General features: G+C 37.8%; 2 protein-coding genes across 7 annotated transcripts; one reads left to right on the top strand and one right to left on the bottom strand.

Annotated features, from left to right (window-relative positions):
* Positions 1 to 1,321: 1,321 nt before the first annotated feature.
* Positions 1,322 to 1,870, bottom strand: LOC148802337 (uncharacterized). Its single transcript, XM_088897873.1, has one exon. The coding sequence runs from the start codon at positions 1,868 to 1,870 to the stop codon at positions 1,322 to 1,324; it is 549 nt and encodes a 182-aa protein (XP_088753999.1).
* A 26,210-nt stretch (positions 1,871 to 28,080) lies between these two features.
* LOC104590082 (uncharacterized) lies at positions 28,081 to 59,381 on the top strand. Of its 6 annotated transcripts, none has more exons than XM_010248609.3 (6): positions 28,185 to 28,200; positions 28,722 to 28,922; positions 30,712 to 31,185; positions 31,324 to 33,358; positions 33,504 to 33,710; positions 58,805 to 59,381. In XM_010248609.3, the coding sequence occupies exons 3-6, from the start codon at positions 30,821 to 30,823 to the stop codon at positions 59,120 to 59,122; spliced, it is 2,925 nt and encodes a 974-aa protein (XP_010246911.1). In that variant the 5' UTR covers positions 28,185 to 28,200; positions 28,722 to 28,922; positions 30,712 to 30,820; the 3' UTR covers positions 59,123 to 59,381. The 6 variants fall into 6 exon arrangements, with proteins under 6 accessions (XP_010246915.1, XP_010246909.1, XP_010246911.1 ...); XM_010248608.3 differs by lacking the exon at positions 28,185 to 28,200 and adding an exon at positions 28,210 to 28,436; XM_010248613.3 differs by lacking the exon at positions 28,722 to 28,922 and having other exon boundaries at positions 28,081 to 28,200; positions 31,330 to 33,358.
* Positions 59,382 to 72,089: the final 12,708 nt, after the last annotated feature.

Here is a 72,089-nt window from a genome sequence, read left to right as displayed (position 1 = left end):
GCCCGACAAGAGAGGACCTCTCCCTCGGCTGCAAGGAACAGTGTTGCATTCTCTACTTGTATGGATCCTGGGAATTAAAACCTTCTTGCAAACATTTTAGAAACCATAATATATATATACTTTTATATCTCATATAAAATAAACTTTGCAAAACAAATCTCAACGGTTGAAATCGGCTACCGGCAGTCTTGGTTTCCATCAATGAGAGTGCATCCCCGATCATTACCTTTGTCCGACAAAGGGGCTGATCCCGTCACTATGATCACCCACTCAGATGAATTACACTGAGCATTGTTCCTTCCCATTTCAAGATCATCCCTAACAGAATTAATCAAGTATCCTGATTTCAGCATTCTCAAACTCTGTATAGATAGGTATTAGTCTTTAGGGGTAAAAACTGTCTTGTTTTGAGTATTACAGAAACTTGGCTAAAAAAATCTTATTGACCCTTCCATTTGCAAACTGTCTTGATAAAATGAGATTGATTTTCAAATCAGACAAGTATTCTTCATATTATTTCTGACAGTGGATTTCTACCCCTGAACTTATTTTTATTGTTACCTTTCACCGTTTGACGCGAATCTCGACACTTGCCTTAGCTAAAGAGACCCGGTTACTAAGTGTTGGTGATTGTCTTTGGCATTCCCTTTCCAGTTTGACGTGAATCTCGACACTTGAATTAGGTGAAAAGACCCGGTTACTAAGTCAAGGGTATCCATTGACTTTTTATTCCTCCTTTTTTTTGCAACAATGTTCAGGGTGGTCCACTGTTTCTAACAATTTGAAGAATTTTGTCTAATTTCTCAATCTTTCTCTTCCTATCTTGATAAGGGCAATCTTGGGAGTATTTTTCAATTTCCAAACGATTTTGATAATATTCAAACAAGACCAATTTATACTCCTACCACTTGCTACCAATTTCTACATAATTCAATATTTTTTATCAATTTCCTTAACTTTTTCTGTTTAGGAATATCTTTTAAGGGAATATTTTAAAATTTTTAGTGAAATTTTAATTCTCCATCTCTAAAGGCTTAGCTTCTCTTCTTATCTTGGCAAGTTTTTTTTCAATTTTTCTCTCTCTCTCTTTCCTTACCCCCAACTTAAATGCCATTGTCCCTAATGGCATGACTAGAATGATGCAAAACAAGGATTTAGGCCAAAGGGAACAATGAATATGGTTTCTTGAGGGGTTCAACGACTGCCACCTGGTCTCGAATCAAAAAAAATAAAAAAACTATAATCCTAAAATTAACTAAAAAAAATTACGTTGGGTTGCCTCCCAACCAGCACTAAGTATAATGTCTTTAACCAAACGTAACTATTCATCTCTCTCATCCAAACTCTCAAACTCACTTTCATTTTCATACCAACCAGGACCATATTGGGCTAACCAAGGGGTAGATAAGTCATTCGCGAGATTGTCCACACTGCCTTCATCTTCCCCTAGGTTTCGATACTTAGAAGCATTAAAAACATTCAATTGGGCCTTCTGCTCTCCAAATGAGATGTCCGTTTCCCCCGATTTACAGTTGATATTTGCATTAGTTGTTGCTAAAAACGATTGTCCTAAGATTATCGAGTTGTGGTTCAGTTCTTCGGTTGGGGTCATGTCTAGGACAACAAAATCTACAGGGAAATAACAGTTTTCTATCTTGACAATGACTTCCTCGATGACACCTTGAGGAGTCTTGACCGACCGATCAGCGAGTTGTAGAATTACTGGGGTAGGTTTCAACTCGCCAACCCTGAACATTTCATAAATAATGGACGGAAGTAGGTTCACACTAGCCCCTAGATCCAATAGGGCCCTATCAAACGTGATTCCAGAAATTATACAACTAATAAGAGGAGCACCCGGGTCTTTCATTTTCCGGGGAAGTTGGTTTAGGAGGATGGTCCTCACATCTGCTGAGAGCATCACTTTTTGTGGGGCCGATCGTGGCTCCCTCTTTTGGGTGCATAGCTCTTTCAGAAACTTTGCATAAGCCGGGACATGTGGAATCGCATCGAGGAGTGGGATGTTAATGTATACTTGTTTGAAAAGTTCCCTGATCTCCTCATTGCGAATCTCTCTCTTTTTTCGTGACGGCTCAGATGTGAGTGCGGTAGGAAAGAGGACTACAAATTGGTTCACTTTAGGCTCTTTTTCTAAGTTTTCCCTTTATTCTTCTTCCCCCCCCCCCCCCAACTTAGGGTTTTCTGACTCCTTCTTCTTTACTTCCTTTCTCATACGGGTCTTCCAAAATTCTCCCACTCCTTAAAGTTATTATAGCTTTAGGGTTTTCGAATTGGGGATTCTGAAGAGATGGTTGAATTTGCTGAGAAAAACCCGGTGGCTGATTCCTAGGGTTTACAACTGGTTGACTCAGTAGTTGCCCCACTGTCTTCCTTGCATTAGCTTCAGCTAGTTGTCTTATTTGGCTTTCTAACCTAGAAATGGACTGTTGTTGATTTAGGATCAACTACTGTAGCTGCATAAATTGATCGTCTACTGATCGGGATTGAGGGGGTTTTGGGTAGCCCTGATATAGTTGGGTCGGTTGACTCCTAGGGTAAACCTACTAGAACTGGTTTTGAACTATTAGCCTTTGAAACTATTGGGCCATGGAGTTTGACGGATGCTGATGGGACTGTACATTGGGTTGATGTGTCCTCCAAGAAAAGTTAGGATGGTTTCTCCACCTAGGGTTATAAGTATTAGAATATGGATCATTATTGGGCCTTGAAAAAATATGGGCTGCCTGAACTTGTTCTTGGATAAAAGGTGGAAATTGGGCGGTAGTAGGACAGTCATCAACTTGGTGGGTCGGGCTGGCACAAATGGAACATACTTAGGGATAAGAGGTAGATGAGCCCGATTGCTGGTTAAGAGTGAAAAACTAGTTGAGTTTTTGGGCTAGAAGGTCTACCCTATCCAACTTTCTAGAAATGGCATTCGAGTCCAATTTTTCCTCGGGCTCTATATTATTTCTGACCTCATAGAGCCCTGCCCTCTTTGAGGGTCTCACCGATCTTTCTTAGGAATATAATGATGCATTATTGATAGAATTCTCACTCAAGGTTTTGAAAAGTTTATAAGCTTCATCCTCACTCTTGCTCATAAATGCCCCCCCCCATACGATGCATCTACCATCTACCTATATTGATCTGTTAGGCCTTCATAGAAGGCCTGGATAATTTGCCACTGGGACAGGCCATGGTGTGCACATTTTCTCATTAACTCTTTCATCTGCTCCCAAGCCTCATGAATTTGTTCACCTGGTGTTTGGGTGAATCCCATGATAGCTCTCCTCATGGTATTGGTTCTGCCTATAGGATAGAACTTCCTAAGGAATTCTTGTTGCATTTCTGCCCAAGTCCTAATGGGTCTCCCTATAGTCCCTAACCATGCTTGGCCTTATCCTTCAAGGAGAAGGGGAAAAGAGTCAATCTAAGGGCATTATCATTGAAATTCCAAATCCTTATAATTGAACATATTTACAAGAACTCATCTATGTGCTTATATGGGTCCTCACTTGGGTTCCCATTAGAAGGATGGGAGCATCTGGATTGTACTTGACTTAATTTCATACTGTAAGGCCTGAGTATTAGGTAACTGAATGCAGGATGAAGGGTTGTATTGTGTTGGAGTGAAGTATTCCTTCAACTTTCTAGGTTGGGCATCATTGATTCCGGCCATTTGATTTCGGAGTTGATGATGGAGGTATCTCTCCATTTCAGGTATAGGTTCTATAGTTTCTCTCCTTAGAGACCCTCTTCCCAACATACAACACAAAAGTCCCTTTTCTTCTTATTTGAATTTAAAATTTTGAGTTTAATTTCAAATGTTGATTTTGAAATTTAAACTCAACTTTTGAAATTTTCTCTTTTTTTATTATTTTTATTTTTATTATTTTTTCTTTTCTCTTTTTTTTAATTCAAAATTTTTATTATTTTTTATTTCAAATCGGCAGGCAGCGATCTGTTGACTTAGACATGAAAAGGCTCAGAGCGGCTATCCTATCGTTCAGTCTCTGAACCTCCTTTAGTTTGCGAGGTGGTCTCATATCTAAGATGGCCTTTATTTTTTCGGGGTTGGCTTCGATGCCACGTCGGTTGACTATGTAGCCCAGGAATTTACCCGAGGTGACACCGAAGACACACTTGTTGGGATTTAATTTCATGTTATATTTACGCAAAAATTTAAAGACACTTTGCAAATCATTCAATAAAAATTTTGAAAATTGGGTCTTAACGACCATATCATCTACATAGCATTTGACTTTGTTACCGATTAACGGCTCAAAATTCCTATTTACAAGTCTTTGAAAGGTCGCCCCAGCATTTTTTAGTCCGAAGCGCATAACTTTGTAATAATACAATCCGAGTTCGGTTATGAAGGCCATTTTTTCTTCATCGGTAGGGTCCATCCTAATATGGTTGTATCCCAAGTACGCATCCAAAAAGCTCAGCAACTCATGCCCTGAGATCACGTCCACTAGGTGGTCGATCTTGGGCAGCGGGAAACAATCCTTTGGGCAGGCTCGATTCAAGTCGGTATAATCGACGCACATGCGCCATTATCCATTGGCCTTTTTTTACCAAAACCGGGTTAGCTACCCAGCTCGGGTAATGGACCTCCCTGATGAAATCGGCCGCTAAGAGTTTCCCGACCTCCTCGTCAACTATCCTCCAGCGCTCTGGGGTGAGGTTGCGTTTTTTCTGTCTAACAGGCCTGATTGAGGGATCAGTGTTTAACTTGTGAGTTAGGACTTTAGAATCTATGCCGGGCATTTCTGCCACGAACCATGCAAATACATCTAAATTTTCAAGTAAAAAACTTACCAGCTGAGAGCGGAGTGGTTCCTCGATTAAAGCGTCGATCTAGAAAGTCTTAGCTGGATCTTCTGTTAAGACCGGAATGTGAACCATCTCCTATGTTGGTGTAGCTCGCTCCTCGGCATACTCCGCAGGTCACTCGAGCTCGATGTCAGCCGCTAGCTGGGATTTCCCCTTGAGGGCGGCAATGTAGCATTTGCGAGATTCAAGCTGGTCGCCTCGCACAACCCCTACTCCATAGTCCGTAGGGAACTTCATCGCCAAGTATTATGTGGATACTACCGCACGTAGGGCGTGCGTAATGGGCCGATCTACTATGGCATTGTACAGGGATGGAGTCGTGACCACTAAGAAAGTGTGCTCAAACCATACAATATCGTGCCGACCTCTACAAATACTAAGACTTGCCCTAGCGGTCTGACCTCTTTGCCACTGAAAACTACCAAGGGGGTATCTGTCGGCTTGAGATCGCTTTCTTGGAGCTGGAGCTTGTCGTAGACGTCCAGACGTCCTTGAATAGAATGTCGGCCGAGCTACCCGAATCCACCAAGACGCGCTTAACTTCGAAATCATTTATCCTCAACTTTATCTTAAAGTGTCATCATGAGTATATTGGATTCCGTGCGCATTGATGGGAATAAAAATTATCATATTTTTATCCCTAAATATACAGTATTTTATACTTAATTGGACTCATTATTCTTGTATTTCGATTTAGGGCACGAAAGAAGGTGTTAGGAGAAAAATAAGGCTAATCGGGTAATTTTGTATAGTTTCGGCGCCGCTTAGTAATATGGGAGTAACTCTCCCATCCGGACTTCGATTAAGATGATTCAAGATGCATTGGAAAGATAAGGAAGAACTATACACCTTTCATGTTTTGAGTTTTGATAGATTCTAGCTGCATTGAAGTCAAAATCGGGTCCGAAGTGTAAGCAAATTCGTAGGGAAGCCCAGTTCGCAGTACAAGCCTTGCAGTAGCCCAATTCGTTGAGGAAGCCTAATACGAATGCAAGAATAAGAAACTGCAAAGAGCCCTATCAGATTTAATTTTCTGATGTAATTCTAGAAAGATAAAGGAGATTGAGATTACTAGATAAGAGATAAGGATAGAATTAAATTAGGACTTCCTATTTTTGAGGAATAACTCCAAGAAGGAGTTGGAAATAGCCCCTCCTCCTAAAGTTATATAAAGAGAGGGGGCGGACTAGCACCAAGGCATCAATGAATATCTGGAGCAATCAAGGAGAAATCCTCCAAGAAAGCAGTCAACAACATAGGAGGAGAAAAGGAGGAAGGCGGCGGCAAGGAGAAGACAAGCTCATCGATTTCAACCTCAAGGGTGACATCATGAGTTCTTTCTTATACCTTGTTTGTTTAAATTCTTTTGTCACGAATGAGTTTATTTATAGCTAGGGCTATGGAAAGCCTAACCACGACCATGGATTGATTTTTATTTAATTCAATCAAGTTGTTTTTATTTTCATATTGTCTATGAGTTATTATGCGTAATGCGATTAAGAGTTTGGCCACCTCTTAGTTGATTTGGTTTATGTGGATGAATCAGAAGAGGAATTCATATAAGAGACTAAATAATTCATAGTGTGAATTGAATGGTATATAGGAATATATATACATGATTCATCTGATGATACAGGTTTTTCATAGAACTTAATGCACTTTCTATCTCAAGAACTCTAGTCGAGGAATCGAAGGGTTACTTGATAGAAGTAGGTTTGATATATCCTGGGAGGGAATGTTAAATAAATTAGGAAAAACTTCAGCTTATGAAAATAACAAATTATCTTGGTTAATTTTATAAATTGATGTTCATTGGAATGGTTAGGTGGACCAAAAGTCCTAGCTCTTTCAATTAGATCGTTGCAAGTTCAGTCATTGATTGCCTTTGTTTTTATCTCTCTTCTTTTTCTATCTTTAATTTTCAGTAGTTCCTATTGTTAAATCCAAAATTCGGCTGTCCAAATAATTGAGGGAAGCTATAGTTCTAATACTTATTTTGTTAAATCCTCGTGGGAACGATATCTTTATACTACTTGATAACTAGTGCACTTGCTAGGGTTATATAATTATAGCTATCATGCATCATCTTTTGTGAAATAGATGGGGTCTTTGAGTCTGGGTCGCTTCAGCGGATTCTGCTCCTCATTCTCTAGTTCACGAACTGAAGCTCGATCTATTGCCAAAGTGTAGCCTGCGATGATGGACACGCCAGTAATCATGTTAATTACCCCGCGGATCGGCCTTTCTTCTGGTAACTGCCTTGATGGCTGCATTTCTTCTTTGCTTCCCCTGCCGGTCTGTTTGGCGATCTGCTTGGTAGGGGTGTTCACGGGTCGGGTTGGGTCAGTTTCTTGGGATTTTCCCAACCGACCCGACCTGGTCGGGTTAGCTAAGGTGGGAATCGAAACCGACCCACTGACAGGCCAAACCTACCTGGTCGGTTTGAGTCGGGTTGGGTCGGTTTCGGTTTTGCTCTTGTACAAAGCCAAATAAAATCTGAATTAGTTGATAATTTGATATTCAATAGTCCAAGATAAATCTAAATTTAATTCAGGTAAAGAATAAAATCAATAAATTCTTCATGTAAAAACAAGTGTCAATAATGGGCCTTCTAGAGTAAAAAACTAGGTAAATCTAGGTAGGTAGATCAATAAAATAAAAATTTAGAAACCTTCTAAATTCTAATCTAGGTAAAAAACTAAAAAAGGACACCTAATTGAATTCTAATTGTAATTGCCTAATGGGCCTTCTAGAGTTCTTGTTCTAGTAGAAGTCTAAAAGTAGAAGACTATTAGGAATTAGGAAACTACTCAAACTAGGAAGTAGGAACTATCAAACTAGTAGAATACTAGTTTGGTTCGGGTCGTGTTGGTTTCGGTTTTCACGCAAGAAAACTGAAACCGACCCGAGATTTTGGTTTATGTATGTGCCCAACCCGAAACCGACCGGTACGGATGAAAACCCGGCCGACTCGGGTTGGGTCGGTCCGGGTTGGTCGGTTTGGTCGGGTTGGCCATTCTTATGAACAGCCCTACTGCTTGGTTCCTGTCTTCTTTTTGTATAAAGTTTTTTAGATATCCGCAACAGATAAACTCTTCGATCTCATCGTGAAGATTTCTAGAATTTTTGGTACTGTGACCGTGGTCTTTGTGAAAATGACAATACACATTCTTGTGTTTGGTGGCGGGGTCCCCCCTCAACCAAGGTGGCCACTTGACATAGGAGGAGTCCTTGATTGCCATAAGGATTTTTCTTCGCTTTGCGTTGAGGGGTGAAGGGATGAGAGATCCATCATATGGATGGCCAAACCCTACAGGTAGGTTGGGCAAATTTTCAAAATTTTCTCTCTCTCCCATCTGGGAATCACATTCCCTGTTTTGGAAAAATTGCATTTTTCAATGATCAATCTTGAACCAAGAACCAAACCAAATCTGAACCAAAACAGTAGGAAAGGGATATACCTGATACGAAGAAACAGTATCCTCCAATGAAGGTGTTCACGCCCAAAGAAATCTCCAAAGACTGCTCCCACTGAAGATGACACAGTATAGGGTGGAGCAGAATCAGCAGTGTTCTTCTCAAGAACCGAATCCTTCAACAAGAATTCGATGGAGACTGTGAGCACGACTTCAGATCAGCCTTTCTCCAAAAACTAATATCAACAACTATTCTTGATCGCTCCTACAAAACTGAAGATCGAATTGGCAATAGGCGGAAAATGGAGGAGAACACATGGAGAAGGCGGCACAGTCACACTGTTGTTGTCTTCTCTCTGTGTGATTTAAAATCTGATGCGTGTTGGGATGAACTGAATGGTTCGCCCCCCTCCTCCTCTTATAGACTTAAAGAGATCAACTCCTAATCTCATTAGGAGTTTCCTTATTCAAATCCTTATTTGAATCTAGACTCTATTTAAGTGATAAGGATAAATCCTTATCTAATCTGCAGATTAGATCAGCTCTCTCCTAATCTCATAAGGAGGTTTCCAGATCCAAATCTCTATTTGGATCTAGACTCTCTTAGTGGATAGGGTAAGACCCTATCCTATCTACTGATCCAAATCCCAGATCCGCCCCTCTTTAATTAGTCCAACTAAACCAGTTCGAAATGGGCTTTAAGCCCAATAAGTCTTATGTGCTCAGCGGCCTTCCAAACTGCTACCCAGTTGGGCTTCCTTGTATGGCGTGGGACCCAAACATTGATCTACACATCAGCCACATGGGTTCAGCCCAGCCTCTGTTACAAGGCCTGGACGAATTCACTGAAAAGATAGTGAACCCCCTAAAACCCATCACATAAGCTCCTAATGGGCCCAACACTTACACTAAGTGGTCCCTGGGCCAAGCCACCTTATAAAAACCCAGAGACTGTGGGCAAATGCAAGATTAGCCCATCAGGTATCACCCTCAATGGTCTTACACTTAACCTCTCAGTCCATAATGATCAAACACTGCCCGACAAAAGAGGACCTCTCCCTCGGCTACAAGGAACAGTATTGCACTCTCTGCTCACATGGATCCCGGAATTAAAACCTTTTGCAAACATTTTTAAAACCATAATATATATGTATATCTTTATATAAATATATTTTGCAAAACAAATTTCAACAATTGAAATCAACTATCAGCAGTTTAGGTTTCCATCAGAGAGAGTGCATCCCCGATCATTCACTTTGTCCGAAAAGGGGCTGATCCTGTCACTATGATCACCCACTCAGATGAATTCTCGGATTGTCCCAACATACCCAAGTTTGACCCCCTCTAAGGATCTCACTAATTGGCATATCAAAGACAGCCCAATCCGACACCTAGTGCAGTATCATAATCGAGTCTAGGGGTCAGGTGTAACATTCCAGTTTTGTCCACTAATCACTAAGGTCCAGGGCAATACTGGAATTCTGGTACGATTCAAGGTTTCAAGAAAACGTACACTACATGCACCTCGGGTCTCACCCTAGTAGCTGAGATAGGTTACCCCAACCAACTTGGCGACACATTAGTGTCAGCCTTAGCAGGATAAATCTCCCCAGACTTATCCAACGGATGTGAACATTCTAAACTAACACAAGTCTCATATATGTTCAGTTTAAAGGTATTACACAGAAACACTCCATAATAACATGAATCAAATATGTACTTTATTCATTTACAACAAATGTCATAAGGTACATCATTCTGATTGGAGCTAAGGGCATACACTGTCTAACAAGGGGTGTGTAGTTTGTCCTTTCAACCGCCGGATTTCTGGAACGCTGACCTAACTTATGAGATCGCGAAGGAGATCGGCTCCCGGACTTGTTTCCTCCCCTGGTCGGGGACTTGCTCTTTCTTCGTTTATTTCCACCATTACTTGTGTTGTCACATTCTCTTTTTCTTTTTTCTTTTTTCTTTTTTCTTTTTTCTTTTTTCTGCCAAATTTTCAGTCTTTTGATTCATCTCCTCCTCGGTCCCGATGAACTGATCGGCGAGCTTGAGGAATTTGGTGATGTCTTTAGGCTTGTTGGCCACTACATAACACTTGAACTCCCTATGGGTTATACCTTTCTTCGTTGTCGTAAGCCTCACTATTGGATCTAGGTCGGGGATCTGTAGGCAGGTGTCATTGAAGCATTTGATATAGCTTCTGAAAGACTCCCCTTCTCTTTGGACTACATTGAGGAGGATTTCTTGGGATCTCGGACACTTCTTGCTGGTGATGAAGTGCGAGGTGAATAAGTTTACGAACTGCGCCCTACTTCTTATTGTTCCTGGCGCGAGGTTCCGGTACCATGTGCGAGCTACTCCTTTGAATGTGGTGGAGAAAGCCACACACATGCAGGACTCGTCAGCCCCAACTAGGTGCATCTGGAACTGGAAGGAATCTACATGGTCATGTGGACCAAAAGATCCATCATACTTGTCAAGATGAGGCATTTTGAAGTCCTTCGGCATCGGGGTCGCCAGGAGCTCGGAGGACAAAAGGGATGACCCGAAGAGGAGAGGAGCGGTCTTTGTAGCTGCTGAGCTCGCCTCCTCTTTACCCTTTACTTGCTCTAGCTAGCTGGGCCTGGCGAGCTGGCTATTCTGAGATGTGGTTCGGCGTGCCTTGCGACGCCTTCGCTGCTACTTCTTGATCGGCTCCGCATTAGTGTTGCTGACCTCTGTGTGGTCGGGTACTGTTCAGGCGCGGAGTGGCTCTGGATGCTGAGGCTGGCTGCCATGGACGGAAGGGCCTCGCCTTTAGTTCGTGGCCAAAACCCCAAACTAGTTACCTGCGAGCGAACCTTTTCAATGCGAAGACCGAGGTAAGATAGCCCTGGCGGGCTGAGTATCTCCTGATTCGCTTCCAACGTTGCCTTGTGAAGTGGGCGGAGTGACCTATCCGTCCCTCCTACCGCGGGGTGAGACCTGGCTTCCAAGAGGAAGTGGAACCTGCGAAGTCTCACCTCGGCGGGGAGAGCGAGTGTCCTACAAACAAGGTAGATTCTGCTGTACTGCGGGGTGTCGGGGTGGAACCGGCTGTTGATTTTGCTGTAGTGAAGGAAATTGTTGTTTATACTGTTGCTAGTAGAACTGATGGAGAACTTGCTGCTGATAATGCTGGAACTGTTGGACATGTTGCATTTGGACCTGAATGGCCCGCACGCAATGTACCAGGTCGTCGAACTGTGATTGCCCGGCTCCAGGGGAAACCACAAACGGTTCAGCGAAGGTCACGCCAACTACAGGAGGTAGTGGCACATTTACCTGTGTAGTCACTTGAGACATGGTCAGCGTCGAGACCCCAGCCGCAGTAAGCAGTATGGTGAACTGACCGATGCAGACAGATGGGAACTAAGGCTGCCCCCCGGAGACGTTCATTTCAGTGTTTTGTCTGGCATTGCTGGAAGATGCCATGGATTTGAGTTTGTTATTGATGGTAGAAAAGGCTTTCTGTAGCGATTCCCATAGACGGCGCCAAATGATGTAGCACAATCTAGCTGCTCTCTGCTAGAGGTGATCTAGCTTCCAATCAGACGGTGGACTAGGTTGATCTGCAAAAGGAGGATCAGAGAACCCGGGGTGGCCACTCGGCGAGGTCGCTCCGATGCTTAAGTTAGCAAACTTGTTGCGAGCTGAAATTGCTAAGAATAGTGAGAGCTAGAGAGCAGAGAAATCACGCGTACCTCGTGCCCTCGGGGTTGGAGCCCTTATATAGTTGAGTCCTCGCGGGTTTCGCGGAGCAGTTCCGGGATCCTCATCACAATGAGATCCATTTCCGCGTTAATTGAGGGATAACGTTGCCGATTGATAAGGCTTATCAATTCCACCCGAACCGGGCGGGGGAATGTAAGGCTTACTGTTACGAGGTGTGATCCCGTGATGCTCGGAATCTGATTGAGAGATTTCCGGGGTCGCCATGAAGTGGTTTGAGTCAATATCCCCGAACTGATGCTCTTTAGTTCCGAACTGGAGTGAATGCCGAAGTGCCTTGGGACGGAGGTGGTCCTGATGCGACCTCGTACCAAGGTGACCTCATCCCGAAGTGACCCGTGCCGAGATGGTTTGATTATCCGAGCTTGATCTGTTGCGAACTTGATATGTCAGGCTGAACTGACATCTATTAATCAAGTCGTGTCCACGTATCCCCCTATTACTAGGTCGGACCAAATCACGAATATTAAATAACAAGGTAAGAATTAATTTGGATAAAATGTCTAAATATAAACTATATATATGTTCAAGTAATTACCTCGCTTGGAGGCACTCCATCAAAGTTAGCTACAGAATATGCAAATTTTAAGTAAGCTCCCTCGTTTCAATTATAACCCACTAAAGAAACACCACCATTTGAATAGTGAGGTGACTAATACACCTAAGGATAGCCAACAATGTTTATAAATACCTACGGCAAATGATATGTCAGATGTTGGAGCTACTGAACAAGGAAAACTTTTAGGTTCATTATAAGTGGTGGGAGGGTAGGGTCAAAGAAACGTGGAAGTTCACTAAATTTTTGACTTTGAGCCTTTCTAAAGGAGAGATAAGAGTTACCGGATATGGTTGAGAAATAAATAATTAATACCACTTACAAGTTATAACCTTTTACAATCCAAAATAGCATAAATAGAATAAATTAAAAATTTAGAGTAAACAATCATGTCTAGACAATAGCTAAATAGAATAAATTAATCAGTTGTTTTGTCTTGTGTCTCAGTAATATTTTGTTGTCCATCCCTCATCAAATATCAAAAAATCCACCATTGGTTATTTTGTTGCCCATCCAATGACATCAATGGCATCTAGAATTCTTCATTAGCAATGGCATGTCTTCTTCAATCAATTAATAAATTTTATTAAATAGAGTTGTTGTTCATGTTTTACTAGGGATAAGAATAATATTTTCATTTTTGTTTTCTATAAATTAAAGGTTACTTGGCAAGTTTTTTCATGTAGTTTTTCAAGTTTTTCAAACTTTAGAAGATCAAAATTTGGTCTTTTTTTGTTTGGCAATGAAAGATAATAAGACAAAAAGACCTATGCCCTAAAAAGCTCATGAAAGTCCAAAATAGCAAAAAATCTAGAAGCATCTTCATTCCTGTCTTTCAACACCTAAAATCTTTCATTTAAAAGACATGACCCCCAAAAGCTCATCACATTTTTTGGCCATTTAAGCTGTCGAAAGATCTTTATAGAAAGACTTACCAAATGATACCTAAATTTATTTGAATGGATGTTAAAGTCAAAATTGACATTTTCCACTTCCATCTAATGGATAATTGATTATGGCGTTATTTGGTATTGAGGCATTGTGCGACCGTTTTGAATCCACGTAGGCACCACATGGGATTTTGGGGTCTAACGGTCGAAAAACCCATTTGGTTGCACCATTTTTAGAAAAAAATGAAAACAAATGGGAATGCATCGAAACTTATGCAACTCATAACCGCCCGCAACGCAAAAAAGACGATTCGAGTTGGAGGCTGGTGTTTCTTGAATAAAAGAGTAACAGCACTTACGTGTACACTGAGTTGGCAATGGGAAAACACTATCGAGTGCATCATGATGCATTGTTTCATCCTATGGGTTTTCATATGGAACCGAGTAAAAGAAAACAAAACCTAGCGAAGATTTCGAAACCAGAGGTTGTCGCCGCTCTCAATTTCAAGTATGCATCTCCCACCTTCTTCTTCCATCTTCCTTCATTTTTTTTTCTTTTTTTGTTTCCCATTAAAAGCAAAGCTTTTTATGGTGAGACATGAAAATAGGACATTATGATTCTAATTTTAAGTTTGGTCAGTCTTTTCCCTACCATATTCGAACCCAATAGTTTTTCTCTTTAAGTGCCCAAGTATCAAACAGACAAATAGTAATTGCATGGTGGTACCTTTCATTAGGATCCATGCTAGTACAATATACAATACTTGCACTGAATCAAGGAAACTCTTGAGAAAACGGTTTCAACCAAACAAAATGTAGATGAAAACATTGCAATTCATCCTACATGGTAGAAATGTTGCCAAACAAAAAAATAAATAAGCCATTTCGTAGTCGTTTTCAGTGAGGTATTGGACGGCCATTTTTAGCAAGAAATACCTAACTCAAAATGGCCACGGTACCAAACACCTGCTAAGTAAATTGATTGCAAACTACAGAAGGTATTTTAATAAAATGCAAATTATAAGGTAGGTTTCAGTACATACATGAAACTACAAAGGATGTTTTAGTAAATTACACTATTCTTTTACAAAAATAACTTGATATGTAATTTAAACGTTTTTGGAATAAAAGTTTCCTTTTCAAGCTTCAAAATAAAAATCTCCATTGCAAGCCCCCAATGAAACATGACAACTCTAACAATGTAAATTAACACAGTTTGGGAACAGTGTAAATACAAATATGTTCAGTATACAGTATTTCTAAACCTTATATTTGTACCATACATATTTACATTTGCACTCTTCCCAATTTGAGCCTAAGGTTGTGTTTGGTTGCAGTGCAATTTTATTTGCATTAGTACAAATGCATGGGAGTGCAAATGAAAAAAATGTACATTCTTATTTAATTTTGTTCTAGGTTTTGCTTTATTCTGCTTCATGTCTTAATTTATATTATTTGTACTGCAATCAAACAAAAAAAGCTAAATTTTGAAACAGAAATAGGTCAGAATTTACATTCAAATCATTTGCACTGTCATGGTATTGCATCAATGCAACTTTATTTGCATTGCAACCAAATACAGCATAAGGCTCAGTTTGGAAGGAGTACAAATGCAAATATATAGAGTGCAAAACCTTGTATTCTATATTATTTTGTATGTATTTGCATTGTACATTTTTGTATTTGTACTCTTTCCAAACTAAGCTTAAGACTCCATTTGGAAGGAGTACAAATGCAAATATGTACAATGCAAACCTTGTATTTTGTATGTATTTGTACTGTACATATTTGTATTTGTACTCTTTCCGAACTTTGGTTGTAGTGCAAATAAATTTGCACTGATGGAAAACTATGATGGCTCAATTTGGAAGGAGTACAAATACAAATATGTATGATATGAATATAGACAAAATAATACAAAATACAAGATTTTACACTCTACAAATTTGTATTTGTACTCTTGCCAAACTGAGCCTATAGTGCAAATGATTTGGGTGCAGATTCTGATTTATTTTTGTTTCAAATTTTACCTTATTTTATTTGATTAAGTGCAAATGAAGCAAAATAAGACTTGAAATATAATGAAGTAAAACCCAAAACAAAATTAAACTACAATTTGCATTCTTTTCATTTGCACTCTCATGTTGTCATGCATTTGTACTAGTGCAAATAAGATTGTACTGCAGCCAAACACGGCTTAAGGTTGTGTTTGGTTTCAATGCAAATTTATTTACACCAATGCAAAACTATAATTAAAAATAATTTGGGTTCAAACTCTGGTATATTTTTATTTCAATTTTCAACATATTTTGTTTGGTTGAAGTACAAATGAAGTAAAATAAGACTTGAAACAGAATAAAGTAAAACCCGAAACAAAATTAAACTAGAATTTAAATTTTTTTTCATTTGCATTCCTACACATCTGTACTAGTGCAAATAAAATTGCACAAAAAATAAACAAACAAACAAATAAAATTGCACTCTTCCCAAACAAAGCCCAAGGTTCAATTTGGAAAGAGTACAAATACAAATACATAGAGTCTAAAGCATTGCATTTTGTATTATTTTATATCTATTTATATTATACATATTTGTATTTTTTTTCTTTCCAAACTAAGCCTAAGGCTGTAATTGGAAACACCGCAAATAGAGTGTAAATGCAAATATACAAATATGTATAATACAAATACATATAAAATAATACAAAACACAAGGATTTGCACTCTATGTATTTGTATTTATACTCCTTCCAAATTGAGTCTAAGGTTATGCTTGAAAATGATAGCAAATAGAGTGTAAATGCAAATATATATAACATGGTTTTTAAAACCGACCCGGAGACCGAACCGGTTAGGTTACCGGGTCAAACAGTCCGACCATTCAAATCGAACGGACGGTCCGTTCTGACAAAAAAGTAAAAAATTTTAAAACAATATTAAAAAAATAAAAAATGGTCAAAACGGTTTGAACGGTTAACCGGTCAGGTCAGCGATTTGCTAACCAAAATCAATGACTTTTTTAGAAAATCTGGTTTTGGGGGAAAACGGACCGGTTTTTCCGGTCCGACTATCGGGTCCGGTTCGGTTTTGAAAACCATGATACATAATGCATTTTGGTCCATGCAAATGCAAAGTTTGGTTTAACACATTACCTTCTTACCAAACAACTTTTAGTGGTAATGGATGCAAACACGAATCTCAATAAAGTAATATACCTTTTTTTAATAAAAACCCACTTTGAATGCAAATTTACTTCTATTTCTTTATGTAAAATTACATCTCATTTTCAATGTAAATATGCTTTGAAATTGTATTTTTGTGTCATTGACAATGCATAAATGCATTCATGCTAAACACATAGGGATGATCATGGGCCGGGACAAGCTGGGCTTAGCACCAATGATAAGGGCTTTAAGCTAGGATTGGGCTTGACCCAACCCTACACGGGCTTGGACCGGGCTTATGGGTTTTTTGGGCCTAACGAGTAATGACTTTAAGCCCATGAAATTAAACAATAAAATTTAATTTATTTAAAATTTTAAATTAAATAATATGTAAATGTAATACATACACAAAAATTACACAAGCAAAAGTTAAATTGGGCTTAGCTAGGCTTTAGGGCTAGGGCAGAAAAAACAAGGCATGAGCCTCATTTAATTGTTAAACTTGAATTGGCTTGAGTTACCTTTTTTTTATGTAAACAATATGTGCTACACAAGACGAGAGGAAACACGACCCCAAAAGTCACTAAAACAAATAAAATAAAGAGGAAGGCAAGGCCTTCATTCTCATTTTTGAGTAATGTGGGACTTAGAACAACACTAAATAATTAGTGCAGCCATTGAGTAATTTTCCAAGTCCCACGTTGCTTAGGGAATGACAATGAAGTTTTGGTCTTCACATATATAAGGCTTTGCTTAGGAGGACTGTATTGATACATTTCAATTCATAAATATTTCTTTATATATTAAAATAAAATATATAAAATTTTTATTTTTAATATAAAATAATATATATCGGGAATCAGTCCTAGGCCAGGCTTGAAGTGTTAGGCCCAAGATTAGCCCTATATTTTTAGGGCTTGATGTGGGCCTGGGCCCGAGCTGGGCTGTACACAAAAATCTGGACCCAACCTCAGAAATTTGAGGGCTGAGCGGGGGGGCCAAAAATGACTAGTCCTACTAACAAAACTGAACCAAAGTAGGAGTTCACATCTCCACCCCATAATACCTCACAGCACATCTCCGCCATGTATTAAGAATATCTCTCAATGATAATACCAGTTTTGATGATGTCATCATCGAGAAATATTCCCAATACACGATGAGGATGTGCTGTAGGGCGTTGTGGGGCGAAGATATGATCTCACCAAAGTATATATTTACACCGAACCGGCATACACCGTTCCCAAACGCAGCGTAAAGGACAATTCAAATGATGTGTTGAATTTATTGGTTGGAACCAAAAAGAAACAAAAGATGGGACTCATGACGCCTTAAAAAGATTAAAAAAAAAAAAATGGGATCCATGACATAATGCATAGAAGAGGCTCCAGGACCGTTATACAGAAGACGCTCCCAATAATAAGTCAAAAATAAAATAAAATGACGCTCCTTCAATGATTTTTCGACGGTGGTATGGTGCTTTTTGTATAAAAGTAAATATTTTATTGAGACCAAAATGCCCCTGATTTAAAAGCCCTTACATTGCCAAGTAGGTAGGTTCTCTGATTCGTTGGAGTAGAGACCTGGGATCGAATCCCGCTTGCACCAAGGGTTGGGGGGTTAAGGGAAAGGGGACCTGGGATCGAATCCCGCTTATACAATCCCATGAAGTTAAAAAAAAAGGATTCTAATTCATTTAAATATTCACTGATGCTTCTGTCCATAATGCAAAATTGGGCAACTCGAGTTGTGCTGTTCTGATCGTAAATTAGTTTCTACGATTCAAACTAATGCTTTTCTCTCTTCAATTTTTTTTTTTAAATTTAAAACTAACCGAGATTCGTACGATGTACAGGATTTGTTAAGTGAAAACTAAATAATAAAAATGGTCATTTATTAAAATATTCCCTATAGTTTTATAGATTTACTAAAATCTATCCTATAGTTTGTATTTTACTAAAATACCATTTATAATTTGTAATGGATTTAATCAATTTTCTAATAGATGACAGTAAAAAATAATAGTGTTGATCCTAATGTTCATTTAAATAAATTTAATCAAAAGAAAATAAAAATAAAATATCAATTTTGACTCTAATTAGACACAAACAAACACTCTATTGGCTATATTTGGTCAGTTTTGTTTTCTGTACAAAAAGGTGTTAAGGTATTTTTAAAATAAAATATCATGGGCCCAATGGCAAAATAAGCACTCCTTAATGAAAGGTTGATTAAGTAAATAAGTTGTAAAATATATGAGATATTTTAGTATAATGAAAATTATAAGGTAGGTTTAAGTAAATATGTAAAACTATAAGGTGTGTTCTAGTAAATGACCCTAATAGAAACACATAATCGTATGCAATTGTTTTATATTTTCAACTTTTTAAATAATTAATAATTATTCATATTTTATATACTACCTTTAATAAATTCTTTATAATAAAAAATAACAATAATTAATTTTAAGTTAGGTTTATTCATCAAATTGATGAAACTGACCAACTTGATCAACTCGACACAAGTTGGTCGGTTTTCTAGTATTTTAGGTTGGCTTTGGTTCAAAAATTTCTCAACTCAAACAAGTTGAACCAATTTCACTTTGGCCATTGTAAACTGGCCAAAATCGAATGACCTGACCATTGATATATATTAATATGTTATATTTTAAATATGGAAAAGTGGGAAATTTCCCATATTTCTTAGTCTAAGATGTTTTATACCATAAATTTGATTTTTAAATTTATTTTTTAATAATTACATTATAATTTTTAAAATTTAAATTTTAAGTTTAAATCTTTTGAACCGACTAACCAAACCAAAAAATCGACCCAAATAGATACAACTTGAGTGGGTCAATTTTCACAAATGGTTAGTTGGCTTGTATTGACCAACTCCCCAACCTCACTAGGTCAATTTGGTTGGCCAAACAACCTACGGCCAAACTGAACCAACTCATGAACACTCATAATTTCAACTAAATTAATAGTCTCATCTTTGATAACTAATAATAGTTTAATATCCAATAATTATTGAAAAATCATAGCAAAAATACACAATTATTGAAAAATATATTGATAATGAAAAAATATAATAATTAAAAAATACAATAAGTACTAAAAATATATTAAATTAATCAATAAATGGTATAATCTCAAATAATAGTTTAATCTCTAATAAATATTAATCAATAAGTTAAAACAAAATTACAATAAATACAATAAGTACAATAAACAAAATTTAAAACTTTCAATAATAGTAGTTTAATCTCCAATAATTATTGAAAGTTTTTTGTTAAATAACAAAACAAAAATAAATTTATATATAATTATTGAAAATACATCTATCACAAAAAACAATAAATAATTACTGAAATACAATAAATATTAATATTAGTATATATAATTATATGATATATTAAGAGTTTAAAATTATTATTAATAAATATTAATTTTTATGAAAGTTATCCTCTCAAACTATTAATTGATATAAGTGAAATTAGTTGTTAACAATATTATGTAAAAATATTAAATTATTATTATTAATTTTATTTCATTATTAATTTTGTAAAATATTAAATTATTATTAAATTAAATACTATGTTATAATTATTTTTCTACTTTTGAGATTTTTTAAAATTTTTTACATTATTTCTTTATTTTAACTAATTTAAAATCTAGTTGTGTTAAATATGTTGTTATTTAAATACTTAAATAATATGTAAATATTTAAATTTTAAAATATTAATTAATTATTGAATTTAATAATCCATAAAATTATAATTTATATTGTTATTACATAATTTCATTATTTTAACTATTTAAAATCTAGTTATTTAAATATTTAAATAATGTGTAAAAGATTTAAACGTTTTATTCTTTATTGAATTTAATAATCCATAAAATTGTAATTTATACTATTAATACATAATTTCATTATTAATTTTGTAAGGTTTTAAATTATTATTATTTTCAATATTATGTTATAATTATTTTTCTACTTTTAATATTTTTTAAGTTACATATTTTCGTTATTTTAACTATTTAAATTCTAGTTATGTTAAATATTAAGTTATTTAAATATTTAAATAATATGTAAACTATTTAAAATTTTTTGTTATTTGAATTTTATTTATTTAAAGATATTACATATTTTTAATGATTATTTATATATTTATAATATTTTGTTATTTAAGATATTTATTTATTGAAATATTGAAATATGATTTTATTTTTTAATGTTAAATTTTTATTATTTGAATAATATTTAAATTGATAACTTGGTGAAACAGAATTTAAATTGTTAGTACATAATTTCGTGATATATTTTGTAAAAAATATAAAACTACTTTTTGTGTTTTTAATAAATATTTTAAAGTTATTATATAATTTTGTGAGAATATTTAAATAATTCTTAAATTTTTTAATCCAAACTTTCTTTAGATAGATATAAATAAAAAGTGGGGAGAGGATAAATAGGAATTAAAGATAATTTGAGAGAGAAACTCTCTATTAAATTAGAAATAATTTTTGAGATAAATAGGAATTAGAGATAATTTAGAAGATAAATAGGAATTAGAGATAATTTAGGAGAAAGTGGGGGATAATGGGGATAATTTAGGAGATGTGTGGCTCCAATTCACAGCGGGTAGAGAGTGGGTTGGAAAAATTTGTAGGAAATCCTGAGTGATAATGGGAGAGGTAGTTTAGGAGAAATTTTAGGAGAAGAGATTATTTAAGTTATTGGGAGAGAGGGAGAGAGAGAGAGAGAGAGAGAGAGAGAGAGAGAGAGATTCTTCATTTGAGCTCAATTCTAATCAATGGATGATGTATGCCTTTCATCCATTCCAACTTGTTCGTTTATAGGTTGTTAGTCAAATTCTATGAGATAAGTCTTTTCTTTTTTTTTTTGTTTTTTGAAATCATTTGTCACTAGTGAATGCTACCTGAAAACTAGAAATAATTTAGTTGTGCCATAATTCTCTATTTTGTTGAGACTAGGAAAAAGAAGTTTTGAGAGCTTTTAAGGCTATGTTTGGTTTGAAGGAAAAAAAGTAGGGAAAGGAAGAGAAGGATAGGGATATCTTTACAAACCTTGTATAGGTTTCCTTACCTTTCCCTACATTTTCCTTCAAACCAAACATATATAGCCTTAAGGAATGTCCTTATCTGTCATGGTTTTGTTGAGAATCCATCAATCCAGCATATATATATGATTATGAATTAATTAGAGGTGAAATATGAAAGTAATTCAAAATGTGAAATATTAAAGTATTTAATCCATCATAAAATAGAGATATATAACATTTTTTATAAGCAATGCAGATGTATAATATGCAATTTTAAACTGGGATTTTTAGTTGGCCCTTCTTTATTAATAAACAAAGGTAGAAATGGTTTAGTTCTAGAAGGTAGAGTGATCATTGGAAAGTTATAAATCAGTGTTCTAACCTAAATATAATCTTGTAAATAGTTAATAAACATGTCATAAATTATCTATTTGAAGACCTTTTGGATGAATCTGAGAAGAAGTTGGCCCTATTTCTCATCTTGGGCCAAATGTACCTTAAGTTTGAATGGTGTCCAATTGGCACTTAATAATCATGCCATCTTTAAAAGGATTCTAAAATACATGTGCTACCAACTTGGAAAATCAGGTTCCCTTTCTTCTTTTATTGAAGGCTAACATGGAACATTTTATCTTTATCAATGTTCTTTTGCTAATAAGTAATATCATTTTGTCTATGTAGTGTTGTGCCAATCCAATGGTTAGGAGCATATGATTAAATATAATGATTAATTATCCTTGAAAATGTAAGACAACAAGTTTCAAGGTAAAGAAGTAAATCCTCATCAACATAGACTAACATTAAACATGATTCGGTACTTGTCTCGCAAGGTAATACAAGAAGCATTTGTTCGTGAAGTGCCTCGCGAGGCAATTCTAGCACAACGTCTCACAGCACATCTCCGTCGTGTATTGGAAATATCTCCTGATGATAATATCAAAAATGATGATGTCATCATCAGGAGATGTTTCCAATACATGACGAGGATCTGCTGTGGGATGTTGTGGGGGGCAGATTTGAACTCATGTAATCTAGTTCCCATCAACATCCATAAATAATAAAACTAGTCTTTGTATCAAGATTCGAAGTCTAGTCCATCTTGACACCAAATTCTAGCATCACCCTTCCCTACTCCCAAGACTCTAAGCCCATCCTTCTCCATGTTGTCTTACATTAAGAATCTCTAGTTTGAGTTTGAGTTTTGGTTACATTAAGAATCTCTAGTTTGACTACATCGAAGAAACCAAACCATAAGAATGAAAACCCCAAGAGAGCAACTAGCACCATAAGTGGAGATTCCAACCATAGAAGATAAAGAAGAAAAAGACGACCAATGGGTAAGCCACACCAGAAAAATGTATGAACTACAAGATTATAATCTTGACAAAATGGAAAAGAACAACACCAAAGGATGCAACAACTAGAGCAGAAATAACATCATCCACTCTAATTACTGCAAAACATTTCTCAACCACAATGAATCAAGCACCACCTGTAAGGGGATAGACTTATATAATACTAATACATCACCATGGATCAGCCACAATAACAATACTATAGGATCCGCAGCCACAATAACATTTCTCTACCCTAAAAAGAACTATGGATTCCCCTTCAGGGGCCAGCCATGAATCTTCTACGAACTCAAACCCTAAACACAAACAAATAAAGTAAAACTGCAGTTTGGGAATAAACCACACTTTTGAAATTTACCAGTTCTTTTGTTAGACTTGCACATAATGGTCACTAGAGATCATCTTTCAGTCTTTACACAACTAGCTTAAGAGAATAAGCATACACAACAACCTCATTGAAAAACATGAATAGATACAAGAAATAACCACGTTAGGCTTAGTTTGAAAGGAATATAAATATACAATATAAATACACAAAATAATACAAAACGAGGTTTTACACTCTTAATATTTGTATTTATACTCTTTCCAAACTGAGCCTTAGGTCCTTAGCTATTGAAGTAATGCAAAACACCATTTTTGGACATTTTACATATGCCTCAGTTTGCAAAATATAGCATTGCAGGCAGCAACATGTGGCTAAATTTGCACCCATGAGATTGGAACAAACGCCCAGTTTGGTACCATGCATGTTTTTCACGTGCTCTCCTTGTAACAGCTTTTGCTGACCTAACATAACTAACCAAGATGCCTGTCGGATGGTAGATACTCCACTAATCACCACCTTGATTCTTTCGTACGTGACATCTTAAAAGCATGCAAATAAAGAGAAACAACACTAAAAAGAGATTATAATCGAAAAGTTTTCGGAGAAAAGGAGAAGTTGGACCCTGATGTATATAACCTATTGGAATCAAAACAACCACGTGAATTAGAACAATTGACGATTCTCAGACGTGCCAGAGTCCTCACCGCCGCTACCCCTACCATCACTATTCTTTTTAGGGGTGAAAAAAAACCGAAAAATCGAATTGACTAAAAAAGTCGATCAAAACCAAACTGAAAAATTGGTTAGTCGAATTGGTCGGTTCAGTTTCGGTTCAATGATTTTAAAAAACCGAAGGTACCGGTTCAGTTTCGGCTAACCAATTTAAAAACTGGCGGTTAACCGAACTGACCGGTATACATGTTTTTGTATATATTCTTTATATGTATTTTATATATTATAAATTAATAAATAAATATTATATATTATTTATTATTTAAAATATAATATTTTATATATATTTATAAATTTTTATTATATATTTATATATATTTTTATAATAAATATTATAAAGTCAAAAAAACAAAAAAACCAACGAACTGAATCGTCGATTAACTGAACCAGTCAACCAGTTAACCGACTGGTTTCAATTCGGTTTCGGTTACCGGTTTTCCAAAAACCGCTACTACCGGTTTGGTCCAAAAAAAACCCACGGTTTGGTTACCCGAACCATGAGCACCCCTAATTCCTCATCCCCTTCAGCTACGTTTGAATGCGGTGGAAAAATCTATTATGTAAAAGTTAGTCGATGGAAAATTTTATTATGTAAAAGTCCATCGATTAAAATTGTCTAGACTATTGGGAATTTTTTTAAGTGAGAATGGATGTAAAAGTACATCAATTTTGTTGATGTATCATTTACATCGATTAATGATATAAAAGTCAACCAAAAAACAGGATTACATCGATTTTTTATGTAATTTTTACATGGGGAACAAATGGTTACAAAAGTGAATTGGTTGTACAGTTTTACATCGGTTCGCTTTTACACTGGAAACAGATAGGTGTAAATGCGAACCGACAGTTGAAATTTACATCAATTCACATTTACACCTCAATCAAACGCAGCCTTAGTCCCTTAGTCATCTCTTAATATAACAAGAAACCCTAATTCCCTTATTGTTAGATCAAGAGTCACCTTTCACCTCTTAATTTTAATCTTATCACAATCTACAACTTTTAGAAATCACATAGACTGTTGCCTCTTGATCACCTCATAGTTGGTTATGGGAAGAGCATGAGCAAGAAGTAACTTCTCACACCTTGCAATTAACCTCTATTTTTTCATCTTTTTTTGGGTCTAGGGGGCTGGTAGTAAGCATTATGAGTGAGTAGTAGAGGGTGGGTTTTCATGTAAGGGCAAATTGGCCCTTTTGACCTTTTCATTAGACATAACAATAAGTCAATGAGGTGATTTAATTAATAGGGGAAGTGTTAGTCATTTTAGAAAAATGAGGGGAGGTTTTAGTATTTGTCAAAAATCTTAAGGGAGGTTTATAAGTATTCATCCCTAAAAAAGGTAAGTTGCCAAAACCTCTTTAAAGTTTCTGACTGTTGCTGAAACTTTCCCTAAAGTTTAGTAATTGCAATCACTTCCCCTAAGGTTTTTGATACAGTTGCAAGTAGACCCTTGTGGGTGAATCTTCTTAAAAAAAAAGGCATGAAAATGTTCAAAATACCTATGCAGTTATTATTGAGGCTGGTTTCTACAAAAGAAAACAATACAAACTTTATGAACAACAAAAATAAAAAGAATTTAAAGTTGCAACTTTACCTTTGAGTTATTGATATGAAGGGCAAATTTGAAAAATAAATCAATTTTAGAAAAAAGATTGTGTAATAATAGGTATGAAGAGAAAAATTGGAAAGTACAATTGTAGAAAAATATAACATTAAGTTGCAAAAGTATAAAAATGATAAAACAATGGAAAATGCAAAAAAATAAACATAAATTATAGGAAACTTTAAAATTATATAATAATAATAATTGCAAAAAATATAACAAAAATTATAGAAAATGAAGAAAAATAACAGAAAAATATAGAAAAACATTGAAAAAATAGAAACTACAAAAAACAATAAAGTTATAAAAATACAAAAATTCTGAAAATAGCATAAATTACTAGAAGATATAAAAATATGGAAATTAATAAAAATCGCAGAGATCAAACAAACTCAGCAATGATAGTTACCCAATCCTAAGCAGATGAATGAGCATGTGCTAGAAGGACACTCATGTTATGATAGTTTCCCACTTGGTGCTTTACCTTTGAATCCAACCTCAAAATCTCCTAAAACAAAACTCATTGCTCGTTGTGCGACCCCATTCTAAGTGTACATGGATACCATAGCAGCCGAAAAACAATATTTTTGCATTCATGGGAATAATATATCAGCAATTTGAATGACTCCATTTTCAACAAAAAATTCGTGTATTTGATTAATACAAAATATGGAGACAAATTACAAAAATAATTTTGTAATAAAGGAAAATACAAAGGATTTGAACTCTCTTTGATTTATGCTCTATGAAGTGAGCAACCTCTAGTTAATGGTCGAATTCGGTGAAGACAAGGGATGTCGGCGTGTTTCTTGTACTTCTTGAAGTGTTGATGTAGATTTCCTTGAATTTGGTGTTTTTAAAGAATTGATCTATATTTCTTCACTCCAGGCTTCACACTTGATCGGTTGTGAATGATGCTTTTCTAAGAATGGCCATTTTATAGTGGCTTGATCTTTTTTAGAGAGCTTGAATCCAAGTGTGGTGTAGAAAACTAAGAAGTTTTTCCTTTCTTTTTTCTATCTTGATCTTAAAGTTGTTGGAGTTTGTAAAAGCTTGTGATTGCTTATAATGCTCAAGTGTTGGTGTGTGAGAGCTTCTTGCAATGTGAGTGCTGAAAAAGAAGACTCTTTCTCCCTAAGCAAGCTATTTATAGCTAGGGATTAGGACTGTCACATCAATCCACTTTGCTAACCAATCCCATGCGAGTGGGGTATTGGATTAGGGTTAACTCCCATACATGCACTATTATGTAGGAGTCAGTTTGGAAGGAGTACAAATGCAAATATGTACAGTGTAAATACATACAAAATAATACAAAATATAAGATCTGCACTCTACATATTTGCATTTGTACTATTTCCAAACTAAGCCTTACATCTTATTATCAATGTAAATATGCATTGATCCGTCATTTGTCAATACATAAATGTAATGTTCCCAAATCTAGGCAAAAGTGAACCAGAGTGCAAATTTACCATGAACCAAGATTTATACTCTATTTGCATCGTTTCCAAGCGTAAACTGAGCGAAAATATTGAATTCTATAAAAATTACAAAAACTAATAAACAAAGAAGGCAGAATTCTGAAGCTACAATATTCAACCTCTTCTTCTTTTGATAAAAACATTCAAACATCAGATTAAGGTTGGGGTAGGTGAATAAACAGGGCCATCGTTGCTTGGTTTGAAAAGATCAATCATCAGGAGAATGAGAGATAAAGTGAGGAAAACTCGAAATATTAATAGTTAATGGGTTATCCGTTGGATAACCATGACCCAACCCAATAAATGTTCCTTTGTTGGGTTACTCAACCCACAATTGGCCTGCGACTATATGATTACAACCCAACCCGCTAATTAATGGGTGGGTTGGAAAATTGTCACGCCTAATTGCAAATACCAAACTAATGTTTAGTAATAACCAAGGGAGATTTTGGCCATTTATCTAAATAAATAAAATAGGGTAATTTATTAGATTATTCTTATAATTCCATTGATATGCTTAAATTTGTCTTATAGTTTTTATTAAAACACTCCTATAATGTATAACCTATTTATTTAATCGACCTTTTATTAAGAAATATTTGTATTGCCTCTTAAAACAGTAACATGGTCACCAAAATGATTAGATGCATGGCCATGATTGTTTATTTCAAAATACGTGTAACACTTATTTGTGGAGAAAACAAAACTGTTCAATATAGGGCTAAATAGAGTGGTTGTTATATGATTACTTAAAAGTAATTGTCAAAAAATAATGGGTATGTTTAAGTAATTTACCAATTCTTCAAGGGTTCGGACGCTAGCGCTGCCCGCTGCCCTAATAAAATATTAGTCCGCCATTTTAGCTTTCGTTTTCATTTTTTAAATTTTGTTTTTGTCGCACTGAAATCCAGTTTAAAAGATCCGGTTCACGACTAAAGTCTTCATCATCACTCCCAATTTTCATTGTTCGAACAAGGAGCACGGTAGATTGTTCGTTGATGGTAAGAATTGGGGATACTTCTGCTACCATTTTTTTTCTTCAGTTTACCTGAAATTTTGGGTCTCTAGTTCCTTTCAAATTTCGAAAATCCCGATAAATTCGCCGGCTCTTCAACGGTACTTTTTCCTAGAAGGATTTTTTTTGGTGCTTGCGCTATTCGGTGTAAACTAATCTTTTCTTTTAAGGATTAGAATTGACTTCTGGGTTTTCTGAGACAGAGAAGAATTGAAAAATTTTGTAAGGAGTTCTTTCACTTCTATCTTGCATTGCTTGTTTAGCTTTGGTATTATTTTTTGGGTTTATTCGTCTCTTGGAGGTTGAATTTTTATCCCCCGAGAAGGGAATTAAACTCTCTGGAAGTGAAATGTCTTACCAAAAAAAGAAAAAAGAATCAAAATTTAAAATAGTCAGATGTTTGTGAGGTTTTGCATAATTCTATCTAATAGGATTTTGTTTTATTTTGATTTCGGGCAATTTTCAATGTTTTAGTTTAGTGAATTCACTTTTCGTGATATTTCTTAGCGTTTCTTGAAATGGGCAATGACTAATGGTGGGGAGAGAGGTATTGACGGTTTAAGGAGAAAGGAGATGTAGAAAAAGGAGGAGCGTGTTTTGGTGATATTCTACTTGTTAAGCTCAAGTTTCATGGGGACCTTTTTCCGGATTCCCTTCGATGAAATCAAGGGTTGCTGTCTCTATTCTGTTTTATTAGATTTTGTCAGAGTACGTTTTCTCAGCTACTGTTTTCACCAAGTTCTCTTTCTTTACTTTCTTTTATGATTTCTCAGTTTCTTACGTTTCTAGAGTTGCTTCTCTGAAACGCTTGTACGTTACCTCTAAATCTAAAAGCTGCTTGAGTTCAGCTTCTCTTTTCTTTCTCTCATGGAACTTCTTTCTAATTCTGTTTATCAATGTAATTTCATTTTTATCCTTGACATATCTAAAGAGTTTACTTTCTTTCGTTTGCCATTTCTCTGTTTAGATCTCGAGAATACTCTGAGAAGGAATACGGGTTCCATTATATATAATTGTTTTTTTTTTTCTTTTTAAATCTTGTATTGCATCAAGGGTCTGTAATCCCGAGTAGAGCTTTTTGGGTTTCTTTTTAGTTTCTTTTGGAGTTGTTATTGCTTTTCCGTTATGGGTTTCTCTTATTTATGGTCAACATTTTTTTTTAACAAAACTTCATTTCATTTCTGGTAATAAACTTTGTACATCAGTTCCCATATGTGGGATACATATATTTACATCAAATCCCCTTTTGCATGCACCATAGGCCAAAAGAAGAGCTAACAAGGTCGGAGATCTATTTACATTAATACTTATCGAAATGTGTTAAAGGATTAGACACAGCATCACGAAGAGGTAGTTCAATCCATGTGCAGGAACTGTGGTTGTCCTTTAGGTTATTTTCTATATTAGCAGCATCAGGAAAGACTTGTAACCTTCTAAAGTTCCTGTTGGCTGCTTGTTGAAGACCCCTGATAACTGCAAACCATTCTAAGTCAGTACTTCTGCAGCCTTGCATGTTTTCCTTATGTAAAAAATAACATTGTTATTTCTTTCTGGAGTTTATGCATCCAGTTGCAGATCTTCTTGTAACAGGGTCATACGATCCATCCACGTGAATGTAAACATCAAGATTATTGATCATGCTAGTTGCAGATTTGGTGAGCACATCAGAGCTGCTTAATTGCTAAACAACAGGATTGTTAGGCTCAGAGTTCTCCCAGATGAAAGAATTTACTTTTTGAATAACTTCCAAGTGACTATGCCTGTCATTATGTAGCGTATTATTCCTTTCATCCTTAAATTAGTCTTAGCGGCACAATAAACTTGGCCACTAGTGATTGTTTCTCAACCCTCTCTGTATGTTGAAGCTTGTCCGCCTACCATTCTTCCATTATCAGATGGATAGGTTTACTCCCCACTCTATCTGGATTAATACCAATTCTGGTTGCTAATTTCATATACCTGTAAGACCTTATTTCAATTTAGTGGATTTTTTTTTGAATTTTTGATGGATGAAAAATAAAAAAAAAATTCTCTGGGTCTATTTCAATGAGAATGAGGAATGGGCCCAAGGCAGAAATGAAGCATTCCCGTGGCACTAAAAAAAATTGTGTCCTGGCAGAACTCACAAAGGCTATCACCTTCTACACCAACTTGAATGATGGCCTTCTTGCAAGGGTTCTCTCCTTCCCCTCTCTGGCAGCCATCATCATCATCGTTAGTTCTTATTCTTTCTATTTTTGGGCTTCTTGTTGTTGGATATACCCATTTCTTCCTCAGCTTCCTAGTTATTGTTGTACCCACACCATGGATCTATTATTTAGTATGTACCTTTTTTTTCCTGTTTCTGTCATAATTTAAACATCTAATTAACTGAGGATTTCAAAGTTTCTGATTAGAGCATGATGTATTGTAGTTTTGGGAGCACAATTTTCACTCTTATTCTCCCTTTCTCGTTGATTCTATTAATCTTGTTAATGCTATGCTTTTTATTTTTCAGGAGAATATCCTGTTTAGAGCTTGGTAGTACGGTGAAGATTGTAAGAGAGATTTTGCATCTTCCAAGAATATTTGTTTTATATCTATAAATTCCAACCGAGGATTTATAGATGAAGAAGTTGTTCTTTTTCAGATCTTCTACATCCATCAATGGGAACAAAAATTCTGTTCCTCCAGAACCAACTGATGAGAAAGTTTATTGGGAGACTTTGGAAAATGGAATTAACAATGAAGTCAATGATAAGGGTGTGAGCAGAACAAAGAGCCCCAAGGTTAAACCTCAAAAACAGTTCTCTGGAAGCCCAAACTCTGAAACTAGTCCGGGACTATCAAGTCTTAGAAGAAGCAGGTCATATTCATCAGCTACTTCCTACAGTGGCAGTTCGGGAGAAAGAAATTTGACTTGTATAAGTCCCAATAGATCTCCTTTAACTAGTAGCAACATCATGCCTCTTCCCTCTGATTATTCTGATAGGTAAGGTCTTTAAGTTAGCTGAAGTCCAGCACATTTTGTTTATATCATAAAAATCTGCATTTCCTTTCATGTAAATGGATCTCCTCATACATAAAAAAAAGATAAACTTTACATTCTTTAACTTTTGGTTTGTATCAGTTGCAGGTCCTTCAATCCAGAGAAGCAGTCCAAAGCAACTAGAGGTGGAGGGGCAGCTACCCAAAAGACACATGGGCAAGAGAATGTTGATTCTCCTTGTTTATCCAGAGATTACCATGAGAACTCTTCTTATGTCTCCAAAGCAATCCCACTTAGATGTGGGTCCAATCACTTAACCGAACCCTCAACCAAAGTGCTTGACCTTTACATTGATGGAGAGTTGCATAATGAAAGGATCTTAAAGCCAAGGAACAGTTCTTTTCAAAGGAACCCTCCAGGTACTGGAAGTGGTTGTGGTTGGCGACCCCCCCGAGTTCAGTCTACAGCACCGGCTTCACCAACTTGTAGAAGTAAAGAGAGATCAAGGTCTTATTCATTTGGAGAAATGAGAGACATACATGATGTCTTTCCAACTAGAAATTGGACAAACGGAAAATTTGGGTCTGAATCTCCACAGGAATTAGCAAAGAATGTGGTTGAAAGATTGTCCTTGGTATTTCCTCAGAAACAAGAGGTAAATGCTAGGGATTTCATCCCTGGCATCCCTACCACTGTGGAAGATGTACTTGAGGACTATTTGGACCCACATCCTACTTCAAGTTCAGATGGGGTTGTCCAGAAAAGTTACCCGTCCGCTGGCTGTTACAAAATCATCAATGGGGAGGAAATGCCAGGCTTTGAGAAACAATGCTATCTTCTTGGGGATGTTTCAGATGGTCCTTACTCAGTACAGATGGAAGATGAAGATGTTGAATTACATAGGAAAGCAAAAGAAATAGAGGAAAGGTTTTTGCTTTCTTCTGGAGAGCTCGAGCAAGAGCACCTTCTCCAAGATAGTGGACCCAGTGCATCTGTTTTGTTTCGGACGATCAGAAATCTCTCCACTGACTGTAGAAATTTGGCTGTTGAGCTCTCTACCCAATTACGGTGTCGAATTACTGATAGAGCCTCTGCTAAGGAAGCACTTAGAGTTGCAAAGGTTGATTTAGACTCACAGACAAGGCGACTAGAGAGGGAAAAGAATGAATTGCAGGCTGGACTAGAGAAGGAATTAGACAGAAGGTCCAATGACTGGTCCTGCAGGCTTGAGAAGTACCAGTTGGAAGAGCAGAGGTTACGGGAACGGGTAAGGGAGCTGGCAGAGCAGAATGTCTCCCTCCAAAGAGAAGTTTCTTCCCTTAGTGGTAAGGAAACGGAGAACAGAAATAGAATTGTGTATTCAGAACAACAGTTAAAGGATCTGATGGAAAGAGTGGAACAAGTAAATGAAGAAAACCAGGCTCTTCGGAAAACCCTGTCAGATTTGCAAGATAAGCTTAGAGTGGTTGATGCAGATAAGAAATGTATCCAAAGGAACTACAAAGAGAAGGAGAATGAAAACAAGGAGTTGCAGAAAGCTATTACAAGATTACAGAGGACCTGCGCTGAACAAGAGAAGACGATTGTTGGCTTGCGACAAGGACTTGAAGAAGAAATAAAACGGAAGCAATTTTCTGAGGCATTTGATAATCATGTGTTGAAGTTGCAAATGGAACAAGTGAGGTTGACAGGGGTGGAGCAGTTTTTGAGAAAAGAAGTGGAATCTTATAGGTTTGAAGTTGAGTCCCTTCAGCACGAGAATATTAATCTGTTGGACCGCCTGAGAAGCAGTGGAAATGTGGGTACATCTTCATCTTTCAAGTTAGATCAGGAGCTGTTTGCCAGGATTGATTGCTTACAAAGTAAAGCCCTGTTGTTGCTCAATGAGAGCAATCAACTATGTGTAAAGTTCTTGGACTTTGTTAAAGGGAAAAGAGGACAAATTCTTGAAGGCATTGAGAAGGGTCAAGCAGATAAAAGTGGTTTAGATGATTATTTTGTTGTGGAATCTGATATGAAAGTCCAAAGTTTGAAGAGGGGAACTGAAAATTTGAGAAGAAGTTTGCAGACAATAGCTGAGGTATTACATGAGAAGTCCAAATTAACAGCATCAGAATCTCAGTCACAATGCATTGATGATGGTGGGTTGGGGGAACTGAGTGGTCAGGATTTGGAGGTATGTTGCTGCCCAAGTTACCTTGTTTACCTCAAAGAAAATTGAGCTTAGTTTTCCTAATTAGTAATTCATTTGGAACATGTCATTGATCTTATTGGTAAATTGTACTCACAATATTTTCTTAACTTTGGCTTTGCACACAAAGGACGATATTGAGTTCATGCTCAAGGAACAAAACCTAATAACAAGGGTATTGAGAGAAAAATTGTGTTCCAAAGAGATGGAAATCGAACAGCTGCAAGCTGAAGTAGCAACAGCAGTAAGGAATCATGACATTCTTGGCTGTCAAGTTCAGAATGCACTTGATGCTCTATCCTCTATGGCATACAAGATGAAGGATCTTGAACTTCAGGTGAGCATGTGATTTTTTAACAGTTGAGCATTAAGTTAATCAGTTAATTTTTTTCTGGTTATAATCTTAATAGACTGGAGCTCTTCAAATGTTCATACATGTATGATGGTTTATGGGTAGTACATTCTGCATAATGTTTACATGCGATTTTTCTTTTTAATGGGTTACAGGTATGCTGAAACAATAGAAGAAAGGACAATAAAAACAGAAGTATAAATCTCTATAAAGTTACCTCCTCTAGTGTCATCCTTAACCAATTGGAATATTTTGCTGAGGGAGTCATAGGGATTTAATATGATTTATGTCTTGATTGGAAAAAAGTGGAGATCAAGCAGTTTTTATGCTTCTCTCTCATATTTAATCAGGCAGGAAGCTGCAAATTATACTTAGACCCCTATACTGTGAAAAATTACAAAATTGGCCACACCATTTTTCTGTTTTGAAAGCAAAAACCAAGAGAGAGATGTGAGGGGGTTGGTAGTCATGGGGATGGTAGTAGAGGAGAGTATCTGCTTGTGATGGGTAAAGGAGACAAATGAAAATAAAGAACTGGTGGTGGGGGCAATGGTAAAGGTGGAGAGTGGAGGTGAATGGACTGATCACTTGGATGGTTGAGAACTAGATTAGTTCACTCATAGGTCCAAGTCTCTAGGTTGTGTACCTCATTTGGATGAACCAGATTAGTTGAACTCTTGGTACACCATGAAATTAACTGACTAAGCTTAAGGGACCATTACGATTATCTAGATATTGGGTTTATGTGATACATCACTGGTTTTGTCACACCCCAAATTACAGGAGAGGTCCTTGCAGTTCAATTTTCCCAAATTGATATGCATCTGTTTGTAAAGTTGATTTGGGATGTTGTATAATGTTCATCATGTACAATATCAAATTGCAATTGGTTTGCGTCAAAGAAGTTATTTTTAAATACCCAACTAATAATTGTTAACAATATATAATGTTCTTGTATTTTTAGTTTAATTTATTGTTGGGATTGAATTAAAATCGAATAGATTTTTTTTTCTTAATTAGAAGTGGTATTTAGAATGAAAGGTACTTTTCACAAGAGAAGAGAAAAAGGAAGAAGAAAGTAGAAGAAAAGGGGTCTTCAAGAGAAAGATTCGAACTGTTTTTCTCTCTTGTCGACCCTTTGCTTATTAAGCTTCTAACAAGTGCCAGAAATTACAAAACTGCCCTCCATAAGTTGCATGTAACAATTAGACTAAAAAAATAAAGAGAAAAAGAAGGGATGAATGTCATGGAACAATTCAAAGACTTGGTTAATTCAAGCATTAAGGTTAAATGAAAATTTAGGAAGAACACAAAAGTTAAAGATAAAGATGGAGGGAAAAATCACTGCAACCATGAAAAGAAGAGGAGGTACCATTAACTATAATAATTGCTTGAGATGGAGATGATCTTGAAAAGGAAGAAAACACACTTGAAGACCTGATCATATGATTAGAGGTTCCAAAATCAATGGCCTTGGTTGAGGAAACATTTGGAGGATATCTTAACTAAGGAGGAGGTTGGTTGGAGGAAAAAATCTTGGGTTTGGTTGAAGGAGGGAAATAGGAATACTGAATTTTTCCATGCTTTGGCTAATGGGAAAAGAAGGAAAAAACTTTATTTCTAAAGTTGTGGTGAATGGCATGACTATATCCTGACAGGATGAGATTCGTTGGGTTTTTATGGATCACTTCAAATCTATTTTCAGGAGACCTCTGAATGGCAAAATTTGGATTAAGGGTCTGGAGTGGTCAAGATTAGAGGAGGATTCTAGGGTTTGGATTGAGAGAAGGTTTGGGTTGAATGAAATCAAGGAAGTTGTGTTCTCTATGGATGATATATCTAAAGCTTATGGACCGGATGATTTCACTATGACTTTCTATCAAGATTGTTGGGAAGTGTTGAAAGATGATTTATGGAAGGTGTTTGAAGAGTTCTATGATAGAGCAATGATTAATCCAGGGCTAAACTTCCAAAAAAAGATGATGTTGTGCACCCAAAGGATTTCAAACCGATTAGCTTGGTAAATAGATTATATAAGATCATTGCTAAGGTTCTCTCCTAAAGAATTAGAGTGGTCCTCCCTCACATACACATGGGGTAATGGTGAATTTTGGGTTTGGTGATAGTGAAAGAATGGTAGGATCCATCCAATGGACGCCATAAAGGTTGCGGAATGGGTGGGCGAATTTCAAAAATTTCCTACCTTCTCCCAACTGGGAATCATATTCCCTAAATTTAGAATATATTATTCAAGGATCCTACTTGAACCATAATCAAACCAGATCTGTACCAAAGGTAAATGGGAGGAATATACCTGATCCGGAGAAGCAGTATCTCCCAAAGTTGGTGTTCACGCCCAAAGAATGCTCCAAGATCTGTTCCTGCTGAAGATGACACAGCTGTGGATGGAACAGAACCAGCAGGGTGCGTCCTACACACTGGATCCTTCACAAGAATCCTCTGGAAGAACTAAACACTGTAACCTTTTCAGTCTTTCTTGCAAGACTAATGTCAAGAACAGATTTCTTGACTTTCTTTTCTGCAAAGATCCAATCTTGCAATGGCAGATGGCGGCGGCAGGAGGAGAGAACCAAAACCGAAAAAGCTGAACTGTTTTTTCTCCTTTTCTGGAGAGTATGAAATCTGATCTCTATTCGCAGGAACCTTTCTTGCGATTTTCCTTGGTTCGAATTCTCTTATTTTTCTCCTCCTTTCTTCTTGATTAAGAAACCTCCTAATCAGGAGTTATCCCAATCCTAATCAGTATCTGGATAGAGGATCATCTTAATCCTATTTGCAGATAAAGTTAGTTTACTCCTGATCTTATCAGGAGGTTACCAGATTCAAATCTGATTTGAATTTGGTCTCCCAGAGTGGATAAGGTTAAAAGCCTCATCCTTTTCACTAACATTAATCTCAGATTTGCCCCATCTTTGGGTGATCATATCAGCCCAGTTCGAAATGGGCTTTTGGCCCATTAAGTATTCAGTGTTTAATTAGTTTCCAATCTGCTGCCCAGTTGGGCTTCTTTGTATGGCGTGGGACCCAAACATTGATCTACACACCAGCCACATGGGTTCGGCCCAGCCTTTAATACAAGGCCCAGCCAAATTCACTGAAAAGCTCAATGAACCCCTTGAGTCCATCATATGGACCCTATGGGCCCAACACTTACATTAAGTGGTCCCTGGGCCAAGCCATCTTATAAAAACCCAGGGACTGTGGGCAGGTGCAAGATTAGCCCATCAGGTATTATCTTAAATGGTCTTACACTTAACCTCTCAGCCCTTAATGATCAAGCACTGCCCGACAAGAGAGGACCTCTCCCTCGGCTGCAAGGAACAGTGCCGCACTCTCCTCTCACATGGATCCCGGGAATTAAAACCATTTGTAAACATTTTGAAACCGTACATATAATATAAGTATATTAATTTTGCAAAACAAAATTCCAACGATTGAAATCAACTGCCGGCAGTTTGGTTTCCATCAGAGAGAGTGCATTCCCGATCATTACCCTTTGTCCGACAAAGTGGCTGATTCTGTCACTATGACCACCAACTCAGATGAATTCCCAAACTGCCCCAACATACCCAGGTTTTGATCCCCGCTAAGGATCTCTTGATTGGCATATCAAAGGCAGCCTGATCCAGCACCTAGTGAAGTGTCATAATCGAGTCTAGGGGTCAGGTGTAACTTTCCAGTTTTGCCCATCTATCTCCAAGGTCCAGGGCAAGACTGGAAATCTGGTCCGGTTCAAGGATTCAAGTAATCCCATACTGCATGTGCCTCGGGTCCTACCCTGATGGCTGAGACAGGCCATCCCAACACTTGGTGGCACACCAGCATAAGCCTTGGCAGGATAAATCTCCCCAGACTTATCCAACGGCTGTGAACATTTAAAACTAACATGAATCTCTATAAATGTCCAGTTTTAGGGTTTTACACAGAATTAAACCAAACAACATGAATCAAACATGCACTTTATTTATTTCCACTAAATAACAAGTACATCAAATCAGATTGAAGCTAAGGGCATACATAAACTATCTAACAGATAGATGGTGCAAATTGATCTTAGGGTGCATGAAGACTTGTCATTATTCAATTTCGTAGAATGGATCTATGGTGGACCACTTTCTAGTGTTAAGAGGTCTTAGACAAGGGGATCCCTTGTCACCCTTTTTATTCATATTGATTGCTGATGTGCTTGGAAGACTTGTTAGTAGAGCTTATAATAGGAACTTGGTGAGGGGTTGGAGGGTAGGTAGGGATGAGGTGCCTCTTACTCGTAGTTTGTTGGTGATACTATTTTGTTTTGTGAAGGTGGTAACCTTGAGTGGGTAGGGAATTTGATCAAAGTTTTTGAGCATATGTCTAACCTGAAAGTTAATTTTGATAAATGCTGTCTTGTGGGTATAAATTTGAATGAGAGTGCTCGAGTTTTGGGTTGTGAAGTGGCTTAATGGCTTTGACCTATTTGGAGTTACCGTCGAGGGATAATCCGAGGAAAAGTAATTTTTGGAATCCTATGGTTGAAAGGCTTACAAAGAAGTTGGCATCTTGGAAGAAGAGTTACTATTTATGGGGGGAAGAATTACAATTATTAGGTTTACTCTTGCTAACTTGTCGGTGTATTTAAGTGTTTAGGATTCCTTAAGGGGTTAGCAAAAAAATTGAAAAATTGATGAGAGACTTTCTTTGGGAGCTAGGTGAGGAGGACCATAGAGTAAGGTGGGAAGTGGTTAGCAGAAGTAAGAAGTTTGGTGGAATAGGGTTAGGGAACATCGAGCAGAGGAATGCTGCTTTGTTAGGGATATGGCTGTGGAGATTACCTGAGGATAAAGACAAGCTATGGTCAAATTTTATTATTAGTATTCATAGGCTTGTGGCTAATGGTTGGGATTTTTGGATTTTGGCCAGAGCCTTTAGAGCTTTTCCCTAGAAGTCCATCCATGCAATTTTACCATCCTTCTTGCCATTTGTCAAAATGTCAAGTATAATCCCCATTCTAGAAATTGTGTAAAATTTTGGGATCGTGTATGGTTAGATAATTCTCCTTTGAAGGAGCAATTTCCCTCTCTCTATGCCATTTACAGTTGTACGGATGAGTCTATTCCTTCTTTCATTGTGCCTTCTAATTTGCCATTTGGGTTTGACTGGGACCTAGGATTCATGAGAGGGCTTCGTAAGTTGGAAATGAGTGTTGTGCTTATTCTCCAAGGGTTGATATTTTTGGATCCTAGTAAAAGGAATATTCGAATTTGGACTCTTACTTCTTTTGGGTCCTTCTCTTGTACCTCTTTCTTTTCAACCTTAGTTCAATCAGGGGATAGTTTGGGGATACCTTTTCTTGTTAGGGAGGTTTGGAGTAAGCCTATCCCACCTCGTGTGGGTGCTTTTTGTTGGGAAGCCTATCTGGAGAGAATTAACACTTTTGATTTGCTCCAAAGAAAAAGTTCAAATTGGTGCTTATCCCCTAATTGGTGCTCTCATTGTAAGGTTGATGGTTTTTAATTTACAAAGTGCCAACTGTCGCCTGAGAGATATGGGAATGTTTTCTCTCTTTGCTTGGGTGCAAGTGGAACCCCCTGCCAAATGTGCGAAGTTTGTTTGCCTCTACCTTTGTTAGTTGGCCAAAGAAGATGGGAAGATATTTATGGAGATGTAAAAGGGCGGTTTTGTGTTGGATAGCATGGGAAGAACGAAATCAGGGGATCTTTCTTGATAAGGAGAAAAGTAAAGATGCCCTAATTGAAATCATTGCAATTAGGGTGATCCATTAGGTGAAGTCTCTTGATATTTTTGAAGGAACCTTGCAGATGATTTGGTGAGGAATTGGAAAGCTGTTGCTAACTCAACTCCTAGTAAGGCTGTGTTAAGACCAACTTGGTCCCCTCCTCCATGTGGCTTTATTAAGCTGAATTTTGATGGGAGTAGTGAAGGAAATCTGGATCCCTCAGGGCTCAAGCATAGGGGTGTCTTTAGAAATGAGGAAGAGTCATTGCTGTCACTTAGGGTCAATTGGTGTTGGATATTCTTTGAGGGCTGAAATAATGGCTGTGCTGGAAGGTCTTCAAAGGGCTAGAGAGCTGAACATTAAGAAGCTAGTAATTGAGGGGGATTCAAAGTTAGTTATTGAGTGGTTCAAGAAGGAAGAGTAGTGGATGGTGGTGCTATATTAACTAGAAAAGGAGTACTTGGCTGTCTTGGCGAATGGAAATCAATGTGCAATGGGTGAAAAGGAATGCTAATTTATTCTCTGATACATTAGCAAAGTAGGGGGTGGGAAGGGATCATTTATTTTGGGCTGTATTGTAATCTTGTTGTTTGCATTTATAAGAGTTAAGAGCAATGTTTTCAACCACCATCGACTTGGTCGGTTGAACTGTTCGAACCGTTACCCGGCTAGGATTTTGGGTCCTGTTCATTCTAGACCCACCAGACGGTCAAAAAACTGTTGACTTGGTCAATAACCGTTTGACCCAGACAGTTCGACTGTTGACCCATTCGACTTGGTGGTTGAGTCGCGGGTTGCACACTCAATGCATGCAAAACTTTCAGAGGCCATAACTTTGCACTCTGATGTCCGATTGGAGGTGATTTGTTTTCTTTTTGATTTTGGGTAACTTTTTGAGATCTATGCATCCCAAGGGGCCGTAGGCGCCTTGCCCCGCTATTTTTGTGAAAAACCCCTTTTTTGGCCTCAAATTACAATTTTTAATATTTTTTATAAATAAAAAATTAAAAGCTGAATTAAAAAAATAAATTAAATATAAAATAATACATATAACATGTCTAAGACATATTTATACTTTATTTATTGCTAAAATATATATTAATACACATATATACATATATGCACATATATACATACATATGTATATAAATACATATATGTGCTGACGTGGCACGATCCGAACCATTTGACCCATTCGGTCAAACCAGTGACCCATGACCCGGAGGCAAAAACGGTTCGGCCTCTGGGTTGGTTTTTAAAACATTGGCTAAGAGAGTTTATCTCTCCCCTTATCCCCTTTGTATACTTTCTTTATTATTATAATAACCCAGTTTCTATTATTCATCAAAAGAAATATCAGTGACCCAGGTTGATGAATGACATGGTTAGGAAGGAAAGCATGCCATACCAGAAGTGGTGGTAGGAATCACTATGGCTCTGGTTGGAGGACGAGGATCAAAGGAATTTCTCATATTCATCACATGAGATACTAATTATTTCCTTTCTAGTGATGTGGGGATGCTGAAAGGGATGGATCAAGCTGCGGGGTAGAACTCTCTTCATGATCATCACTAGCTACTGCATTATTTGCCCAACTAGTAGGTGGGTGAAGGTCATAACAAAAGTTAATCATGTGCCATCCATTGCACAATAAGTGCATTTCCATAACCCATGTCCACCTTGTTCACAACCACCTCTACATCTCTCAAGACGTTCCTGATTACCTGGGACAACTCTGCCACCTCCTTTGTTACCATGGGCAATACCTCTATTATTACCACCTACCTTGGGCAACTGCTAATGCTGACTTGTCATTACTAGTAATTGTCTCTATGGAGCCAGAGCAGTGATTTAAAAGGTGTGCCTAAGGCACTTAGGCACACAAGCAGGAACCAAGGAGTACCTTGGGCCGATGGAGTACCTTGGAAAAGTGGAGTAGCAGGAACCAACTTGCAAGCTGAGGAGCTAGAACATTGTGCAACTTTGTTGGGGTGTGAGATCAAGTATTGGTTTTGGAAGCCAGTGCTGGAAAGGTTCACAAAGAAGTTGGTTTTGTGGAAATGAAATTACATCTTGTTGGGTGGAAGGATAACTTTAATTAAGTCCACAATGCCCAACCTACTCATTTATTATTTCCATCTTTTGAATCCCAGGCAAAGTGGCTAAAAAGAATTACAGCTGAGAATCGGGGGATGAAGGAAGCAGGGCTAAAGAACAAGGTGGGTTGGGAATAGGAAATTTGATTCATAGGAACACTGATTTGCTTGGGAAATGGTTGTGGCGACTTCCATTAGAGAGGAACGGGATTTGGCACAAGGTTATTATGAGTGTTTATGGTGCTTCAGACAATGGCTAGAATGCTAAGGTGGCTCCTTCTTCAACAAGATCTCCTTGGAAATATTATCTGTGTGATAGTTTCTTCCTACGATTTATCAGGTATGATGTGGGTAATGGGCTCAATGTTTGGTTGTGGGAAGATCTTGGGTGGGAAACTCCACTCTTCAAGAACAGTTTCCATTGTTATATTTGTTATCAACTTATAAAATGGAACCCATCTCAAGATTTTGGTCTACAGCCTCATCTGGCTTGGATTGGGAGTTTGGGTATAGAAGAGGGCTTAGGGATAATGAATGCAACTCTCTAATTCTACTCTTGGCCCAGCTCAACTCTATTTTCTTGGACAACCAGGCTAGTGACAACAGGATCTGCTCAGCTTCTCCCAATGGCTCGTTTTCCTGTGCCTCTTTGTTCATCTCTTTGGTGTACTCTAATAGTCTGGGGGTGAACTTCCCGGTGAAAGATATTTGGAGTAGACTTATTCCTCTTTACATCTCAAGTCTTCTGTTGGGAAGTGGTTCTGCGAAAGATCAATACCTGTGATATGCTACAGAAAAGGAGGCCTTTTCTGTACCTTTGTGAATTATGTTTGGTTGGAATTGTGCTCTCTCTTTTGGTGCAGGTGGGAGGCTCCCCAAGATGTGGCTGGTTTATTTATTTTCTCCAAATTTCCTGAGATAACCCAAAAATGGGTAAGAATATTGTGGTGGGCAGCAGTCCTGTGGATAATATGGGAAGAGAGAAATGGCAGAATATTGAAGGAAAAAAGCAAGACTGTAAGATAGTGGACAATGTTAAAATAAAGGTTGCTAATTAGGTAAAATCATTGGAAGATTTCAGAGATTTTCATGTGATAACAATGCTGGGGGAGAAGTGGCTACTTCTTACAAGATAAAAGGCATGGCTGTGATGTGATGGAATGGAAACCACTAACAAATCAGGATTGAATCTAAACTTCGATGGCAGTTCATTGGAAAACCCAGGTCAGAAATTGGAGGTGTCTTTAGAGATGCAGCAAGAGTAACCAAAGCCTTATATATTCAGGACCTCTTGGAGTTGGTGATTGTATCAAAGCGTAATTAATGGTGCTGTTACAAGGCTTGAGGATAGCTAAGAAGCTGGGCCTTGAACATTTGGAGGTGGAGGGGGGACTGAAAGGTGGGTCATATCTTGGCTAACTAAAAATATTCCAGGAGATTGGGCTTATAGGCATGCTGTAAGGGAAATCCATCCTTTAGCCAAGGAAATGGGAGCTACTTTCAGTTGGATTAGGAGAACAGAAACTGGGATAGCAGATTGCTTGGCAACACAAGGGGTTCACAAGGAGCAATTGGTTTGGACTAATTTGTAGTTATCTTGAATTTCTTGATGGACTAGACTTTTCTGGTCTTTGTACTCAATCTCTTATCATTAATGAATGAAATTTATGTTCTTATAAAAGAACCATAAAGTTGAGAGCAAATCCAGAAACTTGAAAGACCTATGAAAATGAATATAGGGTCCATCATTCTAATGGACCTTCTAGGAGGCTGAAAAGATGCCCCTAGCTTGTTGTGTCTGAAGGCATTTGGGTGGAGAACAATTCTGATGTAGCTTCTGCAGGCATTTGGGTAATACATGTAAAGGATGTTAACCTTAGTAAAAGATTAGACCTACTGGGTCAATGTCTAGTTGGAAGGTTCTTAGGAGAACCACCAGATGAAGATGCTGTTTCTTGCTGGGCCTCACGGGAGTGGAGGTTAGGCTACACAATTGAGGTCAGAGCTATGAGAGGTAGATTATTTTTGTTTTGTTTGCAGAGAAATGAAGGTGTCAATGATCTTCTCAGATGGGAGTTATTGCAGTAATGATGCTTGGAGTTTCAAATTTGATCATTTGATTAGATGGCGGGAGATACTGTTGGCCTGGATTTTCGTTGTAGGAATTTCCCTTCATGCTTGGTGCTTTCAAATGTTAAAATCAATGGGAGATGCTGTTGGCAAGTTTATTTCTGTGGACAGAAATATGTATTTTGGAGTGTTACTTGATAGGCAATGATACTGGTCTGGGTGAGAGTATGAGGTGTTATTTTTGGATGAGAGATATGAGGTTAGAATAGTAATTGAGGGTGAGGAGTTAACTGTTGTGTTGTCGTTTTAAGAAGGGAAATAGGCAAAAGGTTAAAGATGAAATGCTGGTCATAAACAAGGATGAAGATGGTATTTCACTTGTGACTTGTAAGAGACACATGGAGAATATTTAGTATAAAGGGTTGGAGAGTGATATGAGGTTAGAATAGTGATTGGTGTATGTAACCATAAGTATTTTGGAATTTCATGTTTAGGTATAAACTGACCACAAATTAAACCAGCAAATTATTATGGACTGACTATTTAATTTGATTGTCAAAAGTAATGACATTAGTTTTGAATGACATCCTCACAGAGGAAAATATACATACAATGACTAAGAGTGAGTGCTATGGTTGGCTCTACATACACCTATCAACTGAAAATGGGTTACATGTTCTCAAAAAGATATCTATACCTATACTGCTTGCCTATTTGGTTGCTTAGGAAATTTTTTTGAAGGGTAATGAAGAAAAAAAATACTAAAAAATCTAAAGCAGGTACAATCTGTTCAGGTGTCAAGATGTCACTCCACTACAACAGTACATCAAAACATCAGTCAAGACTGAAATGATTCACATTATAAGCTTGAATATCATGAATGTCCCAGAAATTTGTGGTAAGTTTGCCGACAGAAGCCACAATCACTTCAATATTTCTTTCTTTTCCTTCAAATAGCCTTCTGTTCCTTTCCCACCACAGAGACCAGCACACTGCAAAAGGGATGCAGCTCCAAATGATTTTAGTCTTGCTTCCTCTGAACTTTGGCCAAACAGAGAAGATCTCTGCTGTTGAGGATGGGTGGAAAATGGTGGGAATCCCGAATAGGAAGAAATAGAATCTCCAAATTAAGTTTGCTAAATGGCAAGAGAAGAACAGGTGAAAAGCAGTATCCTCTTCGGACTTACACAAATAGCAATAATTAGCTATGCCGAAGCCTCTACTTTTCAAGTCATCTGTTGTGAGAACACTGTCCAATGCTACCATCCGAGCAAAAGCTTCAATTCTCGGGGGAACTGGATCTCCCTAATGAGAGCCGTGTAGAATGACTTCACTGTAAACTTTCCATTTCTGCACTCCTTCCACCACAGTCCATCTTTGATGGTTGTAGAGATTCTGGTTTATTCTAGATTGTCCAGCAAAATAATGCATTCTTCCTCCACCTCTCAAGTAGGGGTTCTGACCTAGGGCTCCAAACCACATGATCACTTCTGATTTCATAGCAGTGGGCTACTGAAACCTGATAATCAGCCAGCCTATACAGTCTTGGGCAAATTTCACACAACTTCCCAACCCCACTCCAATCATCCTCCCAAAACCTCACTCTGGAACCAGCACCCACTTTAACACTCATCAAGCCTCTGAAATCCTGATTAAAATTCATTATGCCCTTCCAAACACTCACCTCATAGGAATGGCTAATTATTGCTAGCCCAAACCTCACCACCCCATACATCCCCACCACCACTCTTCTCCATAATGACTCCCTCTCCTTTCCTAGCCCAAACCTCCATAACCATTTACCCATAAGAGCTTTATTGAAAATCTTTATTCTTCTAAGCCCCAACCGCCTAGAGCTTTTGGTCTTACCTTCTCCCACTTTACTAGTGAAACTTCCTTGGTCCCTTTGCCTTCCCAAAGGAAAGGAAATCCCTTGGGATTTTTTCTATCTTGTTGGCCACAATAGTTGGTATTTTCAACAGTGAAAGGTAGTAAGTAGGAAGACTCGACAACACACTTTTTATGACAGTAATTCTGCCCCCAAGAGAGAGATATCTTGCTTTCCATTTTCCAACCTCATTTCCACTCTCTCTATGAGGGGCCTCCACATGCTTTCTGAACCATATTTGGCCTCAACTGGGAGGCGTAAATAGGAAAAGCGAAGCTCCCCTATCCGGCATTCTAAGACTGCTGCAAACATCGACATCTCTTCCTAGCTGATCCCTTTGACTGCAATCAGGATACTCTTCTCAAGATTTCACCTTCATACCTGTTAGCAGGTCAAAATTGGCTAATACTGCTCTTAAATTCAGCACTTGATCCTCTGCATTTAGGGAGATGAGGGTATCATATGCAAATTGTAAATGGTAAATGCATGGCCCTTCTGGCCCTATACTAATCCTTCTAACCAACCCTGCTGTACTCCCCTCTTTAGCAACAGATTTAGAGCTTCCATTACCAATACAAATAATAAAGGGGACAGAGGATCTTCTTGTCTCAGCCCCCTAGAGACTTGAAAGAACTTCGAGGAAACCCCATTGAGGATCCCTGAAAGGGAAACGAATGAGATACACCCATACATCCAGCTCCTCCATTTTTCTCCAAACCCCATCAACCTTTTGAGTTTCTTCCAAGATTCCCCACTTTACATGATCATAAGCTTTCTCTATGTCTTCTCAATCTTGAATCTATGCACTCACTTGCCACCATCACCACATCCAGAATTTATCTTCCCTCCATGAAAGCCATTTGAGTTTCCCCCATTACTTCATGGAGCACTTTCCTTACTTAAGAAATGCTTAGGTGGTTGCCTAGTTTTACAAGTAAGAAATGATTCAAGGGCTCATGATTTAACAATGGATACAAAATGATATGGTCAAACAGGATTATATAGTTGGGACAAGGCTTAGATGATGATTCTCCCATAAAAGTTCTATTTTAAACCATATCTACAATATCATTACTCTATACTTTAGGTATTAGTCGAAAGTTGAATGTTTTTTATGGGCTAGATCAGACCCTTCATTGATACATTATAGAGCTATTGCTATTGTAATCATTCATGGAGAGAGAGAGAGACGAGAGAGAGAGAAGAGAAGAGAGAAAAGAGAAGAGGAAGATATGATTGAGAGACACGAACAAAAACTATTTTGGCTGCCGCCAGTTTAGTTATTTATATTAACTTAATATAAAAGGAATGGGATATTACAAGTATGCCCCTGGTGGCACTCCCTAGTAACAAACTAATAAGAAAGAAAGAAATTAATTGGCTGACAACATTTTAAGCTGACAACACACTAACACCAACTATAAAATAACAATTAAATAATCCTCACAATACTCCCCCTCAAGTTGGGCTAGATATGTCTATCATGCCCAGCTTGTCACATAACTCATTGTGCCACGAGTATGGAAGTCCTTTTGTGAGGACATCAGCGAGTTGTTCCTTGGAGTTGACATAAGGGATGCAAATTTCCCTTATGAAGTGTTTGTCCACCTCAATGTGCTTGATCCTCTCATGTAGGACAAGGTTGCTGGCGATGTTTATGGCTGCCTTGTTGTCACAGTAAAGAGACATGGAATTATGAACAACAACTCCAAGCTCCCCTACAAGATTTTTAGCCAAAGGACTTCAGCCACCCCATGTGCCATAACTCTATATTCAGCTTCAACACTTGACCTTGCTACCACACTTTGTTTATTGCTTTTCTAGGTCACTAGGTTTCCTCCCACAAATGTGCAATACCCACTTGTGGACTTTCTATCATCTATAACACCTGCCCAATCAGCATCTGTAAAGACTTCCACTTTTAGGTGATTATGTTTACTGAATAGTAGACTTGTTTCGGGATACTTTTTTAAGTATCTAAGAACTCTCTCTACTGCCTCCATGCGTGGTTTCTTAGGAGAGTGCATGAATTGGCCTAGAACCCCAACTGAATAGGCAATGCCTGGACGAGTCATGGACAAATAAATCAATTTTCTCACTAACTTTTGGAACTGTTTCACATCTTTCAGAGGTTCACCATCATAGTCACCCAACTTGTGATCAACATCCATGGGAGTATCTGCTGGCCTTGTGCCTAATTTGCCTGTCTTGTAATAGAGATCAAGGGTGTATTTCCTTTGAGAAATGAAGATACCTCTTTTTGAACGGGCAACTTCAATTCCAAGGAAATACTTCAGGGGACCTAAATCTTTCACTTCAAATTTAGATGCAAGGAATTGTTTCAATTTTTGTATTTCTGAACTCCAATTTCCTATAATGATATCATCCACATACACCACCAATACAATAACCTGTTCTTGACATCTTTTCACAATGAGTGTGTGATCAGACTGACATTGTTTGAAGCCTACCTGCTGAACTGCCATGTGAAATTTACTGAACCAAGCTTTGGGAGATTGTTTTAAACCATAAAGAGACTTTCTAAGCTTGCACACCTTATTTTCACTTCCCTTGGCACAAAATCCAGGGGGTTGAACCATGTATACTTCTTCCTCTAGGTTACCATTTATAAAAGAGTTCTTTATGTCCAGTTGATGCAAATCCCAGTCAAGGTTAGCAGCTAATGACAGGAGGACCCTAATTGAGTTCATCTTAGCTATTGGAGTAAAAGTCTCATCATAGTCAACCCCGTACACTTGAGTGTACCCTTTGGCTACTAGTCTTGCTTTGTACCTTTCAACTGTCTCGTTTGCCTTGTGTTTAACTGTAAACACCCACTTACACCCAACTGGGTCTTTCCCCCTTGGAAGATCCACCAATTCCCAAGTTTGATTTTTATGAAGGGCATTGATCTCCTCCTTCATAGCATCTGTCCATTCAGGGCATTTTAAGACTTTTGCGACATTTCTGGGAATAGGGATGCAATCAACTGCAGATAGAAAGGCTCGGTATGAGGGGGAAATGTGATCATAGGAGACATACTGGGTAATGGGGTGTTTGGTAGTGCATGACCTGACTCCCTTTCTTTGAGCAATAGGAATGTCAAGGTCATCCACAGTAGGAGGAGTATCAGTAGGTGCAATAGGGTTTGGACTTACCTCTTGGGAGTCTAATAGTGTCGGTTGCTCAATGTTTGGCTGTTCCACATCTCTATCACATTGCTGATCTCTACGACGTGTATGTTGGAAGACACGAAAGGGAGCGAGGTCCGGAATAGAAGGAAGAGAGACTTGGTGGACTTGAACCTGCTTCTCCTCTTCTACACTATTACTCTCCTCTGACGAGAAGCAAGGAAGAACGGTTCAGACTCAAAGGACACATCCATAGACACAAAAAACTTATGACTAACGGGATCAAAGCACCAATACCCTTTTTGAGAGGAGGGATACCCCAAAAAGATACAAGGAATGGACCGAGGGTCTAACTTACCTCGACATGGAGACGGATCATGGACAAAGGCATGACAACCAAAAACTCTCATGGGAATGGAAAATAAAGGGGACTGAGGGAACAACAACTGATGAGGGGCCATGTAGTTCAGCACTCTGGAGGGCATGTGATTGATGACATAAGTAGTTGCAAGTATAGCATCCATCCAAAACCTTTTTGGAACATTCATGTGTAACATCATCCTGCGAGTTACCTCAAGGAGGTGTTTGTTTTTTCTTTTTGCAATACCATTTTGTTTTGGTGTTCTTGCACATGAGCTCCTATGAATAGATCCGTGGGAGGCAAAGAACTCATTGAGCTCACCATGGAAATATTCTTTTGCATTGTCTGATTGGAAGATCTGTATTTCAACATGGAATTGCATAAATACCATCATCTGGAAGTCTTTCACAATCTTTGGAACTTCGTTTCTACTACGTGTAGGGAATACCCATGTATAGCGAGAGAAGTCATCGATCAATGTGATAAAGTACTTACATCCGCCCTCAGAGATTATAGTAGTAGGCCCCCATACATCAGAATACACAACATGAAAAGGAACACTTGATCTTTTATTATTTGAGTGAAAAGTTGTTCTACATTGTTTGCTCAAGCGACACTGTTAGAATCCCAGGAGGTAAGTCCAAACCCTATTGCACCTACTGATACTCCTACTCCTACTGTGGATGACCTTGACATTCCTATTGCTCAAAGAAAGGGAGTCAGGTCATGCACTACCAAACACCCCATTACCCAGTATGTCTCCTATGATCACATTTTCCCCTCATATCGAGCCTTTCTATCTGCAGTTGATTGCATCCCTATTCCCAGAAATGTTGCGGAAGCCTTAAAATGCCCTGAATGGACAGATGCTATGAAGGAGGAGATTAATGCCCTTCATAAAAATCAAACTTGGGAATTGGTGGATCTTCCAAGGGGGAAAGACCCAGTGGGGTGTAAGTGGGTGTTTACAGTTAAACACAAGGCAAACGAGACAGTTGAAAGGTACAAAGCAAGACTGAGACTTTTGCTCCAATAGCTAAGATGAACTCAATTAGGGTTCTCCTGTCATTAGCTGCTAACCTTGACTGGGAATTGCATCAATTGGACATAAAGAATGATTTTTTAAATGGTGACCTAGAGGATGAAGTATACATGGTTCAACCCCTAAGAAATTTACTTCTAGAATGTGGACTGAAATCAACTCAGTGATGGTTCAGCCATTAAAACAGCCCATTAATCAGTCTAGCACCAACCGTTAGAATAGTATACTAGCAGTTCGACTACAATACATGCAATCTAGCAGTCCAGCATCTAAACGAAGGTATAAAACCAAAAAAGTAAGGCCTTCACACCATTGGCCATAGAACAACACAAGAACACATACCCTGTCCAGCACCTGTACGAAGGTGCCAACCCAGAAAATAACTTCACAGCATCGAACAGATAAGGGAGTCTTTACTGCATCACCCTTCTTCTGCTAGGGTCTCCTTGATGTTACGACCAAGGAAGAACCCAAAGGGGAAGAGCCGCAAGTGGCCTGCTAGGGTTTCTCTGTTTTCCACGTCCAAGAAATCAGAGAAGAAAGAGGACGAAGCAGGTTTAGATGGGAGAAACAGGTTTTTATAGCCCAGAACCTTGCTTTGATACCATGTAATCATTCATGGAGAGAGAGAGAGGCGAGAGAGAGAAAGAGAAGAGAAGAGAGAAAATAGGAGAAGAGGAAGATATAATTAGGAGACACGAACAAAAACTATTCTGGCTACTGCCAGTTTAGTTATTTATATTAACTTAATATAAAAGGAATGGGAGATTACAAGTATGCCCTTGGTGGCACTCCTCCCTAGTAACAAACTAATAAGAAAGAAGGAAACTAACTGGCTGACAACATCTTGAGTTGACAACACACTAACAACAACTGTAAAATAACAATTAAATAATCCTCACAACACCTATCAAACTAACCAAATATGGATTAAAGCAATATATTTAGTTTTTATTTTACTTGCATTTTGATAATGGGATTTGTAAAATATATATTTTTTATCACTCCCCATTCTGAATGATGGAAATTCGAAGCCGCCCCACACAATTGTTATCAGTTTAAGCTTTTATACTTTTAGATTTGATATAAGGTTTGACTATGATACTGCAAAGTCTTGTAACCAATGAACTGGTATCATAAATATGGTAATCAATCAGTTGGTGTTTATCAAAATTCACTAGGGGAAGGTTGATTGGTCAAAGCCCTTCCAGCCTTCCAGTATCATGTTTATCTAGCAGCATAGTTTTTTCCTTGATATATAGATATTTGGCTCTGGCAACCCTTGAACTTTGCAAAAAAGCCACTTTAAACCCTAAATAATTGAAAGGGCCATTTTTGCCCTTTACTATGATGAAAAGGCCACTTTAAGGCAAAAACAGACGATGTTAGAGATGTCGTTGACAGATCTATTAGACAAGGATAAAATAATAAAAACATGCTTAAGTGACATTGCTCAAGTTTGAAAAGGCCACTTTTGACCTAAATTTTGGAAAGACTAAGTAAGTTTCTTTAGGGTCTATGATGGTATAAAGTTAATTAAGCAAATTAAATAAATTACACTAATTAAGATAATTAAGTAATCTACTGATAAAAGGTAATTAAGTAAATTAAATAAATAAAGATAATCAATCTAGATAAGTAAATTAAGACAATTAATTGAAAGCAAGATGTTTTACATCACATTAGGTATTTAAAGTAATGCAATTGAGGAAAAAAGAGATTGTGGGTTTTACAAGCTTGAAAATGTTTTATATGTATTTTAGTTTTAGATAGTAGGTTTTTTAAAACATTTATTTTTAAATTTAAGCTTATGTTTTTTATTGATAACGTGTTTAATTTTTTTTTACATTTTTGTATTTTTTTTGATTTTTAGGCATTTTTCTATTTTTGTGCCTTGCTTCAAAAAGGCATGCACCTCACCTTGTGCCTCAGGCGTAAATTGCTCCTTGTACTTTTTTTGGTGCTTTGCACTTTTAAAAACACTGGGTTGACCAACTTATCTCAGGGACTCACGACCTAATAGGTGTTCCTTACTTGGAGTTGCACGTAAGGTTGTGTAATTTTTGATTTTTTTTTCTATAAATTACAATTTATGATTTTTTTTTCTTTACCTATTTTATAGAGCTGAGAACTACAATTTAGGTTGTTGTACCCTGACACCACTTTTAAATGGATTGTCATTTGGAATCCATGAGTAGTCGAACAAGACTACAATATATTTTAAATATTTGATGAGAAAAGTCAAACAAAGATAGAAGAGAAGAAGGAAAGAAGAGACGAGAAGGAGGATTCGAAGGTTGGGTTCAGAAAAGAAGTGAGAAAGCTAGCAATTGCCACCCTGCTACTTGTATTTATATTCATATCCAAATAAATGCAAAAGGGCTGAATTACCCTTGCTACTTACATGGCAAAAAAGAATAAAACAAATCAATAATATAACTCTGAAATCACTACTAACTAACAAACTGAAATAACTAACATAACTACTAACTAAACGGACACAGTGGGGTCCACATCAGTGTTCTCTACACTCCCCTCAAGTTGGGAATAGATATTTGTGATTCCCAACTTGCATAGGTCTGCCTCTAACTTCTTCCTTGGAACAACTTTGGTGAGAAGATCTGCGAGCTGTATACTGGAGGTGATATACGAAAGACAGACTTCTTGAGATGAAACCCTTTCTCTAACAAATGTCTGTCTGCTTCAATATGCTTAGTTCTGTCATGTTGTACCAGATTATGGGCTATATTAATAGCAACTTGATTATCACAGTATAGCATTAAGGGTTTCTCATAAGCAACACCCAACTCCTCAAATAGTGATTTCAACCGTAGGATTTCAGCCACACCATTTGCCATGGACCTATATTCTATTTTAGCACTGGAACGAGAAACAACACTTTGTTTCTTACTCCTCCAAGAGACAAGGTTACCTCCTACAAAAGCACAATATCCAGAGGTAGACCTATCATCAACACTCCCAGCCCAATCAACATCTATGTAAATCTCTATCTTCATGTGATCATTATTCTTGAATAGTATACCTCCACCTGGGCACCTTTCAAATATGCTAATTATCCTCTCAACTGTGCAAGTAGGTGAGTGGTTCTAGGAGAGTGCATATACTGACTGACAACGCTGACTACATAACTGATGTCTGGTTGTGTGAGACAAAGATAGGAATTTTCCAACCAAACGTTGGAACATAGTTTTATCTTCAAGAGGCTCTCCACTCTCTGCACTGATCTTGTGATTTTGTTCAATAGGCATGTCTGCAGGCTTAACACCTAACTTTCCCGTTTCTTCCAACAGGTCAAGAACATACTTCTTTGAGAAACAAAAATCCTATGTTTAGACCTAGCTACTTCAATACCCAAGAACTACTATAGCTCTCCCATATCTTTTACCTCAAATTCTTGATGAAAGGAGTTGTTTAAGAGACTCAACCTCACTGTTATTATTCCTTGTCACTACAATATCATCCAGATATACAATAAGCAAGTCAAGGAAGAATACGCTCTCTTAATGAACAATGTATGATTTGATTGGGCTTGCACATAACCGAATTTTCCAAGGGCTTGTCTAAATCTATCAAATCAAGCTTCGGGGGACTGTTTCAGTCCATACAAGGCTTTATTCAACTGGCAAACCTTCTTTCCTGCTTCTGCATCATAAAATACAGGAGGCAACTGCATGTCTCCATTGAGGAAGGCATTTTTAACATCCATCTGGAACAAGGACCAAGAGTAACTAGCTGCAAGGGATAATAAAACTCTTATAGTGGTCATCTTTGCTACTGGAGCAAAAGTCTCCAGGTAGTCTATACCATAAGTCTGAGTAAATCCCTTTGCAACTAATCGGGCCTTATACCTTTCAATGGAACCATCAGCATTATGTTTTACAATAAACACTCATCTACATCCAACTGGTTTCTTCCCTTTATGCTGGTCAACTAGCTTCCCAATTATTATTTCTTAGAAGAGAATCCATTTCAACCTTCATTGCCTCTTTCCACTCAGGAACTGACAAGGCTTCTTGCACTGTTTTGGGATAGGAATCTCAACAATGGATGCAATAAAGGACCTGTAAGAAGGGGAGATGTGATCATAGGACAAGAATTGGGAAATGCAGTGAGCTGTGGATATGATGCAATGCTGTTTGCCTTTACGGATTGCAACGGGGAGGTCAAGGTCATCCAATGGAGGTAAGGGTTCAACAGTGGAAGGTATCTCAGTGGAATTTGGATCTGATAAAGGGACTGTGGTACCTGGATCAATGGAATCTAGATCTGATAAAGGGACTGTGGTACCTGGATCAATGGAATCTAGATCTAATAAAGGGATTGTGGTACTTGGATCTGGATCCGCAGAAGGAACTGGGGCTGGCCTGGACTGCTGATGACCAAAATCAACCTGCTTCCACCGTCTGTGATAGACTCTCAAATCCCGACACCTCTGACAACCCTCCCCATTACATCCTTCTTCACTCAATGGGACAGGTAAAGGAACTTTTGATGAGTTAACCCCAACCTCACTATTCTCCCCCTGAGGAGAAACCCTAGGATAATAGGGTACATCCTCAAAGAAAGTGACATCCATAGAGACAAATCTCCTCCCAGAAGTAGGTTCATAGCAGCAATATTCCTTTTGAGCTTGTGCATAACCAAGGAAAATACATTTTGAGGCCTTAGGATCAAATTTTGAATGATGAAGGCCAAGAATCTGAACAAAACAAGTACAACCAAAGGTTTTAAGGGGAACGGTAAACAACTCTTTATCCCGATATAAAAGGGTTAAGGGAGATTTCATGTCAAGAACCCGTGAAGGAATTCGATTAATGAGATATACTGTTGTAAGAATAACATCCTCCAGAAACGTATAGGCACATTGGAGTTAAACATAATGCTTCTAGCCACCTCCAATATGTGCCTATTCTTTCTCTTGGCAACTCCATTCTGCTATGGTGTATGAGGGCAAGTACTTTGATGGATAATTCCATGGTCAAGAAGATAAGAGGCTAAAGGTTTTGCAAAATATTCTTTCGCATTATCGGATCTAAAAATTTTGATTTTAACTCCAAACTGAGTTAAAATCATTTAATGAAAGATCCGGGTCAATACTGGAACCTCATCTCGAGAATGCATAAGGTAAACCCAAGAAAAACAGGTATAATCATCAACAAACAACAAGAAATATTTGTATCCCCTCATAGCAGTGGTATGATAAGGTCCCCATACATCGGTATGCACAATTTCAAAAGGAATACTGCTTATTTTATTACTCAATGAATAGGTTGTTCTACAATGTTTTGCAAGCTCACAACTCTCACATTTTAAACTGGACATCTGAACATACTCAAACAAACTGGGAAACAAACTCTTCAAAGCCCGAAAAGATAAATGACCTAAACGATTATGCCAAAGCATAACTTGACTAATAACCTAAGAAATAAAAGACCTCCTAGCTTCACTATCTTCCCAGTGAGAGCTCCCTCCAACTAGATAGATTCCATTCGTCTCACGGCCAGTCCCAATCACCTTCCTTATCTCCAAATCCTTAAAAACACACATCGATCAGGGAAAAAGGTCACTGAACAATTTTGGTTTTTTGTAATGCTATTAACTGAAAGCAAGTTAGTACTAAGTTTAGGAATATGCAAGACCAAAGATAAGGAAATGGCATTAGACAATTTGATGTCTCCCTTGCTAGAAATAGGAACAAAAGAGCCATTGACAATGGACACTGTCTCTGCTGGAAGCTAAATGATAGGTAGTAAGCCTGTCATATGGTTAGATTCTCCTGAATTTATTACCAAGTAATGTTCTGTATTACCTGGAGCTGAAGCATGGTATGCTGAGGCCCGATTACCTGATGAGCAAAAGTTGAGGTTGGAGGAACTGATGGTGGCTGGTAGACCTGTTCATGGGCCGGGTGGCCCGACGGGCCGGGCTGGCCCGGCCCCCGGACGGGCTTGAACAGGTATATAGGCCCGCGGGCTTAACCTCGGGCCAAAAAGCCCGGCCCGCAATAAATTCGAGCCGGGCTCGGGATTTGTCAAAATAGCCCGGCCCGGCCCGACCTATAACTAAACCTAAAAACCCTAGTTGAATACCCCTAATTTTTTCACCTCTTTCCCTTCTTTTTCCAACCGAATTCTTATTCTCCACATCCTCTTTCCCTTTTTTATATTCTTTTTTTAATATAAATAAATTTTGAATTTATACTTTTTTTAATGTAAATAAATTCTGATTTATATTGATTATTGAATAGGGAAAATTTCTAATTTTTTTTATTAGGTCGGGCTTCGGGCTTTTTATTAGGGCCGGGCTCGGGCCCAAGTTGTAGGCCCATTGGTCGGGCCGGGCTCGGGCCAGGCTCGGGCTCGGGCCTAACATATTTTTGTTAAAGAAGAGTAAAAGCCCGGCTCGAGCCCGGCCCGGCCCAGCCCATGAATAGGTCTAGTGGCTGGTTAGCTAAATTACTAACTACATTTTCTAGCTGAGTCAGAGCAGCTCAGACTGCAACTAGGGTATCTAGAGGAGTGCCTCTTGTGCCTAATGAGGTTGTACTATCAGTGTTGACAGCCATATTAGCATTCCCTTTCTTATTTTTGAGTTTTGCTAGAACTAGATGAGGGTGTGGTTTCCAACAGGTGTCCTTAGTATGTTTAGGTTTCTTGCAGTATTCACATACTAGGTCCTTCTTGGCTTCCTTCTTCACATCCTTCTCCTTATCACCCCCAGATTTAGGTAACTATTGCCAAGGCTGATTTGAAGGGCTGTTGCTGCAACATAACCTTTCTCCTAGTTTCTTCACTGTGCACTAGGGAATAGGCTTGTGATAAAGTCACACTGTCTCTTGCCAACAACTACTGTATCACAATATCATATTCAGAATTCAGATCAGTCATGAACTCAAACACTCTATTAGTTTCAACCTGCTTTCTGTAAGTTTGTGCATCTTTCTTACTCCCATTCAATTGTTTTAAAATGGTCAATTTCATGCCAAAGGGATTTCAAGGTTGAAAAATAAACAGACACCTGTTTCTCTCCTTGCCTGAGATTTTTAACCTCACATTTCAGTTCATAAGCCCTAGCAACACTAAGGGGCCGAGAGTAGGTTTCCTTCATAACATTTCATATTTCCTTAGCTGTTTTGGCCCACAAGTAGTTTCAACTGATGTGTGGCTGCATAGAGTTGCACAGCCATGTCATCACCAAATAATTCTCCTGAACCCACTTAGCATAAGTAGGGTCCTCGGTTGGTTCCTTCACATCCCCCAACAAGAAGTTCAGTTTTCCTCTACCCTTAATGGCCATCATGGCTGATGGCCCATTCTAAGTAGTTTGATCCATCAAACTTAACAGTTGCAATCTGAAAGGTGTTCTCAGTCATATTACCTGAACCACCAGTCCCAAAAACACCTTCCCCTTGGTTCTTGAACTCCATTCCAGGTTAGGAGTTGATTAAGAAAAAGGCTTTAAATCACTGTAATAAGAAAAACTGCACCCCAAGACTGATAACAGCCGACCTAGGACAATGATTTAGGTTCTGCAGTTACCCAGAAACAAATAACAGCTCTTCTGGACCTTCCAAAGAGCAAGAAAGAACCAACTACTGTCTTTATGAAGAACAGAATGCCAATTTATCTCTTACTGCTGCCGGCCTCAAGAAAAGAAGGAATTTGCCCAGAAAACTGATTGCTTTTATGAAGAGCAGAATGCCAACTTGTCTCTTACTACTGCTGGCCTCAAGAAAAGAATGAACTTGCCCAGAAAACTGATTGTTACCTTCAGTCCTCAAACTTGATCAATCAACTGCTGTCGGCACCTTGAATCTTGTCCAAAGAACCAAGAAAAAAATGATTGGTACCTCCAATCTTGATCAAAGAACTAATCTTGATCACTCAATTCTTGTCTGATGCTTCCTGATTATAAGGAGCACTCTCCAATCCTTGGACAGCTGCTAAAGCCTTCTTGTAACCTCCAAGAATCAGCCGAAAGGAAAGATCTTTCTAAACTTCCAGCCCTAAATAATTCTCATGTGGTCGGCTGAATTAAATCCACATGAGAAACCCTAGATCGAGTGCTCTGATACCAAGTAGTCGAACAAGACTACAATATATTTTAAATATTTGATGAGAAAAGCCAAACAAAGATAGAAGAGAAGGAGAGAAGAGGAGAGAAGAGAAGAGGAGAGGAGGAGGATTTGAAGATTGGGTTCAGAAAAGAAGTGAGAAAACTAGCAATTCCCGCCCCTCTAGTTGTATTTATATTCACATCCAAATAAATGCAAAAGGGCTGAATTGCTCTTATTGCTTACATGGCAAAAAAGAATAAAACAAATCAATAATATAAGTCTGAAATCACTACTAACTAATAAACTGAAATAACTAACATAACCACTAACTGTACGGACACAATGGGGTCCACATCAGTGTTCTATACACCATGATTAGATATTTACTGCAGAAAGGTAAAATAAAATGAATGGTCCCCACAACATTGATTTTTTTTTTTTCAAAAATGACTAGTTTAATTTCAGAAACACTTCCTAATCTTCGAACTCCTAGCATACGCATCATGTCAGGGTTCTTGCTCTTCAAGTATAAATCTGAACTTGTGGTTATAAATTCCTTTTACCTACGTTAATATGATTTTATTAGAAAAAAGTCATTTATTGCTTGAACTAGGATAATATGATTGACTTATCATTGTTTATTGCTTTTTTATAACTAATCATCTAACTTTTGACAGATATTGGAAAAGGATGAGAACATAAACCAGCTTAAATGTGATCTGCATGAATGTACAAAGGAGGTAAAGATCACAAGAGGGATACTGCCGAAAATTTCTGAGGAGAGAGATTCGATGTTGGAGGAAGTAAAGCAGTTCAGGGAGATGAACATGTTACTGGATGCTGAGGTTAACTTGTTGAAGAAGAAGATTGAAGCCCTAGAAGAAGACATTCTTCTCAAAGAAGGTCAGATAACAATCTTGAAAGACAGCCTAGCCAACAGACCATATGACATTCTTTATGACCCCAAGTCTATGCAAGAATTTACACTGGATTGAAGTCTCTTTTCTTTGTATGAAGAACCATTATGTTTTTTCGGTTTTGGTTTCCTTTTTTTTTTCATTAGTTAAGTAGCTATTACTGCAGTTGAATTGGTTGTAAATTTCCTTCGCATAATTGTCATAGGCGTTTTAGTATTCCTAATTACTTTTGATTTTTGTTTTCTTTTAAATTGAGGGTTCACTAATTGTAAATTGGAATTTTATGAATGCTGGAATGGAAAATTTTAGAGTTTATAAAATATATGGTTTGTTATTATGACTTGAAACCTACTGCTCTAAAGTTACAATTTATATAGTTCATAAGTGTACAAGTTTGTTCAGATGAAAATTATTCTAAACATTTTCCCTTCAGTTTTTGATTTAAATTGTTTTGAGTTCCTTGAGGGAGCAGCAAAATAGAGATTCTATATTTTATTTGATGACCAGTAGATAGATTAGATGGTCGCATGGCACTCCCCGAGTCCCTTCTCTCCATTTAGGAGGCGTGAGCGGAATCTGTAGGCTCTCAATGGTATGTCACCCATGATTTCACTTTGGGCTCAATTTGGAAGGAGTACAAATACAAATATGTAGAGCGCAAAACCTTGTATTTTCTATATATTTGCACTGTACATATTTGTATTTGTAATCTTTCCAAATTGAACCTTAAGATCAATCATTTGCCTTTTGCCCAGGTGCAGAGTGACTTTTGGGCATGATGTATTTGGGCAATAAATAGTCCTGTCTACTTCCCATAGTTTTCAAGGTGCCAAGGTGAGGCTAGGTGATAAGGGGGGGTGCCTTGTTGCCTAGGTGTCACCTAGGTGATAGATTTTATTTTTTTAATGTTAAAAACATAGATCCTAGGGTAGTTCCCTAGGTACCATAACCATATTTCCTTAATAATTATTCATAATTTTCATATGAACAGTATAAAGTTCATATTAAAGTATAGAAAATCAAACATATTCATGAGAAGAAAAAAAAAGAAAATAAAATTCAAAAAATATAGGGGATGAACCCTTATTTTTGTTATAGGAAAAGAAGAAGAGAAAAAGTAATGGTAGAAGAAGAAGAATATATGAAAGAATAAAATGTGCTGACTAGATAAAATTTTACGTTCTTCCTTATGGAAGAAGAATATATGCATTGATAAATGCTAAAATATAGCATTTAGCAATGTTTGTGTTGATTAAACCCTAATAAATAAGAAGACAATAAAAAGGAATTAGTATATACACAAAATGATTATTTTAGTTTAATAATGTTTATTTTATAATTATAATCTCAAAAAAGAATGAACAAAAAAGTATTTTATAATAGGAAGTAAAAAACTGCTTGGTGATTAGGTGAGACAAGCCTCAAAGGGCACCTTGTTGCCTAGGCGGGCAACATGGATATGGATATGGATACATATCAATTTTCAAAGTATCACCAATATGGTTGATCTTATTGGTAAGTTTGGATATGGATACACATCATGGTATGCTTTGGATAATATAGTGGAAAGAAATGAGTACACTTGCATTAGGAAAACTTTTACAAATCCCACAATACTAAAATAATAATAAATCTAAGTTTGAATATGAAAAATTCATAAACACAAGAAATGTTTGAACTTGTATGAAAAAATTTGTTACAATGAACAATGCCAGGAGTTTAAAACATATGCATAGCAAACAATAATTTTACTAATAATACATCAAATAATGTTTGAGCTTCCAATTTACTAAAGGCTCATTATAAGTCACATTAAATTATTGTTGGATCAATGAGTTTGATAGATCTATCTTATAGTTCTTCCTTACCATGAAATTGTTTAGTTTTATAATTTTCAAAATATTTCTAAAGATTTAAGAAAAATATATTTTTTACAAATTATTGTTATATCAATGAGCTTAAAACATCATTGATAAATCTATTTATAGTTCCTTCTTGCAATGTAAATCATTTAAAGCAAATAAAAAATTATTTATACTTATTTTTTTTTTAATTTTCTGTAAATTATTGGGACAACCTATAGTAATTGTCAAGTTCAGAAGAATCAGCATTGTTTTGACCTATGATGGTGGTCATGGAGCTATGTCTGTGGTCACGACCACTTAAGGTTATAATAGTGGTTGTGAGTCTTGTGATTGCCACCATAGCTCTATGACCATGCATGTCGTATTGTTTTCCACTTACGAATATGATATGCCCCGTATTAGGCTTTTTATGTTGATCTTAAACGTTGGGTGCAACCAGACACCATCCCAATCATTTCTTGTCTTGGTACATGGGCTTTTGGAAGTGAACCAAATGAGATTTGGTTCTCACTATTAGGGATATAAATAGGTGAGATTTGGATCGGATCCAGTTATATCCAATTATTGAAATTTGAAATTCAAATGTGATCCAAAATCTAAAATATTGGGCTTGGGTTGGATTCAGATTGAGATCAAATCAGCCCCTCACAACGTCCCACAGTACATCCCCGACGTGTATTGGAAACATCTCCTGATGATGACATCATCATTTATGATATTATCATTGGGAGATGTTCCCAATACACAGCGGGGATGTACTATGAGACATTGTGGGGGGCTGATTTGAGCTCATTCGGATTAATATGATTCTACTCTATTGTCATTAAAGTAAAGAAAAAAATTAATTATTTTTTAACTTATATGTAAAAAATGTATCTATATATAATAAAACAAGACGTTCCATGTCAGCATGACTCCTTTCTCCCCTACCATTTATCTATTTTGTGTTTTTTAATGAATTTTTATTTTTAAAATTTAACAAAATTATTCAAGTAGTCAATCAATGTTAAGTGTTTAAGACTTTCATCTCCTCTACCATTTATCTATTTTGGGCCCACGTTATCTCTCTTTTCTCTTTCTCATTAACTCCTTTAATTATCTCTCCTCAATAATTACATTAACTCTCTCTCCTCCAGTAACTCATTCCACTAATTCTCTCTTTCCTCTAAAATACTCCATTAAGTTGCTTTTTTTTTTCCATTTTTTATTTTTATTTTATTCTCTCCTCTCCTCATTAATATAATAAACCAAAACCAATTTACGCTTAGGGGTGATCATTTTAATCCAGCCCAGGCCCAGGCCCCATCAAGCCCACAAATTTAAGGGCCAAGGTGGGCCTAATATTTCAATGCTAATGTGGGCCCAACCCATCCTATAAACAAATAACAGTTTAAAAATTAATTAACAAAAATATCATAAATAGTTAAATCACCTAAAAACAATGAAAGATTGAGAGATTTCTAAAACATCCATCATTAACCTATTTTAGCATATTTCTGTAGGCCTCTTCCATTAGTAGTTGCTAGGGGCATCCATCTCACAGAATGGTAGACACATTCACCAACTTTCCAGCCAGTTACATCCTTCATGATTTTGGCCTCCTCTTCCAAATATTTGCTCCATTCTGTAACAAATCTAAATTGAAGAAAATCAGATGCCTCAACTGTTCCTATGTGCAGTTTTCTAAAAGGCACCAATTTCCTCCATCATTGCATTTTTCAGCTCAGGTAGTTCCAAGGACTCTGCAACATTCTTATAATAAGGGAAACACCAGATATGGTTTTCATGTAAACACGACAAAAGGAGGTAAGTTATTTCAAGATGGACATGTTACCCTTCAAGTATGCCCCGATCATGAGAATCCATTGGCAAAGGGTTGCATTGCTTTAGGTTGTTCCACATTTTAAGATATGTGTTGGTCCTCATGGCAACGGGAGTAGACACAGAGTAGGCTCAACAGGCTTAGACTCCAAGACAGGGAAGGACATGTGAATAGGTAAAGGTAACTTGAGTTGCTTCTCCACAAGTATACTACACTGATATCAACTCTCTTCAAAACCTAATGGCGGTAGTAGCAATCTTTGAGGACCTCTCGGGATCCTCTTTAGCAGTAACATTCCAAGGCTCCATCGAAGACTGCTACCCAAAGCCATCAACATAAAGCCCATGGACTTGGGTGCAATAATACCTTGGGACCAAACCATGATTTTCAAAACCAGACCGGAAAAGGGAATCGGTCTGGTGACCGGCTCCATTTTCCCCTAAAACTAGATTTTCTTCAAAAACCGTTGATTTTGGTCAGCAAACCACTGACCCGGGCAGTTAATCATTCGGATCGTTCAAACGGTTTTGACCGTTTTATAATTTTTTATTTTTTTGTCAAAACGGGCCGACCGTTTGACCCAAGAACTGGACCCCTGATCGATTTGTTCTCCGGGCTGGTTAACCGTTCGAATGGTTTTGACCGTTTTTTAATTTTTTTGTCAGAACGGGCTGACAGTTCGACCCGGGAACCGGACCCCTAACCGGTTTGTTCTCCGGGTCGGTTTTAAAAACCTTGGACCAAACTGAATATAGAAAGGAAAAATTCACTCACTTACAAAGAACTCCTATAGAAAATGGAGAGAAGAATGGAGGGTTGGCAAGCTAAAGTATTATCCAAGGTAGGGAGGACAACTTTGATTGAAAGTATAATAAGCTAGAAAAACTAGAAAGGAACTTCTGGTGGAAAAACAGAGATAAATATCACCCAAACATCTCGTGGGACGAGATTTGCAGACCAAAGAAACAAGGGGGACTAAGCCTAAGATGATTAAGAGAGTTGAATCTTTCTCTCAGTCTTGCTCTCTTGGCCAAGCAATTCTGGAGATTACTATGAGAACAAGACTCCCTATGGGACATGCTAATGAAAGTGGATTACATAAGGGAGTGAAGTTTATTTAAGTGCAAAAGCTCAAGCTATCACTCCTCCTGGTGTATTGAGGAATCGACCAGCTCCAGCTCTTCTACTAAAGATAGAGTGGTTACTATAGAGAGAGCTCCTACTAAAGATAGAGTGGTTACTATAGAGAGAAGTCCTATTAAAGATAGAGTAGTTATTATAGAGAGACCAGCTAGGTTAAAGAGGAAATATTCTCCTTAGGAAGTTACTTAGTTGGGTATTACCTTGTTTACATATTTCTATCTTTATATTTATCTTCCAAAGTTATTTGTCATTGTTTTGTATATAATACCTTCGTACACTTGAATAAATGAGATATTTTTTGACTTATTCTTTTTAGAATTCTGTCTTTCTCTTGTCTCTAAGCTTTAACTTGGTATCAGAGCCATGTCATTGAAACTAGCTATGACATTCAACATTACTGATGTATCTAAGGCAATGAGCTCGAGTTTGACTTCATCACAAACTTTTTCAAATTCAATGAATGTCAACTCCATTCCCAACATCTCTCATTATCTGAAAATCAAGCTCAATAGAGAAAAATTTCTTCAATCGAAAGCTCAATTGTTACCAGTACTTCGAGCTCACAAGTTAATGGGATTAATTGATGGGTCGGCCAAGCCTCCTCCGGAAGAGATCTAGGATCCTATTGATAACAGTAAGAAAATTCCTAACCCAACTTTCTCTACTTGGGTACAATTGGATCAACTTGTACTAAGTTGGCTTGTAGCATCTCTAACTGAGGGAGTTCTAACACAAGTTGTTGGACTCTCTATGACTGCTGGAGTCTAGAGTGCTTTGGAAAAACCTTTTTCTTCACACTCTCGATCTAGAGTGCTACAACTCAGGCGTCAACTTCAGAATCTCAAGAAAGAAAATATGTTAATTGGTGATTATGTTCAGAAAACCAAAACAATTGCAGATAATTCTTCTGTAGTATCAGAACCTGTAGCAAAAGAAGATATGGTTCTGTATGTTCTATCTAGCTTAGGTAGAGAGTATGAATCTCCCATTATAGCTATAACAAATCAAACTGATGCAAACCAACTCAGTATTAATGTTCTTGGACTTCTCTTAGTTATGAAGCTTAGCTTCTGCAACATATTTTTTCTGGTGAAAATCCTAATGATTCGACTAATAATTTTCAGTCCTCTTAGTTTTCTTATAATCCGAATAGAGGAGGTTATAATTGTGGCAGAGTTAGGGAGCATGGCAATCGGCTCCTTGGTCATGGACAAGGCCATGGAAGAGGAAACACCATTGTCTGTCAACTCTATAACAAGTTGGGTCATGGAGCACTAAAATGTTACAAGCATTATGATCTCTCTTATCAGGGAAAAACAATTCAAATCCACTAGATCCTGTAGCCTTTCATAGTAGAATATCACATAATGGCTCTATATCTGGGTTTGATCCAATCTACTATCCAGATAGTGGAGCTACCCATTACATGACACCAGATGCTGATAACTTGCAAATTAAATAAGACTATCAAGGCTCAGATCAAGTCAAAATTGGTAACGAAATAGGTCTGATAATAGATAATATTGTATCGATCTCTCTTGTTTGTAATAACGATGAATTTGCTTTGAAGAATGTCTTTAATGTTCCTGCTCTTACAAAGAATTTGCTTTCTATAAGTAAATTTACCAAGGATAATGATTTGACTTTTGAGTTTCACCTAGATTTCTTTTTCTTGAAGGATCATATGGGGAGAATTTTACTCCAAGGACTTAGTAGAGATGGAATATATCAGTTTCTAGGGACAGTTCGACACAAAACAGATATCTCGAAAGCTCTTGTGGGCGAGAAAGCTTCCTTGGAAGAATGTAATCACCGACTTGGTCATGCTTCTCTAAAAGTTGACAAAAATATTATTTCTAAATTCGGATTACCATATTCAGGATCTATTAGTCACTTTTTTGTGTGTGGGGCGTGTCAAATGGCTAAAGCCCATCGTTTAAATTTACCTTTGTCTGATACTAAAATTTCATCTTCATTTAAGTTGGTTTTTTTTGATGTATAGGACCTTCTCTAGTTTTGTGTAATAAAGGATATTGATTTTATGTTCTATTCATGGATGCCCATTCCAAATTTTCATGGATTTATCCTCTTGAAAAGAAATCAGATGTGTTTAATACTTTTCTTAAATTTAAATGTTATGTGGAGACTTTATTTTCTACCAAAATCAAGATGTTCCTGAGTGATTGGGGTGGTGAATTTCGTAGTCTTTCTTGCTATCTAGATGCTGAAGGTATTACTCATCACCATAGTTGTCCTCACACACATGAACAGAACGGTAGTGTTGAATGAAAGCATCGGCATGTTATTGAGTCCACATTATCTCTACTGGCGTCCTTATCTCTCCCTCAGTTCTTCTGGGCAGACACATTTGAGATTGCGATTTTTCTCATCAATCAAGTGCCCAGTCCAGGCCTTGGTAAGCTCTTTCCTTATGAAAATTATTTAATAAACCCTCAGATTATTCTTTGTTGAAAGTGTTTGTTTGTATGTGTCATCCTCTTCTTTGGCCCTATAATAAGCACAAGATGGATTTTCGCTCTGCTCCTAGCATATTCATTGGTTACAGTACTTGTCACAAAGGGTATCGCTGCTGCAATCCTATTACGGGCAGAGAAAGTATTGCTCAACATGTTATTTTTAATGAGCACTCTTTCCCAAGTGTCTTACAATCATCACCACCTTCTGTCCCTTATAACTCCATTGGTGTGGTTCTGCCTCCTCTAGGCAAGCATCATTGATTCAACTTCTTGTCTAGCTCTTGTTGTTCATGAGGTACCCCCTCTCCTTTACTTTTTGTTGAGGTTACTAATGAGGAATTTGTTTCTTCTTCTCCTGACTCAGAACATGAAGTTCCTACAAGCTCTAACCCCTTACCAGTTCGGCACACTAGGGCTCTTCAGGAGCTGTTGGACATCACTCCAGTTGTTCATCTTCCTCCGGCATGCACCCATTGGTTACAGTACTTGTCACAAAGGGTAAGCTCTTTCCTTATGAAAATTATTTAAGAAACCCTCAGATTATTCTTTGTTGAAAGTGTTTGTTTGTATGTGTCATCCTCTTCTTTGGCCCTATAATAAGCACAAGATGGATTTTCGCTCTGCTCCTAGCATATTCATTGGTTACAGTACTTGTCACAAAGGGTATCGCTGCTGCAATCCTATTATGGGCAGAGAAATTATTGCTCAACATGTTATTTTTAATGAGCACTCTTTCCCAAGTGTCTTACAATCATCACCACCTTCTGTCCCTTATAACTCCATTGGTGTGGTTCTGCCTCCTCTAGGCAAGCATCATTGATTCAACTTCTTGTCTAGCTCTTGTTGTTCATGAGGTACCCCCTCTCCTTTACTTTTTGTTGAGGTTACTAATGAGGAATTTGTTTCTTCTTCTCCTGACTCAGAACATGAAGTTCCTACAAGCTCTAACCCCTTACCAGTTCGGCACACTAGGGCTCTTCAGGAGCTGTTGGACATCACTCCAGTTGTTCATCTTCCTCTGGCATGCACCCATTCCATGGAAACGAGGTTGATGGCATCTTGTTCAGCTCATGCCTTAATAGCCACTCACCATCCTCTACCGTTTACGTTGCTTCATGATGCTATTAATCATGAAGTTGATCCATCCTCCTATGCTCAGGTCTCTAAGTTTGTTCATTGGCGTTCAGCTATGGCTGCTGAATTTCATTCCTTAGTACAGAACAATACTTGGGAGATGGTTTCGTTTGACTCGCCTATGAATGTTGTTGGTTCTAAGTGGGTTTTCAAGATCAAACACAAACCGGATGGCTCGATTAATCGTTACAAAACTCGTCTTGTAGCTCAAGGCTTCACTTATGTTTCGGGAGTTGACTTCACAGATACCATTAATCCTGTGGTCACTTATGGTTGGGATATTCAACAATTAGATGTTCACAATGCCTTTCTAAATGGGTTTATTATAGAAATTGAAGTGATGGGAGATCCATCAAATGGATGGCTGAACCCCGTAGGAAAGGTGGGCAAAATTTAAAAAATTTCTTTACTCCCATCCGGGAATCGTATTCCCAATTTAGGAAACTGCATTTTCAAGGTTCGTTCTTGTAACCAAACCAGACCAAATTTGAAACCAAGATTAGGGAGGGATATACCTGATACAGAATCCACGCAAAAAGCTCCTCCCTCCACTGAAGATGACACAACTTAGGATGAGGCAGGATCAACAGGTAGTTCTTCACCAAGAACTTGTGATTATTCAACAAGAATCGAATGGGGTAGTGAGCATAAATTCAAAATTGTTTCTTCTAGCAAGAAACAATATTAGGACCAAATCTTTATCAGATCCAGAATTGGAGATCGAACAAGGTAGGGCGACAAGAGAAGAGAGAAAAAGAACTGAAGGCAAAAGTTAGTCAAACAGAGTTGTCTTCTGTAATGTCTATGTGTCTTTTCCAGATCTGCCCTGCTCTCTATTTATAGCCTTATGTTGGACAGTTTTTGTATGCCCTTAGCTTTAATCAGTTCTGATGTACTTTTGATATTTAATGTAAATAAATAAAGTACATGTTTGATTCATGTTGTGTGGTATACTTCTATGTAAGACCCTAAAACAGGACACTTAATGAGACTTGTGTTGGTCTTAAATGTTCACAGCCGTTGGATAAGTCTGGGGAGATTTATCCTGCCAAGGTTGACACTGGTGTGCTGTCAACTGTTGGGGTGGCTTGTCTTAGCCGCCATGGTGAGACCCAAGGCACACGCAGTGTAGGACTATTTGAACCCTTGAACCGGACTAGATTTCCAATGTTGCCCTGGACCTAGGAGATTGATGGGCAAAACTGGAAAGTTACACCTGACCCCTAGACCCGATTATGGTACTGCACTAAATGTCGGATTGGACTGTCTTTGATATGCCAATCAGTGAGATCCTTAGCGGGGGTCAAAACCTGGGTATGTTGGGACAATCTGAGAATTCATCTGAGTGGGTGATCATAGTGACGGAATCAGCCCCTTTGTTGGACAAAGGTAATGATCGGGGATGCACTCTCTCTGATGGAAACCAAACTGCTGGCAGTTGATTTCAATCGTTGGAATTTTGTTTTGCAAAATTTATATATATGATATATAGATATGTATGGTTTCAAAATGATTGCAAATGGTTTTCATTTCCAGGATCCATATGAGTAGAGAGTGCAGCACTGTTCCTTGCAGCCGAGGGAGAGGTCCTCTCTTGTCGGGCAGTGCTTGATCATTATGGGCTGAGAGGTTAAGTGTAAGGCCATTTAGGGTAATACCTGATGGGCTAATCTTGCATCTGCCCACAGTCCCTGGGTTTTTATAAGAAGGCTTAGCCCAGGGACCACTTAGTGTAAGTGTTGGGCCCATAGGGTCCATGTGATGGGCTCAGGGGCCTTGTAATAGAGGCTGGGCCGAACCCATGTGGCTGATGTGCACATCAATGCTTGGGTCCCACGCCATACAAAGAAGCCCAACTGGGAAGCAGTTTGGAAGACTATTGAGCACTTATTACTTAATGGGCCTAAAACCCATTCCGAACTGGGCTGATTTGATCAGTCACTAAAAGGGGGGCGGATCTGAGATTAGGATGAGCCCAAAAGCTTATCTAATCTGCAGATAAGATTAAGAAGAGTCCTAATCCAAATACAAATTTGGATAAGGGAAACTCTTGATATGATTAGGAGGTTTTCTTAATCATTAAGCAAGTGGAGGAAACCCTAATTCGAATTACTAGAATTCGAACCCAAGGGAATTCGCAGAGAACACATCTGCATACTAAAGATTAGATCTCAAAAACCCTAGAGGAGAAAAGCAGTTCGCCACTTTCTTCTTTATTTTTCTTCTCCATCAGCCACCGCCAACCACTACCAGTTCGATTTCTCTATGAGGGAAAGATCAAGAAAGAGTTCTTGATATCAGTCTTTGCTGAAAGGCTGATTCAGTTCGGTGCTCATTGTTTGCAGAGGATTCTTGTGAAGGATTCGGTGCATAGGACGCACTCTGCTGGTTCTGTTCCACAGTTGCTGTGTCATCTTCAGCAGGAGCAGATCATGGTGTCTTCTTTGGGCATGAACACCAATTTTGAGAGATATTACTTCTCCGGATCAGGTATAATCACTCCCTTCTCTTTTTGTTCAAATCTAGTCTGGTTTGGTTCAAGTAGGATCCTTGAATATGATTCTAAAATCAGGGAATGCGATTCCTAGTTGGAAGGAAGGTAGGAAATTTTTGAAATTCGCCCACCCATTCTGCAATAGTTTTGGCATCCATACAATGGATCCTACCATCCCTTTCATGTAGGGATGAGAGATCCATCATATGGATGCCCAAAAATTGTGGAATAAAGGGGGCAAATTTCAAAAATTTTTCTCTCCCTTCAATTGGGAATCGCATTCCCTATTTAGAAAATCATATTTTCAAGGATCAATTTTGAACTATAAACTGAACCAGATCTAAACCAAAAGGAGTGGGAGAGAGGTATACCTGATACAGAGAAGTATTATCTCTTAATGGAGGTGTTCACGCCCAAGGAAGTATCCAAAGACAACTGCCACTGAAGATGATGCAGTGCAGGATGGAGTAGAATAATCAGCGTTCTCCTAGAACTTGATCCTTCGCAAGAATAGCTGGATGACATGTGAGCACTGCTTCCAATCAGTCCTTTCGCAAAGGGCTGATATCAAGATCAAATCTTGATCACTCCTACAAAGTTGGAGATCGAACTGGAGGTCTGGTGGCGGTAGGAAGGAGGCGGCAAGAAAGAGTTTTGCAGAGATTGCAAAAAACTTTCTTCTGTGATTTCAGCTCTGAAGACTAGAGATCTTTTCTTCTCTTGTGTTGTGTGTCTAAAGGCTGCCGCCCCCTCCTCCTTTTATAGGCTTAAAGGGATCAGCTCCAAATCCCTTTCGGAGTTGCTGATCCAAATCATATTTGGATCTGAAGTCCCTTTAAGTGATAAGGGAGAATCCTTATCTTATCTGTAGATTGGATCAGCCCTCTCCTAATCCTATTAGGAGGCTCCCAGATCTAAATCTTATTTAGATCTTGGACTCTCTGAGTGGATAGGGTCAAGGCCCAATCGTATCAACTAATTCAATCCCAGATCCGCCCCTCATTTAAACTGATCAATTAAGCCCAGTTCGAAATGGGCTTTAGGCCCATTAGGGTTGTGTGCTCACTTAGCCTTCCAAACTGCTGCCCAGTTGGGCCTCCTTGTATGGCATGGGACCCAAACATTGATCTACACATCAGCCACATGGGTTCGGCCTAGCCTTTGTTACAAGGCCTGGCCGAATACATTGCTATGGACAGTGCACCCCCTGAAACCCATCAAATGGGCTCTATGGGCCCAACACTTACCCTAAGTGGTCCTTGGGCCAGCCCACCTTGTAACACAAAGGAACTCTGGGTAGATGCAATATTAGCCCATCAGGTTTTGCCTTGAATGGTCTTACACTCAACCTCTCAGCCCTTAATGATCAAACACTGCCCGACAAGAGATGACGTCTCCCTCGGCTGCAAGGAACAGTGTTGCACTCTCTGCTTATATGGATCCCGGGAATTAAAACCTTTTGCAAACATATTAGAAACCATAATATATATATACTTTTATATCTTATATAAAATATATTTTGCAAAACAAATCTCAACGATTGAAATCGGCTGCCGGCAGTCTTGGTTTCCATCAGTGAGAGTGCATCCCCGATCATTACCTTTGTCCGACAAAGGGGCTGATCCTGTCACTATGATTACCCACTCAGATGAATTCTCAGACTGTCCCAACATACCCAGGTTTTGACCCCCGCCAAGGACCTCATTGAATGGTACATCAAAGATAGCCCAATCCGACACCCAGTGAAGTATCATAATCGAGTCTAGGGGTCGGGTGTAACTTTCCAGTTTTGCCCATTAATCTCCAAGGTCCAGGGCCCATGTACGTAGCACATTATACATCCATACATCACATGCAAGGATAAATTGATCCAATCAATTGATTATCTGAAAAGCCCTTTTGAAGCCCATTTTGAATTCATAATATTAACCATTAATATTATCTAGGTATATGGGCCGAATTAGGGTTGATTGGTTCGGCCCATATAGCTTTATGTGTTAAGTGGGCTTTTAGTAGTTTTAACTATTTAAAACTGGGCCTTTACAAGTTGGGCCGAATTAACTATTTAATTAATTATCAATCCTCAGGCCCATTAGTGGGAAAATTAGGG

This window comes from Nelumbo nucifera, chromosome 2 (assembly GCF_055504915.1).
Source record: "Nelumbo nucifera cultivar China Antique chromosome 2, China Antique-T2T, whole genome shotgun sequence".
NCBI lineage: Eukaryota > Viridiplantae > Streptophyta > Magnoliopsida > Proteales > Nelumbonaceae > Nelumbo > Nelumbo nucifera.
This window is presented reverse-complemented; position numbering and strand designations above follow the sequence as displayed.

Bases quoted from the DNA above. Each gene is read 5' to 3' on its own strand.
- LOC148802337 (XM_088897873.1), bottom strand. From the start codon at position 1,870: ATGAAAGACCCGGGTGCTCCTCTTATTAGTTGTATAATTTCTGGAATC.
- LOC104590082 (XM_010248607.3), top strand. From the start codon at position 30,821: ATGAAGAAGTTGTTCTTTTTCAGATCTTCTACATCCATCAATGGGAAC. The intron at 33,359-33,503 runs GTATGTTGCTGC...TTGCACACAAAG, and splicing joins TGAGTGGTCAGGATTTGGAG to GACGATATTGAGTTCATGCT. The intron at 33,711-58,804 runs GTGAGCATGTGA...AACTTTTGACAG, and splicing joins TGAAGGATCTTGAACTTCAG to ATATTGGAAAAGGATGAGAA.